This window comes from Mytilus galloprovincialis, chromosome 14 (assembly GCF_965363235.1).
Source record: "Mytilus galloprovincialis chromosome 14, xbMytGall1.hap1.1, whole genome shotgun sequence".
Taxonomy (NCBI): Eukaryota; Metazoa; Mollusca; class Bivalvia; order Mytilida; family Mytilidae; genus Mytilus; species Mytilus galloprovincialis.
This window is the reverse complement of record NC_134851.1, coordinates 68,304,199-68,376,287: the sequence shown is the minus strand read 5'-3', so window position 1 is coordinate 68,376,287 and position 72,089 is coordinate 68,304,199. Positions and strand designations below refer to the sequence as shown.

At 32.5% G+C, this 72,089-nt stretch overlaps 2 protein-coding genes across 3 annotated transcripts in view; both read right to left on the bottom strand.

Moving 5' to 3' along the window:
• The window catches only part of LOC143058393 (uncharacterized), a 19,308-nt gene extending 9,045 nt beyond the window's left edge, over positions 1 to 10,263 (bottom strand). Inside the window, exons 1-3 of one of the 2 annotated variants that reach the window (XM_076231895.1) lie at positions 10,107 to 10,263; positions 2,904 to 3,271; positions 2,732 to 2,861 (exon numbers count right to left, since the gene is read on the bottom strand). In XM_076231895.1, the coding sequence (XP_076088010.1) occupies positions 2,732 to 2,861; positions 2,904 to 3,271; positions 10,107 to 10,206 (598 nt within the window). In that variant the 5' untranslated portion in view covers positions 10,207 to 10,263. Of the gene's footprint in view, positions 1 to 2,731; positions 3,272 to 10,106 lie in introns of both variants that reach the window. The other variant, XM_076231894.1, reaches the window with a different exon arrangement.
• Positions 10,264 to 15,546: 5,283 nt separating this feature from the next.
• Positions 15,547 to 45,200, bottom strand: LOC143059770 (thrombospondin-type laminin G domain and EAR repeat-containing protein-like). The gene is made up of 9 exons (XM_076233332.1): positions 44,900 to 45,200; positions 31,508 to 32,031; positions 28,035 to 28,146; positions 26,858 to 27,001; positions 25,683 to 25,927; positions 24,787 to 24,973; positions 20,174 to 20,403; positions 18,525 to 18,712; positions 15,547 to 17,359 (listed from the first exon to the last, which is right to left on the bottom strand). The coding sequence occupies exons 1-9, from the start codon at positions 44,988 to 44,990 to the stop codon at positions 17,095 to 17,097; spliced, it is 1,986 nt and encodes a 661-aa protein (XP_076089447.1). The 5' UTR covers positions 44,991 to 45,200; the 3' UTR covers positions 15,547 to 17,094.
• Positions 45,201 to 72,089: the final 26,889 nt, after the last annotated feature.

Below are 72,089 nucleotides of genomic sequence, written 5' to 3'. Positions count from 1 at the left end.
GCTTAGATTCTTTTGTTCTATTTCAACCGGGTTCCCGCTCGATACAATTTGATATGACGGTGCTTCAGAAAATGTTGGTTTATACAGGTTTTAGCTTTATGCTGGATTCAATTTTGATACCATTTGATTTTTAGGGGGGGGGGGCCTAGGATGAAATTTGATAAAAATAGGCAGGACAGGAGTTGAGTAAAAAAACAGGCAGGATGAGACACTTGCAAAAAAAAAGAAGCCAGGACGACAATTTAGGTAAAAAAAGTCAGAATAAACTAAAACAAAAAAGACAGGACCGAACAGAGTGAAAAATAAAAAGGCAGGACAGAGACTACAGCAAAAAAAAAAATGCGGGACAAAATTTTTCATCCTAGCCACCCCCCCCCCCCCCATTAAAATCAAATGGTAGCTCCCTTAGCCAAGTTTCACTCTATTACTTTCCGCCCCCATACACGTACTTCAGTTTGGATAATTGAACACATTTTATTTCCGTTAGTTTTTCGAAGGCAAATAAATGACTATGCATCTTTTTGTGAAGAGTATAATCTTTTCGATTGATTATTTACATCCAGTGACAACTATTTCAAACATTTTCAGGACGATAATTTGTTGTTTTGACGTAAAGGGTTATTTCGTGTTTGTCTTGATAAAAAAGAAAAATGATCCTTAAAGGAAATTTGGTAAAATATTGAACGCGTTGTTTTATATACATGCACATGTAGGTCGTAAAAAGAATAAAACTGCGAGTTTTAGTTAGAGCTTAATATAACTGTACCCCTATTTTTGACATTTTCACATATTTTTTTCGGTCCGTTTTAATGGAATTTGATGAGACTGTAATAAAAGCGAGAAGATTAGCTAGGTTTAAAACCAGGTTTAATTCACCATTTTCTACATACGAACATGTCTGTACCAAGTCGGGAATATGACAGTTATCCATTAATTTGATATGATTGACCTTTTAATTCTGCCATTTGATTAGATTTTCCTGAAGAGTTCAGTATTTTTGTTATTTTTTTTTTAGCTATATAGAGCATAGCTATATAGAGCAAACATTGTTGGAAATATTTTGCATGTATTACACATTAAAAAATGCTTTCAAATTGTGCCAATAAGATTTAAAAATCCTGGATGTCACTCAGCTTTAAACATATAAGCCCAAAAATCATTCTACAACCCCCCTTTTCCTTTTTCTAGTTCATATCCCTAAACTTAAAAATGCATACGTTATATCTTGGGTTCCATATGCAATCACATATAATTTGAATAATATCTTAGAAATTTCTGAACACTCGTCTATCCCGACCTTTAAATATCACCTACGACCTAACTGAACTTATGAACGAGGAGACCTTAAAAGAACTGGAACTGTCAATGAACTGAGTTGTCTCATTGGCAATCATATCACATCTTTTATATGGACCATTAAAAGAAGTAACTGGACCATTTAAAGCAGCAACTTGACCATTATGGACCATTTAAAGAAGTAACTGGACCATTTAAAGAAGCAACTGGACCATTTTAAAAAGCCAATGGACCATTTAAAGATCCTGACCATTTAAAGCAACTGGACCATTTAACGAACCGGACCATTTAAAGAACCGGACAATTTAAAGAAGCAACTGGACTATTTAAAGAAGCAACTGGACCATTTAAAGAAGCAACTGGACCATTTAAAGAAGCCAATGGACCATTTAAAGATCCTGACCATTTAAAGCAACTGGACCATTTAACGAACCGGACCATTTAAAGAACCGGACCATTTAAAGAAGCAACTGGACTATTTAAAGAAGCAACTGGACCATTTAAAGAAGCAACTGGACCATTTAAAGAAGCAACTGCACTATTAAAAGAACCAATTTGACCATTTTAAAAAGCCAATGGACCATTTAAAGATCCTGACCATTTAAAGCAACTGGACCATTTAACGAACCGGAACATTTAAAGAACCGGACCATTTAAAGAACCGGCCCATTTAAAGAACCGGACCATTTAAAGAACCGGACCATTTAAAGAAGCAACTGGACCATTTAAAGAAGCAACTAGACCATTAAAATAACCAACTGGACCATTTAAAAAAGCAACTGGACCATTTAAAAAAAGCAACTGGACATTTAAAGAACCAACTGGACCATTTTAAGAATAGGGACCATTTTAAGAATAGGGACCATTTAAAGAACCAACTGGACCATTTAAAGAATAGGACCATCTAAAGAACCAACAGGACCATTATGGACAATTAAAAGTAGCATCTGCACTATTAAAAGAACCCATTGGACCATTTTAAAAATCAACAGGACCATTGAAAGAACCCATTGGACCATTTTAAAAAGCAACAGGACTATTAAAAGAACCCATTGAACCATTTTAAAAAGCAACAGGACCATTTAAAGAACCCATTGGACTATTTTAAAAAGCAAGGACCATTAAAAGAGCCCATTGGACCATAAAAAGAACCCATTGGACCATCTAAAGAACCGGACAATTTAAAGAACTTTAAGAACCGGTCCATTTAAAGAACCAACGGGACTATTTTAAGAACCAACCGGACCATTTAAAGAACCAACAGGACCATTTAAAATACTTTAAAGAACCAACAGGACCAATTAAAGAACTTTAAAGAACCGGACCATTTAAAGAACCAACGGAACTATTTTAAGAACCAAACCATTTCAAGAACCAATTGGACCATTTAAAGGAACACGACCATTTAAGGAACAGGACCATTTAAAGAACTTACCTTTGCTCTCAGTTTTAGGAAATCCTCTGAACAATGATAGCAGTTTATAAAAAGGAGGATCGGCACATGTATACGACTCCTCAGATCCTGATCCATTTTCGTCAGATCCATAGTAATTTTCGTCAGATCCATAGTAATTTTCGTCAGATCCTGATCCATTTTCGTCAGATCCTGATCCACTGGTTATGCTCTCTTCTCTACGTGTAACAGAGTTCTGCGAATAGAAAAATCGTTGTACAGGAACGGATGGCGCTCCAGTCGGTTTGGGAAAAAGTTCCACCGAGTCCTCAACGCTGGATGGTGCTCCAGTCGGTTTGGGAAAAAGTTCCATCGAGTCCTCAACGCTTGGGTCCTCATTAACCTCCCCAGTTTCCTCACCGCTTGGTCCAGGTGTAACTAGTCCAGAGGCCTCATCGCCAGGTAATACTTCCCAAGTTTCTCCAGATGATCCCAGGTCACTTTCGACAGATGCTGGTCGTACAGTAACAGATGGCGCTTTAGTTGGTTTGCGCCCTTTAGATCGAAAAACCAAACCAAAAGCTGAAATATTTATAAAAAAAATACTTAGAAAAAATCTGTACGGACTTTTCATGAACCTGAATAAAATAAAAATATGATTAAAAGCATCAACCGTAACATCTTTACTTATACAGTGAAACCCGTTTAAACCGAACCTCTTCTGATCTTGAACACTTTGTTTGGTTTTGGCTGATGTTCGGTTTTATTAGGTTCACATTGGCAATCACACCACATCTTTATTACATGTATATGTTAAATAAAACCCGATGATTTCACATTTTTTATTTTAAACAAAATAGTTCCTACGCATAGCTGTATCTTTGTCAATTGAGGGTATATTTGGGTAGTCGTAGTTACAAATGAAAGCTTGGAAACTTGGGATCACTGTAGAACCCTTGTTGAAAGATTTATTTGAATAATAAAAAAGTATATGGAGTTCATTTGTCTTTTGTGGATAGTTGTCTCATTGACAATCATACCACATCTTTTTTATATTTTGATAGAAGTGTTGTTCAAATCAGAAGTTGCTGTTTTTGTACTTTCAAACTTCAGGGAACCAGTACGTTCTAGTATGCAATTAAAAGGTATGTTGAATTTTGCAGCACAAGCCAGGATAAGGTACCGTTTTGACATGAAATAACTGCCACTTTATTTGAAGCCATTCATGCTTGAAATTGCAGAATTTAACATAGAAAGCAATAGGGCTATAAATTAGTGATGTTATACCTAAATGAAAAGCAGTCCCTCATTTGAGTAATCATTTGGTCGTTCTAGAAAAATTTAATTTTCATAACGAGTTTCTTAAATTGGTACACATTATAAGAATATAGTTCTTTGGAAGTTATACCAGTTTCTATCAAATTGTGTCATTTTTACAGCTAATTTCTTAATGCTTGTAGAGTAAAACTTTGGTTGGCTTGCTTGCTTTGTTTGAACAATTTTATATTCAAGCTTTGTAATTAAGATTGACATCTCTAAACAATATATATGACATACTTAAACCTATATATATCATATTTAAATTTAATCGGACATTATCCTAATATAATTGTACAATATACAAACAAAGCAAAGAAGCTAACCAAAGTCTTCCTCTACCTGCATTAGGAAATTAGCTAAAGTGAAAAGACCCATTTAAGGTTCATTATAACCTTTTTATTGAATATGGCCGTATTTACACTACACATTTTACTCGAGTACACACAAACCTGTACACCTACACAAGTTTTGAGATATGGCAGGACCAAGATAATTAAATACTGAATGCATTTTATGATTCAGAAAATTATATTAACTTTTCTGGATTTTGCTATTCATATTTTTTTCTGCAGAAGGTCACTGTAAAAATAAACTAAGTTGGGAAAACGTTTGAGAAGCTCTCCTCATATAATCAATGTTGTGAGTAGTATCGATTTGAATGGACACTAGACACCTGTAAACAATAGGCGATTTAAACTAACTGAGTGAACCGCTTCAAATGAAACTCGTTTTGTTTGTTTATTTTGCCATCGTCTGCAGACTGAAAAAAATGCAAATCAAAATCTACGTAAGCAATTAATTTTCTGAAACAGACTTCATATGACTTTTATATATCTAGGTCCTGCCAGGTCTTAAATTTCCTAGATGCATTAGTTTGTATTTAAAGAAGGGTGTAAAAACGGCCATATTTTTCAATTCCTTCAGATGAAGCTTAAAGAAAACTTAGTTTAAAGCACTATCTAATGACATTTGAGTAATCATTTAAATGGTAGTGCACTGTGGCACCGTTAAAGTCCACAATTCCTCTAAAGTCCACAACACCGCTAAAGTCCACAACAAATTTCCGCTAAAGTCCACAACACCGCTAAAGTCCACAAACTTTCCGCTAAAGTCCACAAAATGACCTCCGCTAAAGTCCACAAGAAAACGCCGTTAAAGTCCACAATAGCAAGTTCCGCTAAAGTCCACAAAAAAGCACCCTTAAAGTCCACACCATTTTTTATTGTTCAAAACATATTATTCGTGACATATTAAAGAAGAACAGTATCTGTATATGATTTTGTCTCATTAACTTTGATCTTTGTATTATGATGATGATGGCCAATTTGGACATCATTTTTAAAAAGTTTGTAAATTCGTTAGTTTTATTATTACTGCATTCTACAAGACTTATTTAGTACTTTTTTTCTTATTCTTTGCATATAATCACTTTTTGACATAATTATGTACAAAGAAATGGTACCTCCTAATCTATAACATTTACACGGATTTCATTCAGGCAACAATCAGGATTATATCATTAAACAAAAAAAACAAGTAAGTTTATGAATTTCCAAAGGTCTCCTGTCGCAAAACTTTTAACCAATGTTTAACGTTATTAATTTCTGTGTTCGCTATAGAAAATAACGAAAAATAATGTGTTATGATTTTCAGAACGGAAAAATGAAGCCAGTATGATAAATTCTAAAAAAAAAATTACATTTTTATCGATTAGTATCAGATATCGATGCGTTGAATGGGTTTCTACCAAAATGTCACAATAAAACCTGATTTGATCGATATAGGAAGATGTGGTATGAGTGCCAATGAGACAACTCTCCATCCAAGTTAAAATTTATAAAAGTAAACCATTATAGGTCAAGGTACGGGCTTCGACACGGAATCTTGGGTCACACCGAACAGCAAGCTATACAGGTCCCCAAAAGTTATAAGTGTAAAACCATTCAAACGGGAAAACCAATGCCAATAAATGGGGCTTAAAAATATATATACATACACTAGTTGTTTATCTTGGTAAAGTGTTTTAATCACATGTAAAATTACTTAAAAGATTAATATGTAAAAAAATCACAAAACGCTAAATCTGTTCTACAGTAACGAATGAAATTGTATTGAAATGAACAGAAACATTCTTTGATATTATATAATTCGTAAAAGTTTCAGCTCAAAACTTCATACTAGTCTTCCATTTAGCCTGTTCAAAATACTAAATAATTACATTAGATGTAAGTTTCATTATGATACTTTATTCTGATTGGCTAACTGCACATCACGTGTTATTCCGTAAGCAATTGCATTGCTAAATAAAACTTTTCATTCGTGATAACACGTGGTCCCACAATAAAGTGCACAGGTGAATTAAATAAAACAATAATAAAATTCGTGTTTTCATGATCATTGCTAAAAAATGTAATTATAAGTATTGAATGCTTCTTTTTGTAACTTCATAGGGTTGTAAAAGCGTTGACCGTGCGCACGTTTTTAGTATGAAGCGCTTCCGCGCTTCATACAAAATGTACTTGGGTCAACGCTTTTACACCCCAATGAAGTTACAAAAAGAAGCATTCAATTCTTAAATAAACAGCTGCGACATGAGCGCATGATACGCCCTTCGTCTTGTGTTCAATAATCATAAATAATTTCTGAGATACAGTGTGACTTGTGAAAACACGCATTTTTTAACAAAAAACTGCATAATAACTCTAAAATAAAATTTCGAATCATCACCAAAAAGTATACAGATCTTAAGATAAATATAACTAAAAAGTGTTTAAAGTTTTAAGCAATAATCATAAATTGTTTTTGAGATAAAGCGTGACATATGAAAGTCATCCCCCACCGCCACCCCCCCTTTTTTTTACAAACAAATCAATGTTTCTAAAATAAAATTTTGAATCGAAATCAAAAAGTATACAGATCTTAAGATTAATATAACTAATAAGTGTGTAAAGTTTTAAGTAATAAGCATATTTTTTTTTGAGATATGGCGCGACATGTAAAAAACCCATCCCCCTTTTTTTACAAAATACTCAATAACTCAAAAATGAAATATTGAATCATCACCAAAATTATACAGATCTTAAGATTGATATAATTAAGAAGTATGTAAAGTTTTAACAATGATCATAAATCGTTTTTGAGATATGGCGCGACATGTGAAAAAAAACACACCCCTGTTTTAGTTACAAAGTCCCGTAACTCAAAAAGTTTTTATCTTATTTTCACTAAAGGGTATACAGATCGTTTGACCATCATTTTCAAGTTACGGTGCGACATGTTTACGCCGGACAGACGGACGTACGGACGGACGGACAGACGGACGCCGGTCATTTGTATAACGTGAAAATTGTTGACGGGCGTATAAAAAGTATCTTCAAAAGAGAATAAAGAATGGAAATTAACTCTGGAAGCGATACCGTGAACTTTGATGTGACGTACATTTTGTCAATCAATATGACTATAGGATAGTTCAACAATTGTTGGTGTTCGGGCTCAGTGCAAGATGAACATTCGTATCGCCTTTATTCTCATAGGCGGATATAGGGGGGGGCAACTTTTTGGGAAAAAAATTGGTTGCTTATATAGGGAATCACTGAAGCGTGACTGGAGTGGGCCCCCTCTTAGGTCAGTCAGTGGGCCCCACTTATGAAAATTTCTGGATCCGCCACTGATTCTATATCCACACCCTGCCTTTATCCTATATCCACACCCTCCAATGCTCATAGACACATATTTTTTATTAGTTCTGGATTTCTCAACACACAAATACATCGGCAAGTGAATGCAAAAAAAACAACATTTGACGGCATTTACAGTTGGATTTTCACAAACCATTTGTTGAAAGGCGCAGAATTGTCTGAATATATATTTGTTTATTTGGTCATACTTTTCTTCGGTAAGTTTTGTTTTTCTCCTGGTGCAAATCAATTTTTTGGATAAAATATAAACTTTGTGTTATATATATCATCAGAAATTGATAATTAACGCTTTAAAATAGATATATTACCAAATAAACTTATGAGAGTTCTGCTTCTATTGGTACTAATTTTGATTAAAATCATACATGAAATAGTCCCTAAATATTTGTTATGAAGAAGAAAAAAAACATAGATTTTCATGATATATATAAAACAACAAATTGAAGTCGACAAATACTTCTGACCATCATACTGGCTTGACGGTTTTTGAAGTAACGTTCCTAAATGTTCTAAAAACTTATAAATATAAATATACATTTATGTACTTCCAATAACTTCAATTGCAATTTGAGCATTTGAACTCAATTTCATACTAAATAATGTATCGTCACTTTTGTATTTGGTCAAAGTTTTTATTTCATTTTCTGACTCTTGATAAAGACAAATGTACATGTATGGTCGAGCTCGTACTAAACCGTACGAGTATTACTCATACGGTACGAGCATAGTTATTACGTTCAGGTATACGCGTACGGTTCAAATACTCATATTGTCTGAAACATAAACATGGAGAGTTGTTGAAATATTTTTTGTTATACTTGTACTCATCATGGATAATACACAATACAGAACCACATCCGCGTTTTATTTATTCAATTCATCTTTCATTCTGAAACAAATTCATTCCTTTTTTTAAAACAAAACAAACATGCAAAGCAATAACTGATGGAAATCTGCTGAGCACCGCAAAATGCATAAATGTGTGGTATTCTTCATTATTTTGATTTCAAACAAGAACATGATGGTTCAAAGTCTACTTTTGAGATCTACGGACCGTTTTGGCTGATGTGGAGCCTAACAGATACTGAATGGAAATGTTACTTATGTTTTATAGATATTAGCAAAGGAAATTTAAATCTAAATTTTAATATAGGCTCTAAATTATGTCTCCAGCATATACATAAAGGGAACGCTATGTTGGAGTTTCGTGTGGATGAACAAATGTTTACTAAAGAATAAAAATAGTATAACAACTAGATAACTTTTCAAAAATGCTGTCTGTTTGATAGATAGAAAATCGCAACACAAAGATCATACTCATGGTGATAAAGCAAATATATTGTCTTTTCATTTATCAAAAATATAATTTATGATGACAAGTTATACTTTCTAAGAACAAAAGTCCATGCTTTTAGTAAGATCTATAATATCGGGTGTTAAAAACAGAACATTGATCTGTTGAAAATAAAAAAAAAATTGTTTGGACTTTAACGGTGTTTTTGTGGACTTTAGCGGAACTTGTTGTTGTGGACTTTAACGGTGTTTTCTTGTGGACTTTAGCGGAGGTCATTTTGTGGACTTTAGCGGAAAGTTTGTGGACTTTAACGGCGTTGTGGACTTTAACGGAAAATTGTTGTGGACTTTAGCGGTGTTGTGGACTTTAGAGGAGTTGTGGACTTTAACGGTGCCACAGTGCACAAAAAAATCTTTCCTGAGTAGACTAAAATGGTACACAGCTTCATGGAAAATGCCACAAATTTTCCAAACAATAAACAGACCCATCTTGATTAACTCTACAAGCCTATGGCTATGAAATTTAACCCTCTAGAAATCCATAATAAAAAATCTAATTCTTTGGTTTAATAAACCTTTTTTAATAAATTTGTGCCATTTTAAGTAAAAGACCCATTTAAAGAAAATGTGTTTTAATAAGCACCATCAAATGACTCAAATGAGGGATTTTTACTCATTTTGGGAATAGTTCCCCATCTAGTCGGTCGTCCTCAACCGACTGAATAATTCCCCTTCCCCTTTAAAAAGAAACGAAATTCATTGTTTAAGAACGGACAAGACTCTCTCATACAGAATACTAATTCATCCATTATATAACGATTTTATTTTATAGCTACATTTTGTAATTCCCTAATTCATGTAGAGTAAGACTTTGGTTAGCTTACTTGCTTTGTATACAGTAAAATTGTTATTGGGATAACCATGATAACATTTGATCAAACTTGAATTACCCATTTACACAAACAAAGCAAGTTAGCCATCCAAAGTCTTATTCTACAAGCATTACGAAATAAGCTCTAATTAATAAGATTCAAACTATTTTGAACAAAATGGTAGCGATAACAAAATTTCTTATTTAACATTTAAATCAAAATTTTAAGACCTACCTTCAACGAAGCACAAGACTAATATAACTCCACACAAGTTCAACTTCATACTGGACGGTGAGTGGCGGAACAGGATTGTTTTACTCTTATATAGTACCATTTCAAATGCTCTGCACGTGATTTGCACTTTAGATTTGGCGCGAATTATTTAGACGGCTAAAACGGGTTCTACGGCATACTATTTTAAAAGACCAATGAAAAGAGTTCAATAACATTTCGCTAATGCGTGATTATGTTTTAACTATTCAATAAATTTGTATAATCAAAATTAAACTATCTAAATTTTAGTATAAAGAAATTTTAAATCGATCACAATTTTTTGAATAACAGTAAAACAATACATTTTTCTCTCTTAGGTAATCAAATAATTTTATCCCAAAAGTTGACTGTAAATTTTGTTCTAACTTTTTGTCAATAAATAAACAATAATTCAGATTTTTTAATTCCTTTTCTTCTATATATTTATTGATTTGGAATCAAGCAAACACAAAACATCTCCGACCCCCTTTTACCCTTAAAAAACATGCAAATTGCAGACCCCCTTAAAAATAAATTCGAAAACGATGAGATTAAACAATTTCATAAAACGAAAAAAAATCCATCTGTTCACTGTTGTTTAGATACTTTTTAATGCAACATACATTTTAAATATTTGTAAAATAGAAAAAGCGTATCCATTTTGTTTTAAAATCTATAAGATGTTGTAGCAGGCGTGGATCCAGGGGCTGGAACCCCACTTTTTTCGACGATCAATGAATTTGAATGGGGACATGTAGTTGGAACCCTCCCCTTTTGTCCTGGGTTAGGACCCCTTTTAAAATGGCTGTATCCGCTCCTGTTGTAGTCTGCTCTTTGGTCGGATTGTATTCCCTTTGACATATACCCAATTTCTATTTCTATTCTAATTTTATGGAAAAAAAGACCTTTAACCAAACTAAGGGGATTGTTTTTTTATCCTCAATTTGACGTAAAAATAAATACTCTGGTCAAGCAAATGACAAAAACAATACTCGAATACTTTTCCTCACAATACCTTATACTGTTAAATTTTGAAAAAAAGATAATCTGATTGATTGCATAGAAGCACTAAAATAAAATCTGTCAAACATAGGCCAACACTGAACAGAATTTTTATTTCAGAATAGGTTCGGTTCAAAAAGGTTAAACCGGCCTGTAGTGAAAACTCTTATATTTTTACAATTAGGGTTTGTTTTGCTTGTGAAAGAGCTACAGTTGTCACATTGGCAATTATACCACATCTTCTTTTTTTTTATATAATCACTGCATTCGGTGTTCCTGTTCTTTCTTCTGTTGTTTTTCTTTCGGTTATGCTTGTTTGTAAGCTACCCAGAAAAAAATGTGTTTTGTCAGGTACGAAGGGGACCTATAAAGTGTAAAACGAATTAGAAACGGAACGAGAAAAAAACCCGAAACGAAACAAAACTGCAAAATAAACAAAAGCGTATTAAAACGAAATAATTATTTGTTTTTATGATTTTAACTTTAATCTCTGCCATATATCTTATAATACAATATATTTAAATCAGGGGCGTAGCTGCCGTTAATGCATTCACTTTAGACACGTGCCTACACATTTTTTTCTCACAAATGTATTTTTATTAAAAAAAAAACCAATGTAATCTGAAGATTACGGAAGCGTATTTGGGCCATCCTTTTATTATTTTATATTTTAAATTGTCACCCCAGTTTTTGGTGGTGTTCGTGTTGCTTATTCTTCAGTTTTAAATGTTGTTTGAAGTGTACTATTGTTTGTCTGTTTGTCTTTTTCTTTTTTATAGCCATGGCTTTGTCAGTTTATTTTTTATTTATGAGTTTGACTGTCCCTCTGGTATCTTTCCAGTGGCGGATCCAGCCATTTTAAAAAGAGGGGTTCCAACTCAGAGTAAAAAGGGGTGGGGTTCCAACTATATGCTCCCATTCAAATGCATTGATCGTCCAAAAAAAGGGGGTGTTCCAACCCCCGGAACCCCCCTCCCTGGATCCGCCACTGCTTTCGTCCCTCTTTTATGTATTTTATCAACTTAAAACAATTGTTTATTTTCGAATGTTAAAAAAACTACGAATTCTAATTGAATATTTCATTGAAAGTCAGACTAAAAGATTTCAGAGGTTGGTGGTGGCTAATTACCATAGATACAACAAACAAAAAAAGTTTTTTTCAAAAAGTAATTATGCACACAAAAATTAGACTTCCTTAATTAAAAGTTTGTCGTCAAGTACCTTCAGTAAAATATTGTTACTCTATAATGGTACAGTTATTTTTTAATGGTATAACATTAACCTATAGCCTCAATAGAATCTGAAGCGAAAATGTTTGCTTTAAACGTGTTCAGGACAAATCCTTGAAGTCAAACACGCCTCAATATAAAAAGGTGTTCCCGATTTTTTCTATGAAACCATTGCCCATTTCTAGGAATTAAAAAAAAATGTTGCTACTCAGCAGGGCCGTAACTAGCCTTTTTTAATAGTGAGGCAAAATATATTCGCCGAGCGGAGGGAGGCGAAAAATGTTTTGGCGAGGGGTCTGGGGTCCACTTAAGGCCCCCAGCCAGAAGCTCTGAGAAAAATAACGCAAAATCGTGCATTCTGAGCGTTTCCCAGACTCTTTTCTTGCATTGAAACGGCTTAATTAATTTTTAGATATTATTTTCTACAATCAGGTCCCAAAGCAAAAACAAAGATCCATTGTAATTTAAGACTTTTAGGTATTAGAGACAAGATTAAAAGACCGATATGTAAGATAAAGAAAAAATCGTAATTCTCATAATTATTAATACCGTATCTGTCTGTCTGTTCTTGTCTTGTATTGTGATTAGACTTTGGTGATTTTTTTATGACTAGATTTAGATAAAGTGCATGACATTGCAGTATTATACTTTTAAGTATTAGTACTGCTTAAGTCCACACTAGGGACCATCTTCACCTTGTCTTACGATCTTTTACGGTTTTAATGATCCTTTAAAAGTATTGTTGAAGACCATCCGGCAACTATCAAGATTAAGAGCAGGAACACAAACTTTGACCATTGATCATTTGTATTTTTTCTATGCATTGACTTTGTGTACGATTATGTCCCCATACTCCTTTATCATCTGTTAAAGGGTGTCAACACGACTTAATACAAGTTTAACCTTTCAATGTAATAGGTCATATATAGCAATACCTTTTTTTTTCTTCAAATTATTTGATACCGGGAAATATGTGACCTTACTTTAATTCAAACCATGTCAGCTATCTAGTTTTATTTACAATAAAACAAACTGTTTTGCGTTCTTTGATATCAATTTCAATTATCCATACAGTAAAGGACATTTTTTTTTGTGTCCACTGAGTAGCATCGCATGAAAATCAACGCTCAGACTTGGTCATAAAGTAGGACAATAAATGAACAAAAGACAAACCCGGAACACAGAAGTTCAAACAATAGACCATCAACTCTGAAAACTAAAAGGAAAATAGAAACATGGATAACGAAAAACATCCAGGGGATACACAAGAGAGTGAAGAGAACTTGCTTCTTGCAAGACACTTTCCGTGAAAACAATTTGATATGAAAACAACCTTTTGTTACATTTTTTTTTGAAATTTTTTTGAAATTTTTTACATGAGGCATTTGCCTTATTTGCCTCAATGTAGTTACGGCCCTGCTACTGGCAGAGTTGCAAATTAATGCTTATAGATCAATCTTTAATTTATCTGTTGACGATGACGAAATTTATGCTAATACACAAAAAATATCAACATATATTTACGCCAACCATAATCGACTTTATTTTATTGAAAATTGGTTTTTGACATTTTATAAATACAATGAAACCTGTATAAACCGAACCTCTTCGGGACTTAACATTGTGTTGCCGATGTTCTGTTTTATTGGATGCACAACACATACAACAATGACGGTGCTTAAGAACATGTTTGGTTTATACTGGTTTTCGGTTGATGCAGGATTCGTTTTAGCCAGGTTTCACTGTATATCAAAGCTCCATTCTATGATTTAAGTACATAAAAACACGTTTAGATGATTTTATACTAGTTTTTTAATTATTTTTTTTTTTTGGGGGGGGGGGGGGAGGGGGGCTTTTATAGCTTGTTGTTCGATAAGAGCCAAAGCTCCGTGTTGAAGGCCGTACCTTAACCTAGAACGGTTTAATTTTATAAATTGTTACTTGTTACACGCCTACAGTTGTATATGAGTAGATAGCAATCTTTTCTCATACACACACACGCCTACAGATGTATACGAGTAGATAGCAATCTTTTCTAATACACATACACGCCTACACATGTATATGAGTAGATCCATATAATACCAATGGTCGTGTCTTTATTTCGATGTGACTATAGGGACCGATGTTCGGACTCCTTGTTTTTTTTACCTACGATGAAGGGATACTCATGTTCAAGTCTTTGGCTTGTTCCGAATAGGGGATGAGAGCGCGACCTCCTACAAAGGACTTCTGAGGCTGTGAATTAATTTGTTCTTCCTTGCTTAATGATGCACATTGGTGATATTAGGTACTTTTTGTTAGATGCTTGATATTCTTTGTGTTTTCCGACGATCAAGGGATACCAGTTTTCAAGTCTTTCGTGTAATCTGACTAGGGGTCGAGCGCTCAACCTCCTACAAAGGACCTGTAAATAAGAAATGACTATGCAGTATGGGTTTTGGTCATTGTTGAAGGCCGTACAGTGATCTGTAGTTGTTAATTTCTGTGTTATTTTGGTATTTTGTGGAGAGTTGTCTCATTGGCAATCATACCGCATCTTTTTTTTTATATTTAGTTGTATGCGTTAGTAAGGCAGCAATCTAACAACATTTTACATATGCCTCTTTTGTACATTTGAATCTCGATCAGTGGCGGATCCAGCCATTTTATAAAAGGGGGTTCCTAATTCCTAACCCAGGACAAAGAGGGAGGGTTGGGGTTCCAACTATATGTCCCCATTCAAATGCATTGATCGGCCAAAAAAAGGGCGCTCAACCCCCGGAACCCCCCCCCCCCCCCCCCCCTGGATCCGCCACTGTCGATCGTTGGATTGGAAAAGAGTACATTTTGTAAAAGAAAACATAAAACCTTCTGTTCTTGATTCAACTGATTTTAATACAAATATACAAATGAATGGCATCATAAAATTGTGATCGGAACAGACACAACATTCCGTACACGATATATCATACACCATGTCGTAAATGTTAGGCCGAACATGTCCTGACGTTAATGTCCTGCCACTCATGTAAAAAATAAGAATACTGCATCACATTAATTTGTGCAGTATTCGTTGAATTTTAATCGATTTTTTAAAATTTGAATGGGCTGCAGAAAACGATGCGAGCTTCAAAATGAGAAAACTAGTAAATACAACGTTATTGAGGGACAAAATGTGCATCTCCGAAAGTGTCATTCATACAATGAACTAGATTATTTATTGTCCGCGGCTTTTAAGGTCTCAGGTTTTATAAATACTGATAGACAACCGAAAATTTCGACTGTGCGCCAGTAACTCTCTAACTAATTACGAGTAAGCAAGAAAACTCACATCTCGCGTTTAACGAGGTTTGCTACTCAATTTCAAAATAACAATCTTTTCATAACACTAGCATATATTGATATCATAGGTGATTTATAAAGGAATCCAAAAAGCAAAAAAAATATATAGGTCAATGTGCTTGTTTTCGAGATATTAGCAATTGAAATTTTGGCGGGAAAATGTTCTCTCTTGACTTTTCGTAGCTTTATCATTGACAAGTTGAAGTTCTCAAAAACTATTAAAAAAGAACAAAGATTTTGTAAGACTTTAAAAGATGGGGGTCAATGGGCAACTTTTTAAGGCATTCAAATGGATATAACCAGAGGATTCTGAAAATCTGACAAAAATTCCAAAATATGACAAGCGAACATTCTTTAGTATAATGTAATTCATCATCCGATTCAAGTCAAACTTATTGATTGATTGGCAACACTATTGTGTTATTTCGTTGCGATCGGATATAATTAAATTATGGCGGAGAAAGCCACAATGCCAAGAGAGAACCTGAGACCTTCGGTTGAAACGCTGACAGTCCTAGTCAATAAGATTTGAGTCGAGTGCACCTGCCACGTGCGGCATTCGAACCTAGTGATAAAGTAGTTTGAATACTAATTCATTCGGCCACTGAGGCCCTCAAACTTTCTACAAGGTTTCTTATTTACTTTTTGTAAGGGTGTGTGATTAGCGAGTTTCCGAGTTATATAAAAATGTTGGACATGAAAACTTGGCCTACAGAATATCTTTTTCACAACCTCGGACAAAAGACACTAATTCAAGACTTATGGAACAATTCGCATAGAATACGTATCAATGGCATGACATCTGCAATCTGGTAGCGAATTTTCAATTGTATTTTTTTTATCGCACTTTTACTAAAACTTAAACTTGTTGGTTTAATGTGTATCTTATTCAGTTTACATTGGCGCCCACGTGTTTAAGTACGTATGCTGATAGAAATGTTGCATCTGTTCCTGAAATAAATAATATCAAATATGTACAGCTGTCTACAATCTAACATTTCATTTATTCATACACCCAAATAATAAAACTGGTTCATAAAATACCAGAGATTAGCAACACCATTCCAGGATTAACGGGGTATACTTCCTATAGTGTAACTCGAATGTATACCGCCGTGCGGACAATTTTCTACTATAATTCTATAATATTTATGTAAAACTTTAGATTTAAAACTTCATCGGCGATCAACAGTCCGGGACGTTGGCCCTCTACTCCTATACAAATTGTCAGAGTGTTTGTATAGATCAGGTTACCCAGAACAGGTCGATAATTACAGTTTGTGTGATTCGTGAAGGAAGAGAAAGGTCGACCCCGTATGTTTGTAAAGCTATTGTTTATAGAGAACAAGATATAACGAATCCGATCGTTTCTACCGTTTACGAACATTCCGAATAGTTCCGATTTGGAACATGAATCACGTTGGATAAAATCTGGCTTTAAGCACTTGTGAAGTCCGACCCTTGGCATTTGCATAAATAAAATACAGATCGTTTCCTTCATGAAACACTTCCCAGTCAGTATTTGGAAGCGTCGACATTTTATGAACGGGAACAAATTTGTCCATTCCTTGCCACCGGTATATTGTAGTTAACTGTTCCTCTTCATTCCCGCCATTTTGAGCATTAGATACAATCAGGTACGAATTGTCATCGATGGAGAAGAACTCCCAATCAACAGCGCTGAAAAAGAAACAAAATAATCAGTAACGAATTGTCATCAATTGTGAAGAATTCACAATCAACAGCATTGAAAAACAAACAAAATAATCAGGTACGAATTGTCATCAATGGAGAACAATTCACAAGTAAACAGCACTGAAAAAGAAACAAAATAATCAGGTACGAATTGTCATCAATGGAGAATAATTTACAATCAACAGTACTGAAAAAGAAACACAACAATTAGGTACGAATTGTCATCAATGGAGAAGAATTCCCAATCAACAGCATTGAAAATAAAATAATCAGGTACGAATTGTCATCAATGTTGAAGAGTTCCGAAACAACAGCACTGAAAAAGTAACAAAATAATCAGGTACGAAATGTCACCAATGGAGAAGAATTCCCAATCAACAGCACTGAAAAATAAACAAAATAATCAGGCACGAATTGTCATCAATGGAGAAGAATTCTTAATAAACAGCACTGAAAAAAATAAAAAATAACCAGGTACGAATTGTCATCAATAGAAAAGAATTAACAATCAACAGGACTTAGAAAGAAACAAAACTAAATTCTTGTATACGTAATCTGACATGTCATATGACAAGCTTCTGGAAGGTGGGATTTATGGGGTAAATGGGCGGGGATGTTGGATATGGTGGTAAACACTTGGGGATTTGGTATAAACAAAATGGAATCTTGGAAGAAGGGTGAGGGGGTACAAAAAAAAGGATTTAAGAAATTAGCACCCCGTATCATCCCTCTTACTGTTCAAAGGGAGATCATCAAACTGTCTTCACAACTTATACTGTATATGCTGCACATTGTGTGAACTATAATATGTTTTGACCGTGATCTCGATGGACAATTTAATTGATTAAATATATATATTTGTAAATATTGCTGTACAAACAAAAGGAGCAATTGCATATATATATATATATAACGACAAGTGTTACATGTATGTATACAGGACGATACGAAAAATCAAAATTAATAATTGAAAAAAGGGGGCCCGATTAAGGTGGTAGCTCAGCAATGTGCCTAGCCCTTAAAAAAGTATAATTAAGTTCCATACATATAAAAGAGAGGCAAAAAATAACCCCAAAAATAACAGGGCAATTTCAAGTGCTCGAGAAAGGTCACACACCGTGTTTCACATGCAATCTGTAAATATTATTACCTGTAAGTGCTAAACACTTGGAATCTTTCAAATCCCTTTTTATCTATGTTGAGTCTATAAAGGACAGAGTTTGTGAGGTAGGTATTTTTGTTTTTGAAATTCTGAGGTCCGTAGTTGTATGCATTGGCTACAATAAGAAACGCTGAGCCAGCAATAGTAAAAAATTCCCAATCAGTAGCACCATTTGTCTGCAATGTAAATTATATAAGAGTATAGAAGCAAATAAAAATCCAAGTTTTATCGCCCCGTTAAAACAAGTTGTTTAATTGTAACGTTGATTTTGATTGGATAACTCCATTATAAACTTTGAGCCAGAAATAGTAAAAAAATCTCAATTAGTATAGTAACACACTTTGTCTGCTAAGTGATTTATATATGAATATAGAAGCAAATAAAAATCCAGAAATCATCTCTCCGTTAATACAAATTTAATGAAAGTTCGTTTGTAACGTTCATTTTGATTGGAAAACGTAACTAATTTTCATGGCATTAATTCACATGATAGAAATGGAGATAACAATATTGTATTTTTAATATTTTTTGCCATTAAACTTAATTTGCGATTAAAAACCGATTGATGCACTCGAAGCGTATAAACAATGCAGTTATCCCTTAAATTTGAAATCATTTGAGTCAACCTTTTTTCTTTAGTTTATAACAAAGCTCTGTGTCAGATTTTGAATTTTCAATTGTTTTGGCAACAATGAAGAGACATAAATTGTCGAAACGCACATTACGTGCACTGTTATTGGTATCGTTAATGTATTTTGTTTCGTTTTATTGATTGATTTGTTCAGTGGCAAGTATACTCACGTTTACGGGAAAATATATTCAAGTATATTGGCAAATATATTCACGTTCAGTGACAAATACATACAAGTCTAGTGGCAAATATATTCATGTCCAATGGCAAATATATTTATTTCAAGTGGCAAATATATTCAAGTATAGTGGCAAATACATATTCACGTATAGTGGCAAATATATATTCCCGTCCAGTGGAAAATATATACAAGCCTAGTGGCAAATATATTCACGTCCAGTGACAAATATATACAAGCTTAGTGGCAAATATATTCATGTCCAGTGGCAAATATATATTCACGTCCAGTGGCAAATATATTCACGTCCAGTGGCAAATATTTCCAGGACAAATAAAACATTGTACCATTCACTAATCAGGTACATGTAAGTTGTACAAAGTGGGTCGATCGAGATAAAGGATGATAATCATAACTTACAATGGAAAATGAAGTTTTGATTGATAGGGCACAGGAATTTTACTTTGCTGCAGAAGAGCTAAAATCCTCATTGATTTTTGCGTTATTTAACGTGCAGAGATCATACAGAGATCACGTCACGCTCCTTTCACGAAGTATCGAATGTTAATTCCCCATTCCAATTCAGAGATGCGCGTATGGGCGGCTGTTACTATTTACCTCCCATGTTAATAATGCCCATTTTTGGTTTTGACAAATACGTAACCATAAAAGTGAGAAAACACAAGGTGCAATCGTTTTTTTCTCTCCATATATTTCTCAGTTGCTGAGGACTGTCTAATAGGTCGGTCTCATGGAGCGGTACTTAAAGAATTCTCGTTTTTGTTAATATATTTATGATATTGTAAATATATAATAGATTTTTCTCACCTCCATTGTTTGAAAAAGGTAAAAGCCATTCTTCTGAAAGACATAAATTCTGGATTCAAATAGCGTAGTAATCCCATTAAAAGCCTGTGCTAAGGCAAGAAAATGGTATCCTTCCACAGTAAAATAAGTCCAGTCATAAGCACCAGTAGTCATTATCGATTGAAATTCTTCAAATAATTGTGATGATGGGTTCCATTTGTAAATAACAGACTCAACATCTTGGCTTGAACCTATAAAATAAGATAAAAATAATTCTGTATTCTAGGAGCATTTTACTCATGAACCGTTCAACCAAAGCTTTTAAAATTTTAATATGTTGTTACTGACAACAAAATGGAGGTCAAGTTCAATAATGACGATTTTGACTTTTACGGTTCTGGAGTTATGGTTCTTAGAAGATTGAAAAATGGCGTTTTCAGTCCTGTCCGTGCATTAACTCATAAACCGTTCAACCAAAGTTTTAAAATTTTAATAAGTTGTTACTGACAACAAAACAGAGGTCAAGTTTAATAATGACGATTTTGACTTTTTCGGTTCTGGAGTTATGGTTCTTGAAAGATTGAAAAATGGCGTTTCCAGTCCTGTCCGTGCATTAACTCATAAACCGTTCAACCAAAGCTTTTGAAATTTTCATATGTTGTTACTGGTGACAAAATAGAGGTCAAGTTTGATATTGATGAATATCACCTTGTCAAGTTTGATATTGATGAATATCACCTTAACCGTGAATCAGTTTGTTTCTTGTGATATTGAAAAATGCCAGGACACGAATACTAAAATAAGTATTAATAAATCTGGTTTGCTGTTGCTCTGACAGCCTCTTGTTTGATGTAAAGTTGGAATTGGAAAAATAGATAGGACAGGAATTTGAATTTAAAAAAATTAAAAAAAAAAAATCATGTAAAAAAAGGCCGGATAAACTTATAGGAAGGACCAAATAGAGTGAAAAATAAAAAGGCAAGACAGAGATACATCTTTTAAAAAAAATGCAGGACGAATTTTTTCATCCTAGCCCCATACAAATCAAATGAAAAGTCTGTTACTTTTCGAACTTTTGCATCAAATGAAGGCATCTGAATTGAAGTAAATATTTATTCGTAATTCGTTATAGTTATCTGTTTAACCTACATATAAATTGGTTTCCATTTGCCAAGACTCTGGTCGATTTTAGTTAGAGGTATATTGTAGAAATAAACTCATCATAGATACCAAAATTGCAGTATCGTAATTGCGACAGACGCGCGTTTCGTACACAAAAGATTCATCAGTGGCAATCGAATAAAAAAAAAGTACGAAGTTGAAGGGCATTGAGGACCAAAAACATTGTTTATTGTATCAGACGGTTTGTTGTGGTATGCTTATAGTTCTCCTTTTTTTAATCGTATGATTAATGTCTAAATATAGCCAAACTGTCGTTTTATTCAGACATATGCTTTCCATGTAGTTGCTTGAGGTTTAGCTGGGGTAAGAAAAATTTTACCCTGATATAATTTATCATGTTTCTGATTCAGAGACGTATCCAATCTATAATTAGACTTACTTAACATGTTTAGAGCATCCTTTTATGAGCGTCTGGATGGCCCTGAAGCTTACAGAATAGAAAAAGTATTGGCAAAAGCGCAGAACAAATGCTTAAAAGCAAAACATACAGAATAGAAGATTATGGGCTGCTAAAACGTAAAGAATAGAGAAAGATTGGCAACATAAATAATGATTCGGGAAAATTGGTATACAGATTGTAGAATGTAGACATGAGGGACACCTATACGAACATAAATAAAGATTAGGGAAAATTGGTGTACAGATTGTAGAATGTAGACATGAGGGACACCTATACGAACATAAATAATGATTCGGGAAAATTGGTATACAGATTGTAGAATGTAGACATGAGGGACACCTATACGAACATAAATAAAGATTAGGGAAAATTGGTGTACAGATTGTAGAATGTAGACATGAGGGACACCTATACGAACATAAATAATAATTCGGGAAAATGGGTATACAGATTGTAGAATGTAGACATGAGGGACACCTATACGAACATAAATAAAGATTAGGGAAAATTGGTGTACAGATTGTAGAATGTAGACATGAGGGACACCTATACGAACATAAATAAAGATAAGGGAAAATTGGTATACAGATTGTAGAATGTAGACATGAGGGACACCTATACGAACATAAATAAAGATTAGGGAAAATTGGTATACAGATTGTAGAATGTAGACATGAGGGACACATATACGAACATAAATAAAGATTAGGGAAAATTGGTATACAGATTGTAGAATGTAGACATGAGGGACACCTATACGAACATAAATAAAGATTAGGGAAAATTGGTATACAGATTGTAGAATGTAGACATGAGGGACAACTATAATTACGTTTATGATTCAAATACTTTCCACCAGTATACATACACCCACAACAAACGTCGAGGACTTCTTTTAAACTGAGTTTTATTGTGCGTATTGCGGTGTTCTACATTGACTAGAGATATAAGGGGGAGGGTTGAAATCTCACAAAACATGTCCAACCCCGCGGGTTTTTTCGCCTATTCCGAGTCAGAAGCCCCTTGCCTTTGTTAGTCTTGTACGTATTTTAATTTCAATTCATTAATAGATTTTCACTAAACTAGTACACATTATTATTGAGGAGACAGTTGAGGCCTGCCTCCTGGAGCGGGATTTTCTCGCTGCGTTAAAGTGTTGACGACACTTTTTGTGGCCTTCGTTTGTTTCCTCCTTTTTAGTCGGGTTGTTGTCTCTTTGGCACATTCTCCATTCTCAATTTTACAGAAGAAAAAGATAGAACACATCTTCATTGTTAGCTGAAAAGACTACTACGTGTATTTTGTCATACTAGTATTTAACCATTAGACTCGCGTTCTTTTTCAACCGTACCGTACGGTAAACTCGGTGCACAAAAAAAAAACATCATAGACATGCATGACAAGAAGAGTTTCAAAATCATTAAAAAAATAACGCATTGATAAATATATTAGAAATTTTCATATAGAATTATGTTCCAAACAAATAAACAAATAATTTATTTCCAATCCCGTCTAAGCTGATTACTAGAGTTATCTTTCTTTTAAGTCAGAATTTAGTATTAATTCTAATACTTGTACAGCAAAAATTTAAAAAGTTTGATAATCTGTCTGTATCACAAGTTCATGAATAGTATTTACAGGAGAAAGTTTCCATAACTGTCTTTAAACAGCATACAAAAATATACAAAAAAAAAAACCCAAATCATACGAAATGGTAAATTTTACTCGTTAAAAATGTGCATGAAATATTTGCCAATGGTTGTTAAACCAAACGAATTTTTAACCAGCTTCACCGTTTGTGTAAGAAAACTAAGATAAATATGGCAAACTATTTTACATCATTGATAAGCGATACCACTATCAGACCAAAGTCACTGAAAACTTATCGAGAATCTAGGTTTAATTCGTGCAAAAATCTTGCATTAACTAAAAATCCTCTCTCGGAATATACATAAAAAGGGCGACACTTATCAGTGGCAATTTTGATAAATTTAAAGGAGAACTGATGCTCTCATCCATTTTCCGTCTGATTACCACTTTAATCGTGAGTATTATGACAATAGGGAATATATCAAACAGACAACAAACATACCAAAGAGCAGATAACAGCCGAAGGCCACTAATACGTCTTCAACGCAGTGAGAAAATCTCGCACCCGGAGGTAATCCTTAGCTGGCTCCTAAACAAAACTGTGTACTAGTTCACTGAAAATTGACGTCACACTAAACTCAAAAATATAAATGAACTAAAAAAACAGACAAGACTAAAAAAGGATAGATGCTCCTGACTTTGGACAGGCGCAAAAAAGCGGCGTTGTTAAACATGTTTTTTTTTATATCTCAACCCTCGCCTATAACTTCAGCCAATTTAGAACAAAGAAACACATAGAAGTTAATTTTAGTCGAGGTGTTTGGTACCACCTTAAAAGTACATGTATAGATTCACAAGGTATACATTTATCCATAAAGTCCAATCGAGTACACAATATTGAGTTAGCAATAAGATTAAACAAACCAATAGGCTATTTTCATATTACCGACTCCGTAGTTTATATTTTTTCCACAGGTTACCCTCTCTCTGGTAAGACATCCTGGTACTCGGTCAACCAAGGGCAACGTAAAAAAAAGTAAAAATCAAGCTTTCAATCAGCACCATTGTAGGGGAAATTTACTGTTATATGTTTGCATTATACGACAAAATTATCAGAAAAAGTTCTCTCCAAATTGTAAAGACTTGGGTATATATAGTATGGCGTTCATTATCACTGAACTAGTATATATTTGTTAAGGGGCCAGCTGAAGGACGCCTCCGGGTACGGGAATTTCTCGCTACATTGAAGACCTGTTAGTGACCTTCTGCTGTTGTTTTTTTCTATGGTCGGGTTGTTGTCTCTTTGGCACATTCCCCATTGCCATTCTCAATTTTATTTATTCGTTTGATTGCTAGGATGTCTAACTCCGGTGTCTAACCACAGGTTAGGTAACTTGTCGTAAAATCATATAAACCGCAGTCGGTAATATGAAAAAAATCTATAATATTGGTTATATATTACCTTTTGCATGATTAGCAACAGCCAAAAAGTCCTTTCCATCTATTTTAAAATATTCAAAATCTCTTGCAGTCCATGTTGGAATGGTCTGGAAAACTTTAAACCTTTTTCTCCCACGATGCCATTTATAAATAGTGGAATTACTTTGCGGCTGGTCATTCAGGCCATAATTTGCAACTGCAAGGAAAAACTGAAAATGAAATAAACGTTGTAGGTAGATCTTAATTTTATTTTTTTAAATTTCGGTGTATTTGATTGTTTGATTTTTTAAACGTCGACCGCGTCAGCGCGAAACATTTTTATCGTGACGAGAGCAACTAACGTGTAAGAACATGAAAAGAATCAGAAAGTGTTTGTTCGTTTTTTTTCCCGTTGTAAGTTATGGCAACGACTTCAGGAATGTTCGGAGAACCGATTGATTTGCATCGGAAGTTGCCGAATTGTTTGCTTGATGTCGATAACACTACAACTGAGCGTTGAAAAACACAGCTACAAGAATATCAATTGTATCTAACAAAAGAAAAAAAAATTGATTGCCGAGTTTATAATGAGCTTCGGACCTAGCTTAGAAGTTGGTAATTCGGGTGCAAGTGGCCATCTTGAATTTGCAGTCAATTTAGAGTTGTGTTCCTAGTTGTGACTTTGAGACGAAAAACAGCAATACAAATGGTTTTTTTATGTTTTAGCCTTTTACTTTTGGTCATTAGATATTAAATCTTAAAAAAAAACTATCCAAGGCCAACACATCAAAAACTCTTGTTGTTTGTAAACATCTATTTCTATAATAATTTTCACCAATCAGATTGAAAAAGAACGTGTGTACATGTACATGAATTCAAAAAAAAAAAAATAAATAAAAAAAAAAAATAAAAAAATCAAACAACCATACTTAATCTCACCCCGTTTTGTATCTTGAAATGAGTCCAGCTCTGTGCTCCGTATGTTGAAAGTTTTTGGTATAGCATAAACTTTTTGTTTTTCCATTTATACAATCCCGATACATCGTCAAGTTTTTTCCTCGTATTTGCAAAGACGGCGAACATTCCTTCTCCATCGATAGTAAAAACATGGACGTCGATCCCGGGCCCAGGAGTTTTTATTTCTTGATAGAGTTCAAGATAGTCTAGCTTTCTAGGAATATCGGCTGTGGAAGAATATTTCAACAAATTATAAAATCAACGCTAACAATTTTTTTTTTTAAAACCATTTTATCAAATACAAAAAATAACTTATAGCATAATGCAAAGTTGAAATCATAATCACAACAAGGACTGCATTTTTTTAAAGAATGTCCATTTTCATGTTTTTTTCTTTCAATTCTGTTTTTGGCTAGTGTTACTAATGTTTTAGTTTTTCGCACATTTCATCCAATGACATATGGTTTGAGAGTATATTACAAGTAAATAAACAACATTAGAGATCAGCTCATAAGCTAGTTGCATTAAGTCGTTTTTCCTATGTATATAGTGTTGCTTTAAAGCTTATTCATTTTTCGAATGACTCGTGTCACTCGATTAATAAAAAAGAGGTTGACAATTGGTCTTAGGATACAAATGGAGAAAAATTTAAAAGAAATGATATTAATATACTTTTAGAATCTAATATTGGTCAAACTGTCTTTTAAGAACACTGTGCTGTGAAGAAAAAAACGAAGAAAATAAAACCAAAAGTTGCCTTGTCATCTTCAATAATGAGATTCCGAATCCATCCAATAGCTGTTACAGCCGATTTCATTGAGTATGAAGCCAAAGGTAATACCTTTGGTTAGCTTGTTTGTAAGCTGAACCGTTAAGTCATTGTTAGGTCCGGTAAACTATCCGTCTTTCAAAGTAGCCAGGTTGGTTATCTGTTGGACTAGTTTACTCTTAAAGAAGGGTTGTTTACCTGACCACGACAATGACTTCACGATTCAGCTTACAAGCAAACTTACCAAATATATTACCCTTAGCTTCACACTCAATGAAATCGGCTGTAATTTCGTTATTTTTCAACCATCAAAACTTATTTCCCTCAAAATTCATAAATATAATCCAAAATCAGTAATTACAAATTATTTAACATGCATATTTGTCACCTTTGACGTCCACAGTCACGTGTTTCCAGATTCCATTGACACACACCTTTAAAGATTTAGCGTAGAGGTCATAAGCGATGTTTCCGACGTCCATCCAGGTACAATCTTCCCATTGAGGTCCTGGAGAGTCCGATCCATAAGTGTCTGAAAACATTTGAGATACAAAAATTAATTCAGGCAAAATAAAAAAAATGAATGTTTCATATTTCCATATCCGCTGTATATTTTAAGCTTAAGAAATAGCCTACCTTAAAGTTTTTTTTCATTTTTCAATAAGGACTTTTCACGTCAGGGTTTTTCTCTCATAGACTCAATTTTTTCAAAGATTTAATGAGAAACACATGTTATTTTATTTAGCCAAACCTTAAACATTGTGTTAAGCGAGATCATTTATAAATTGTATACATCTCAAAAGTAAAATCACCTCTTAACATGTTTATATTTGCCAATTTTTTTTATCTATTCTTTACATTAAAGCACCATATATTTCTCGTCCTTTATTCTATATCATTGTCATATATTCTCTTTTCTGTCAACCACTTCCAATCAACAAATTTTTTACGGGTACATCCTTAATTTTCTGTAAAGTGTTTTGTAGCATTTTTTTTAATTCTTATTTCAGACTATGCTAAATATATTATGCTATGTTATCCGACTTCCTAGTTGCTATTATTGCCGGATTTTTTTTTTGGGGGGGGGGGGGTGGGGGTAGGGGCTGAATTATTAAAACTTTCAAATAACGCATACAATGCTTATAATCAGGATTGCATGCATGCATGAAATATTAGTCACAGGACAATAATGTTCTCTAAACAGTTACAAAACACGCAGCTAATGCTTGTAATCAAGATTATAAGCATGAAATATTAGCCACTGGACTGAATTATTCAAGCATTTGACTTTTTTTCGAGAGAGATTTTGTAGAACGAAAAGATTCTCAAAGTGTTTATCTTTAATTTTGAATAATGAGGCCCCTCATGTGGTGTCAAGTACTCACATAACCCACACAAATGGTTTGCCAGTATAATCACATAATCATTAATTATTTTATTTAAACGAGGTAATCAAATAATAAAAAATACAGTTCTAAATTATCAAATAATCACTATTAAAACGGCCAAGTAATCATGTAATCAAAATCCCAATTAGGAGGCTCAATAGTAGTAAACTTATTTACCTGGAAATATAGGTAACTTATTATTCATGTGGGTGTGTCTCGGAACCCTTGATGGACAGGCTCTGGTTGTGGCGTCGATTCCTGGAGTAAATATGATATCACGTAACTGGCCCTGTAAAATTACAAATATAAAAATAAGCAGATGATAAAAAGATAAGGGTGAAGATTGGAACCTATTTTAACGTTTGAACCTGCTGCATTTGTTTCCACCTGTCGTAAGTCAGGAATTTGTTGGTCAGTAGTTGTCGTTTGTTGATGTGGTTCATAAGTCTTTCTAGTTTCTCGTTTTTATATAGATTAGACTGTTTGTTTTCTGTTAGAAGGGTTTTACACTAGTCATCTTTGAGGTCCTAATTAGCTTGCTGTTCGGTGTGAGCCAAGGCTCCATGTTTAAGACCGTACTTTGACCTATAATGGTTTACTTTTACAAATTTTGACTTGGATAGAGAGTTGCCCAATGGCACTCATACCACATCTTCTTATATCTATATGATAACAAATGAAACAACATCTCCACCAAAAACCAAAATGACACAGAAACTAATAACTATTGCTAGGTCACCTTATGGTCTTCAACAATAAGCAAAACTCATTTTGCATAGTCAGCAGTATGAACCTGTTTTAATCGCGCCGGGTGATGATACATTTCTCAATTACGAATTATGGAATGTGGTATTTCCTTGAATATGCAAAATGGACAAAACCACAAAGATATAGCATGACTTCAACTGAAGATTTCCTTGGTATACCACAACATGGTGTGGCCACACTATTATAAACCACGTTGACGGTCTAGCCATGAGGAGCGCTGACATTTATAATAGGTTTAAATGCATTGGTTTTAACCGCAAACCACAACCTGGATGATACATTTATTTGTAGTATTGACATTTTTAAAGTATAATGCCTTCATATATATTTATCAACGTGAACGTTGTTAAATTTGTTTATAATTGAGTTGAACTAAATCAAATTTGGAAATCCTGCTGCATACACAATTTTCACTGACATATGAATAAGAAGATGGGGTGTAACGACTAACCAGACTCTTCATCCAAATCACAATGTGTAAATAGTAAACCACTATATATATGCATATATGTCAAAGTACGACCTTCAACACGGATCGCACTGCAAGATATAATAGGCCCCATAATGAATAGTGTAGAACAATTCAAACAGGAAAACCAACTGTCTTTTCTATACATGTAATTAGAAACGAGAAAAGAGGAACACGTGATGAACCACACCAACAAACGACAACATCCGAACAACAGACATGCGTAAACCAGAGTTTTCATAGTTTGCCATATACTAAGACATCAAAATTTAATAATTCATCTTGTTGTACAAACGAGACAAGCTACGCTCCTGTAAACATATTGAACCCCTCCACATTCGGTATAAAGTAAGATCACAAAAATACTGAACTTAGAAAAAAAATCAATTCGGAAAGTCTATAATTACATGGCAAAATCAAATAACAAAACGCATCAAAAACGAATGGACAAGAACTGTCATATTCCTGACTTGGTACAGGCATTTTCAAATGTAGATGTGCATCCCTTTCCTAAGTCAGGAGCATGTTATCATGTCAGTAGTTGTCGTGTGTTGCTGTATGTAACATTTGGTTTTTCTTCGATTGTTTTTTTTAAATAAATCAGGCAGTTTGTTTTTTCTCGTTTGAATTTTTTTACGTTTAACATTTTAAGATCTTTGACAGTTTTCTATGCGATTAGTGATTATCGTTTGTTGCTGTATAATATATATTTTTTTTTTCGATGATTGTTCTGTTCATAAATTAGTTTTCTTGTTTTAATTAATTCACATTTCGAGACCTTTAATAGATTGCTATGCGGTACGGGTTAGCTCACTATAGAAGGCCGTACTATGACCCATATATAGATCTAGATGCTGACAAAAAAGCAGAAACAGTCCAATATCTCTTTTTATTCCCAATGAAAAACTGTTGTATTTTTTCATACGAACACCAGATTGATTGACGTATAGTTCCGTTAAATTGGTCGTTACATTGTAAAAATGAAGATGTGGTATGATTGTCAATGAGACAACTATCCACAAAAGACATGAAACAGACATTAACAACTATAGATCACCGTACGGCCTTCAACAATGAGCAAAGCCCATACCGCATAGTCAGCTGTAAAAGGCCCCGATAAGACAATGTAAAACAATTCAAACGAGAAAACTAACGGCCTTATTTATGTAAAAAAATGAACGAAAAAACAAATATGTAACACATAAACAAACGACAACCACTGAATTACAGGCTCCTGACTTGGGACAGGAACATACATAAATAATGTGGCGGGGTTAAACATTTCAGCGGGATCCCAACCCTCCCCCTAACCTGGGACAGTGGTATGACAGTACAACATAAGAACGAACTATATAAAAAAACCGGGTAATTATACATCCCGACACAAAAAGACACAATGAACGGATCTGAGAGTTCTCGCAGTTATCTGATAGCTAGTTCAAAGCCACTATCAACAAATAAAAAAATCATGCATCTAAGACTAAACTATCAATCCGTACACATCCAACATCCAATGGATTTAGTGTAAAGACGTCATAAACGGTCAGAGAAAAACATGAACTTGTGCAATGCCAATTTACAGGTATCGACAGATTGTAGATCCATGAATATGTATATGTACATAACATACTAGTAATATTTAGTTGACTTTTAATTTACTGATAACAAAATCAATGTTTATACCAATAAAAACAATATTCAATGATCTTATGACAGTGTTGAATAGGTAACATTTTAGAATAAGTTTATTTAAAGGAGCGACAGTAGATCACAGGGGCTTATTTAGTTTGGTTAGACGAGTTTTTACTGTCAACGATGGTCGCTATCTTATACATATAAAATAACAATTTTGATAATGGATTATTCAATGGTATTTTTAAACGCCCGTTAAATAAACATCCGTACCAGCATGCATGTAGTATACTGTAACCATTGTTTGAAAAAAACAAAACCGAGACGTCTTGCTGCTTTTTGTAATAAAATTAATTGTTGGCTGCTTAACGTCCTGTGGCAAAATGTTCATGCATGTTCAGCACGAAAAAAAAAAGAAAGATATACAATATTACATTATATGTAACAGTGTGTATTGCTGTGCGTTTGTTTTTCCTAGATTTATAGGCGAGGGTTGAAATCTAAAAAAAAACATGTTTAACCCCGCCGCATCTTTGCGCCTGTGCCAAGTCATGTGCCTTCGGTCTTTAATTTTAGTTCAATTATATATTTAGGAGTTTAGCACATATTTTTGTTTAGGGGCAAGCTGAAGCACGCCTCCGGATGTGGGATTTTCGCGCTGTATTGAAGACCTATTGGTGGTTTTCGGCTGTTGGCTCTTTGGTCGGGTTGTTGGTTCTTTGACACCTTCCCCATTTCGATTCTCAATTTTAAACTTTGTTGTGAATAGATATTTACTCACCTGAAACACTCCAATGTTTTTATCACAACTAGCTATCGTTACTGTTTTGTGCACTGCATCGACGTTATCCGGAAACATTCTCTTTAACCGTTTATGTTTTGTATTTATACAATCGGTTGTCATAGTGACATGAGTTCCCCCAACACTGAATCCTAAAGTGTGCCATTTGTTGTCACGTAGAAACTCATTTTTAAATTTCACTTTTTTACTTTTGTATATAAAAAATATGTTTCTTCTGCTAATTTCTATAGACATGATATTTGAATCGTTGTCTCCAACTACTAAAACACATTCTTTCCCCGTGTACGTCCGGCTATGTTTAATAATAAAAAACACTGAAAATTCATTCGGAAAGAATCTGCACTGTTTCAAGATTTCAGACGAATCCATCGTTATGTACGTGACGTCCTTCAAAAACTCATACGCATGCACGTGAGCCTCGGTATCGTACACATAACTTACTCCTTTAGGTAGTCGTCCATATCGGGGGAAGGCTTTGTCTAATAAATGTGATGACTCTAGACCTGCAACAAAAAAAAGTATTTTTGTTAGAAGTTCATTGTTTTTATAGTTAGGACACTTTCTTGTTTTAATTCATTTTTGTTATCCTATCTTTGCAGAACTTGATATGCATATTGAAAGGATGGTACTTTATTATTTGTTAAAATGTATCTTTTTTCATTCCATTTTATGCATGATTTCGTGTTGATTGTTTTATGAGACTCTAAAATTAATCTCGTCTTTTTTTTCAATAGAAAACTTGGATTATACCAATTGTTGTTGGCATGGTGTTCAGTGATAATTTTTGGTTGATACTGTCAATATTAGGTAAGATATATATATATATTGCAATTAAAAGCGTATTTATTTGAAATAAGAAAAAATAATCTTTCTGTGCTTTTTTGCTTTTGATTCGACGGGCTTAGACCCAGTTTTCCGGCAGATGAGTCAAAATTAAAAAAAATAAAATCCAAACGTATCAAGATCCTGACCACCTTAATTAGACCATGCTGAGTGTGCGGGCAGTATATATGTTACAGTAAATAGGTGAAATTAGGAATTACATGTAATTACTAAACACTTCAGTAAATACCTGTAATTACTAGCCAATTTAGTAATTACATGTATTTACTAGTTGTTTCAGTGATTACTGGTAATCACTGATTTTTTTTGTCATTTTTACAGCTATTTACTAACTTGATGTTTTTGTTTTAAAATTAAAAACATAATTCAAGATACCAAATAAGAAAGTAAAGGGGTAGGGATTTTAACGGCTCTATTAAACTTAAGGACAAAATGAAGGATGTAGGAATATAATGCACATCCAAAGTGCATACTCTTTAGTGTTTGTGAATTGAAACTGGAAAATGGTTGTTTTATAGGTTTTGAAACTCCGTAAATATATGTATGCAAGACAATGATATCTATCCAAAATCAAACTAAAATCTCCATCATGCACTGTGGTTCAAAACTTTAAAAAAAACTTTCTCCAAATATCCTGGATTTCTACCAAACTTGAACAGAAGCTAAATGTTTATGATCATAAAATAATATCCAAAAGTAAAGTTTGAAAAAAAAATCCTTTTTTTCGTATATTACTTATAAATTTAATGGACTAGTTTTGTCCCAGTTAACATTACATACACTCTGTAGTTAAAGTTTTTAAAACATTAGATTTTATAAACCATCCTGGATTTTTACCCAATTTTGACTGAAGCTTCTTACAGTACTAGTCAACAGATAGTATCTAGAGGAAAATTTTAATATTTTTTCCTCATTTTTGTTGAGCCTGCGATTAACAGCAAAAGTAACCGAGACTATTTGTTCTGCAAAAACCCTTACAATTTTAATAGCTTAATACATCGATAACCCATCTCCAGCTAGGGGTTGATTTGAAGGTCACATGAATACGTATTCAATGAGGTCCAAATATTCACTTGCAAGTGCACAACTCATCAACCTTGTTTCTCAGCTAATTTAACAAAATAAAACCAGAATGGCTGCTAACAGTGAATTATAATTTTACAATATCATTTTTATAAATGATTTAACAACAAAAAAAAGATATTTTTTTTATATATCTCGAAGCTAATGCACATAACAGTTCATTCCAGTTCTTAACCTACATAAAGTTATCTTATCTTTATAAGGTAATAAGTCTAAATATTCTTCAAATTCAAAGAGTTCTTTAAAAAGTTAAGACATAATGCTTTGGGAGAATTTTCCATTTCTGATTTCCATGTCTGCTGAAGTTGGTCAAAAATTATCTGTATTATAATGCTCAACTTAAACCATTTTGGATTAAAACTAAAGTTACTCTGATTTAACCAAATATTTGAAAGTCCATATTTATTCAAGTTATATTTTATACATATCAACCATTCAAAATTTTAAGAGTACTAACTGATCTTCTAGTTAGTATTACACAGCTAAAACAATGTTGTATTATGGTCAGGTGATCAAAAGTTATGGTTGTGTTAGCAGTCAGTAAATAGGTGTAAATATTCATTTTAAATTTAGTAATTACTGGTAATAACTGGGCCGTTTAAGGAATTACTTGTATTAACTAAGTGCATCGGGAATTACCTGTAATTCCTAAATTTTAGTAATTACATGTAATTCCTTATTTCACCTATTTACTGTAACATATACATGTACCACACCATATCAGTATTTGGACCGTACGCGTAGGTCTAAACCATATGCGTACTTTTTCAAAATATGCATACGGTCGGTCTGGTCTACCTAATTTTAAGATTGTTGGTCAAGTTTATAAGATACAAATGTATAAATCAGATAAACTTAATAAGTTTAATTGTAAAGGAAATCAAAACTTGGTATTTTAACAATTTAAAAAAGCCATGTTAAGATGTTATACTCAGGTTAGTTTTCAAAATTTCAAAATGTACAAATGTATGTATATTTGCGTTTGATATAATTTAAAAATGTTTTATAGATTACGTGTTATTTCTTCTCGCGAATTTCGCGTAAAATAAATGACTCATACAAATTTATTAATTTACAAGAATCATTTCTTTAATTAAAATTAAAAATATCCATAATTATTCTTACATTCGTCACTTGAAAACTATTTCAGTAATGTATTTTCTTTTAAATACTTTATCCTAATGGTATATATTAACAAAAATATAATTATAACTAACAAAGTAACAATATACATTTTTCAATATTAAAATGTCTGTAGCGTCATCAATTCATAATCAGTTAAAGCTTCCTCGACATGAAAGGTATCGAGATGATTGAATATAGAAAAACAAATTACAGGTTAATATTTCTTTTATTGATAACAGTATATTTAAACTGTCGTTAAAATTTAAATAACTAGAGAAACATGAGGCATATTCATAATTTTAACTCTATAATTTTCAAAATTTGAACTGTATGACTTGAACATTATGATCTAAAGACTATTTTACTTTTTAAACAGTAAATTAAATATACAAAAATATACAGTCGACGTATAAAATTCAATTAATTTGCTTTTAAATTCTTATTAGCCCGTTCGCCAGGGTTAACAAACACGCCCTCTAGTAATTAAGACGTTTTATTTTCCTTTGAGTTTTTCGATACAAGTAACGGATCACCTCTGACAGTCTTTCAGTTTGACTGAAGTATCTCAGGTGATTAACCCCTTTGATGTTTTACCTGCACAGGTGAAATACAACATATAATTTACACAGCCAATAGGCTTAAAGAATACCATCGAATATTAAGGGCTATTAAGTCCGTTTATCAGTATTTGAACAACACGTTCAAAAACTTTATAAATCTGGATTAAAATATGTAAATTTACAATATAAATTAAAAATCAAGTTTTTCTGTCTGATCCAACTCCAAAAATTTCTAGATATTAGAAAGATTTTATTATCACATATCAGGGATTTTATGTTCGGATATATATGATAGTTCTTGAAATAATTCGTGCTAAGTTTACATAAATAACACAATATTCCAGAAATTTATATTAAAAAAACACCATGAATATACTAATTAAAAAAACTTATATTTCTTTAGGTTAAGTCATTCTCAAAATTGTAAGAAACTATTTTTTCATTATATTTTTATCAGAATGAACAATACATGTTTTGCGCTTTATTTCTTTATTACTAATTTTTTAATATACATGTATATATATATATATATATAAATATTATAAAATTATCTACAGAACCTTTCTGGTAAAATACCCAGTGCTCACAAGAACATTGTACATTTCAAAAATTCTTTTACACGATTAAAATAAAAGATGGCTCCGACATTAGAAGATCAATAGAACACGCGTTCACATTTCACTGCAGTTTTGTCTTATCCGAGGTAATCTTTGACCGAACAATGTTTTTTTAGTCGCTCATCTTCTTACTGTTCATACATGGTGGCCTTTTAAAATATCTTTGCTCAAATATTCTGTAAAAATATTTGATACTGTTATGAAACCTATTTTGACATACAACTCTGAAATTTGGTTTATGGATAATTTTCAGTCAGCTTTTAGGGCATCTAATAGAGCTGCAGTAAATAATACATTTTGTGATACTCTTGCATTAGCAGAAAAATATCCCTTTGAGAAGGTTCATTCTAAATTTTGTAAAGCAGTATTAGGACTGAAAAAGACAGCCACTAACATAGGTGCTAGATCAGACATAGGTAGATTTACTTTGGACTCTCATATAAAAACTCAAACACTCATGTTTTTTTATAGAATAAATTGTAATGATATTAATCCCCTGGTTAAAGAATCTCTACAAACGAACATAAATTTACATTCAGAAGGAATTTATTCTTGGTATCCATTTGCAGATAATTTTTTTAAAGAGATGAAAATAAACCCAGAAAATTACTCTAATATTAATGTACCTTTTAAACAATCAAAAAACGTGTTAAAATGTAATATAAAAAAGTGTGTTTCAGAGGAATATGAAAAAAATAATTAAAATAAACTTTCAAAAATTGATTCCTCATCCAAACTTTGTCTTTATGGGAAATTAAAAAAATAATTGTCAGTCTGAGGAATATTTAAATTGCAATAATTTTATACATAGGCAGTTACTCTAAAAATTTAGACTAAGTGATCATTCCCTAGGCATTGAATTAGGAAGGTACAGAAACATTCCAAGAGCACAAAGATTATGTAAAAAATGTGAAGTCCTAGATGATGAATATCATTTCTTTTTGTATTGTCACATTAACATATCTTTGCGTTCTAATATTTTTGCTTATCTAAAAGACTATGTACCATTATTTCAACATCTTGATGCATTCAATAAACTAAAACACATTCTAAACCCCATTCCTGAACTTGTTTGTCATATTGGAGTCTTAATTAAGCAGTCTTTAGAACTGAGGGAGTCGGACCCATGTCAGACAAGGTTATGATGGGTTTTTTTACATACATTTATAATTGAACTCTAATGTTCTATTATTCTATATATTGTATTGTATTACATTGTATTTTATTGTATTGCATTGTATTGTTTAAAATTATTGTTTGATTGTATTGCTTGACCCTTATGGGTGTAATTTTGCAATAAAGATTATATATAAATAAGGAGACGTGGTATAGTTGCCAAAATTCGAATAAAGTGGATGTACGTAAGCAAATATAGGCAACCGTACGACCTTCAACAATGAATAAAAACTATACCATATAGTCGGCTATAAAAGGTCCCGACATTAAAAATATGAAACAATTCAATTTAGAAAACTGAAGGGCCAAATTGTAACACACAATTTACGAAAAAAACCCATCAAGTATGACAGATGCGAACCAACCACTGAACTATACGCTCCTGACTTTGGACAGGCACATACATAATGTGGAGGGGTAACTGTCTCGTGTCAAAGATATTTTCGCTTTTACTATCCGGTTTCGGGTTCGAACTGTTTTCTAAAGACAGTCATGATTGTTTTAATTTGATTTCAGCATGATTGTTGGTTTCTCTACACGTTTTTTGTTTACATCAAATGTTTTTCTTCTGGTTTTATTTTGTCTTCTATTTTCATTTATTATTGCTCGTTTTTTTATTTGGCTTTTTTTATAACTTTTTTGGATTCGAGCGTCACTGATGAGTCTTTTGTAGACGAAACGCGCGTCTGGCGTATATATGAAATTAAGTCCTGTGTAACGGGAGTGGAAGTTTCCACTGGCTTCGTTTTCCCGTTGTCTACCCAAGTTCTGGGATATTGGACAAAGTACGTAAAACTACGTAAATATAAACAAGATGTTTATTTTAAGACATACATTATGGTTGAACATACGATTACATGAATAAATATACAAAAATACGGTGGTGGCTAGTCTACTTGTCCTTATAACGTTCCATATTTGAAAGCCAAACGATATGAGCGTCTGCTCATTTCAAATCCTTAGTGTAGACTGCCCAGAACCCGGTGAGTGACGTCATACTTATAGTTCCTATGGACAACGAGCCCGGCCGGGCACGTGCCAGAACAGGAAGTCCCGACAAGGATAATTTCATGGCCGGTCTCGGAAGAAAGAGTTACAGAACTATAAGTAATTCTAAAGTTAACCAATATCCCCAAATAAATAGAATATAGACAAGTAAACAAAGTGACCACCATTACACCTGGTATCTATGATGAGTTTATTTCTATCTCCCTTGTAATTTCCATTTTTCATCATTTATTTGTCCTACTTTTTGATAATTGAGCAGAAAAAAATTACTCTACCGTAGCTCTTGTTCAAGTGCAGTGAAGACAAAGATAATTATGGTTATATTGACAATGAGACAATTATTCATCAAAGATTCGGTTTTACGAGACGTGAAAACTTTGATTTGTTTGTCTCTTTTTCAATTTCTGTCCCTCTATGATGAATTACAATTGTTTATATTTTGATGCTACACAACACGTGTTACTAAAGGGGCGTGTTCTTTTTAAGAATCAATCATCCTGTTTTGGATTTGGAAACTTCTCCAAACTATTCCCTTTTCTGATTACTAAGCTTATATGGAAAATTTTTAACTATGTATTTTAAATTATGATATAATTTTAAAATAATGATATAATATTTAAATATTTATTTTCAACAAATTCCCTTTATCTAGATAAACATATCAACAGATATTTCTCCATTAATTTAATAGACCGTTATAATATACATTACATTGCTTATTGACAGTTGGTTTTTGGTAAATATTAATGGACTTTATATTTGTCACGTTGAGGTCTTAACATAAACATGTTACCTTTCGGTCAATGGTCAAACCACGAAAAAATAAATTATCACCCTCGTGCCAAGTCAATAACACATGTATAATATTTTTATTTCACTATTGACTGATAGATTCATTACATCGAACCGGTATTTAAATCACCTAATATTATTACTTTTACTGATTTTATCAAAAAAGTAATAACGGTTTTTATTTAAGATTTTATGTAATTTGTGGTTTTCTATTTCACTTAAATGTATTTTCCTTAAGCTTTTAACATATTTTGTCTGAATTTTTAGAAGTTTTCATGGTTGACATAAAAATCACACATCTGAGAGTAAACACAGAGAAAAAAAGCTTTTAATAAATTTATTTTTATACATTTGGATGTTAATAGATTCTAATGAATTCACTTTTCGGCTAATAACAATGTATATGAAAATTAAAAACTAGGATATTTTTAATTTTGATATCATTTATCAAACAAATTAACCAAAATCAAAATTTAACTCCACATCTCATAATCAAAATTAAAATAAAGCAGTTTGTGCATACTTGAATATGACCAATTCTCCGTTTCAGAATCTAATGCATACTGGGTAATATTTTCAAAGTTGTACACCAAAACGTCGTGATTGGTTTAAATAATATCTTTATTCGAATGTTTGTCTCAAACCATATACTAGTGTTTAATGCCAATACACTTAGGGAGGACATCAAAAGTTCAATGTAGGATAAAAAACTTAATTCACATAGTTTTTTCGCTGACCCCCCTACCCCCCTTCTTAACTTAATTTGGGAAAAATTGATTTACCTATATGGATATATGTAAAATCGATTTTAGATTAACAAAACTTGCAGCAATGTTGACCCCCCACCCCCAAACTATTCGATTTAAGTTTTTTATCCTACATCGATCTTTTGATGTCGTCCCTTATGTAAAAAAAAAAAAAATGAAAATATAAAAACGAAACAGTTATAAATATGTTTTCGTTTTATTAAGTGTTCTATGATCGCTGGAAGATTATCGACAGAGAAATATAATATTAATAAAAGATAAAAAAATTTAATTGTAATAATAATAATCAAATTATTAATGATAATAGTAATAATAATAATAATTTGTTTTCTGTATTGGTTAATGGATCGAGTATGTTATATTTATAAGCAGGCACAATAAGGAAAAACAAAATAAACAAAGTCCTTTACAATATCACATGCTCTTAATCTTCGCTATTCTAGACAATAGATGAAAGTTTAGCAGACAATTAACGATCATACTACAAGATCGTTTGCATTTTCACGTATTTGCTAACTCGAATAATTCAAGCCCTTTCCGTGTCCGATTTTCTTCCACACGTTAATCTAGCATTCGTAGATCAGCGGAATATAACGACTGAATTATTTCGGGTTACGTATTTGACGCCGTATACGATCGACGCATCGTATAACATTGCGTATAAATACGAGGAAACTTTTAAAGACAAATTAAGTCAAATTGGTTCCGATGATGATATTGTATCATGCATTTAATTTAAATTTAGTTTTAATAGCGGTCGGGGCTTAATCTTTATTTTATGAAAATCTGCCTGATACTTATACGTCGGTCAGTGCACGTACGTAGTGAATAATGCAAGTGCTCTGATAAAAGCAAATAATGTGATAGCCGAATAAATATGTTTAAAACAAAACTTATTTGAACCATTGACAAGATCCCAACTTTTAACGAATCTTTTTGTATTTAATAACTGAGTTTATATTGCTCTAGCAAAACTCCTCGTTTTGGCTCATGCACAAGTAAGAGACGGAGAAACGTTCAAACCAACTGGATACTAAATAACATCATTAAAGCAACTTACGCTCGCTCTATTACCAAAAAATTCCCAAAACTAGTTAGACGACGGTAAAATTTGTATAATACCGTGCTTTACACCACTAAATCAGATATATCTTGAAATTTATACTGTTAAATACAATAATTAGATTTTATATACAACGATATCATAATTCAACACAGTACTAATTGGTCCTATTAGTACTTCAGTGTCACAGATACCATATTTTGACTCATTCATCACGCAGTTGTCTTATGAGGCTACTAAATAGAGTCGTTAGGGTCCAGAGTTTATTATATATTATTTTCAGTACAATTGGAATGCCAAACATTCAGTATCATAGCTTATGACAAGTAACGAATATAGTTTAAAGATTAATTTTCTCTTCATATTTGATAAATTTAACATTAAATATCTAAGCTACAATCTTCCAAAACATGCAGGAAATATTTGACAGTGGACGTTGGCCAACCTAAAATCAATCAATTTAAAACACAAAATTTTGAAATTGCTATAGAAGTCCCATATACAGCCTCGTTTTGAAACTCATCCTTCATAGAGTCATTAGATACAGGTCAGGTCAACTAACCTGCAAAAGGGCACGATCACTTTACATTTTCTAAACAATAAGATGATATTATTAGCTTTCAGCGTGACAAACATTGTAGTTCTCAGGTGTGGTGATACGTATCTGGCCTATATAAACTATTCAGATCTCTATAGTCGATACAAAAACGGGGTAAAATGTCATTGTCTTTATTACGTCTTTATGGACCATTTGTCAGGGATGATTAAAACAATACATTTTCACAAGTTTAACCTTAATGGGAAGTTAATTTGACATTTGATACAGGTGTTGTGAAATGTATACTTTAAAGGAATAGAAAGTTTCTGGAACACCTAAGATGATTTGGTTTAGAAAATACAGTTTTATATTCTGGTTTTATCTTCTTATTACTTTTAAGACAGTCCAGTCAGAATTGTTATTTTACAATTTATTTCATCTATACCTTTTTAATAGTATATCAATATTATATTTTCTCTGAACTTTTTCTTATATATAAACACTTTTTAATCACATTTATAAAACCAAAAGCACTTCGGACGCATGAAGTTAATAACGTGTTGTTTAATTCTTTTTTCATAAAAAAGCTCGACTTATTTTTTGGTGAATCCCAGATGTTATGATTTAAATAATCGAGGTTACAAATTTGCACTAATTATCCTAAATCTCGCCACCATTCCCCCCAAAAAACCTCACCCAAAACGCTCCTTGATTATTTGCATGGGGCACTAATTTTATCTCATCGACAGAGAGTCATGTAGTAAAGCATGCCTTTTCATAAATAAAATCAAAAATAGTTTGCGGATGTTCTTCAAGCTACAAGTTTTGAAAAGTGAACTTTTTTTTAGGATTATACATTTAAAAACAATTTCGTATGAATGAAAAGAAATCTGAATTATAAATTTTAAAACATAATATGAGAATATATAGTAGTTCCTTGTAATGAGTTATCTGAATATGAGTTAAAAAATCACAAGGGACTCGTTTTCTTGATACAGAACAGGTAAATCAAATATACATTGCATAAGTAAAATCACAAAAAAAAATGAACTCTGAGGAAAATTCAAAACGGAAATTCCCTGATCAAATGGCAAAATCAAATAATAAAACACATTAAACGAATGGACAACAGCTGTCATATCCCTGACGTGGTACAGGCATTTTCAAATGTAGGATGGTGGATTGAACCTGGTTTTATAGCGCTAGACCTCTCACTTGTACGACAGTCGCATCAAATTCCATTAAATTGAAAACCATGCGTGAACAAAATGTCACAAATAGGGGAACAACAACAACACGAACCCAAGCAAAATTTGGGCGATATAGGTGTTGCAAGTGTTCATTCCGTTATAAAAGTTAGATTATCTAAGTTATCTCCTCTTATTTAATAAATGATTAAGAAATACAACAATATGGTTTCCCTCTAAAAATTAGTTTTAAGATATTTAAAATTCATAATTTTCTTTATTTAAATGAAAGTTATTATAAATAAGATGCATATCGCTCTCAAAAGTTGAATATTTCATAAAAGAAATAGACTGATTGATTTCTGCTATTTTACAATGATCATAGATAACCGAAGAGATGAAATCTTCCTCAGTACCGACCGTGCGAGGTCTGTATAACCAGTTAAGGTCGTTAAAAACTTCCATCTACCTTAATGTCAAATGAATTTCCATTGTCAGACATCAGCAGACAGAGTCACCGGAGCTCGATTTCGCATGGCTATTTAGTGAGTAGTTGTCAACCAGTAAAAAATAGCAGGAACCGGACATCAAACGTCATTTCAAGTCAGGAACATTATTTGTAGTTGGATTGCTATGTGTTATATTTTGTTTTTAAGTGCCAGTCTTTGTAAGAATCAGGCAATTTAGGTAAAAATCAAAACATGATCAGAAAAAACCCATCAAGCTAATCATACTATTTAATACTAATCATCATCCTGAGTTAAAAATAATTGGTCTTTCGTTTGTGTGTGTCTGGTAATATCAAATAGCTTGGTTAGAAGATAGCAAATTACAGAGTTGTCTCCCCTTATTCGTTAATTTCTAGTGCATTTTAACCAAATTGTATCTTCTATTACTAGAACGAAAAACAGAAATGAATGTTGTTTTTGTGCATAACTACATTTTATGAACTGAAATCAATGTCAAATTGGGTGGGTTTTTTTGGTCATGTTTTCACCACTGCCTGATTCTTAGGCAGACTGGCACTTAGTTCATTGTTTTTTTCCAGAAAGCCTACCGTTGGTTTTTCTGTTGCAATTGTTTCACATTTGTCATTCCGGAGCCCTTTATAATAGCTGACAATATGGTGTTTTTTCTTTTAATGTTGAACGCCGTATGGTTACCAATAATTGCTTTAATCCAGATTTTTACTCTGTTGGATCATTGTCCTATTTGTAATCATACCATATCGTTATTTTATATTGAAAAAGAATTAGCAAAGTTTAAAAGCAAAAGCAAAGAGAGAAAGTGAACGGATCAAAAAGTTATAAGAATAGGGAATATAAAATGTTTTGAACTTAAATATTAATATTTTGTTTTTGTTTATGTCCATATAAACCGGTCACTGTTCTGAAAAGTCTATTCAAGCGATAATCCTAAAGCAAGTGTGAATTGATTGTCATATTCAAGTTTTTAAACTTGAAAAATGAAGGTTGGACTGGAAAATGTTTTATGTCGAGCCAAACGTAACAATTATACAGTCATTTCAATTCCCTTAATAATTTTATATATTTTTAAAGTCAAGATTCGAATCAATCCGGATTGAGAGTTGAATCAGCCATATATTTTTAATTTGTTAAGTGGAAATAAATTGTTCTTGCCTCGTTGATTGATTTATTTCGTTGGACATATATATTTTTTATACTTAATTTTATCAAAGATAAAGATGTATATCATTTTAGGCATACATGTAGATACCCTTTTATATTGTTTTCCCAATTTTCCGTGCTTGTGCTGACGATGGTCATCTACACGTGTTTCTGTCTCATACATTCAATTCCAACGAGCTAGGGTTCAATTGAACACGAGGAAGATTATGACAAAAAATAAAACGCAAGTTTAATAAGAATAAAAAGTCGCTACTATCATATTGATTCTAAGAAAAAATATCCATGCGTTCTCGACTTATTGAATTTGTATGTCTCCGAATCGCTTATCTGGATTTGCCTTCATCAGGAACACCCAAAGCCCAATATTTGAAGGCCAATTTATGTTAATCATTTAAATTCATTTTACACATATGTGACAGGAACATATGTGTAAAATGATTAACATAAATTGGTACCAAATAATACATGTAATAGGCTTTGAACGTTCCTGCATATTAAAGTCGTTTACTGATTTACATTGTAACGGAATCACTTGTTTTTTGAGTCCTACTGTCTGCCATTATATATACACATTGGCAGTCCTTCTCAATTTTTATTTTTTTTATTTTTTTAGTTTTATTAGCGCTTTATGTTGTCTAAAATTATTTCTCCCTTAAAAACAATGCATCATACTATAAAAGGTTATATTATAAATCAATATAAAACATCACATAAAATAAAAGTAAGATGATATTTTGATAAATATCTATAAAATATGAAACAATAATAAAAAAAAACTTTCACGTTTTAAATGCATTGTTCAAAAGGAAAAGTTTTAAAATACTCCTATCGTCACTCAATATAAAAGAAAGATGATATTTAGATAAATATATATATATAAAAAAAACTGAAATGGAAAAAAAAACCATATAAAATTTGACGCCGCAGGTTTCTGTTTACTGTAGTAATCAACTATTGTCTTACCTCGACATGAATTCTGAATTTGATTGGTCGAATAAACAAAACTCATTAAACAAAATGGTAAAATGCATGCAAATTCCCCGAGTAGCATCATACATTGAAATTATGCACGTACACTTGTCGCGTCCTTTTCATCATAAAACCACAGTTAAATCATATCAAAGTAATCGTATTCTTTTCCATTTAATATTTCAGAATTTTCAGATATTTTCCACAAATTTTGAAATTGGAAACCTTTTTACAGCATTCAACTTTCGACTACTCTGTCTTTTTCCTATTCCGTTCTGAAAACTTGATAGAGAAAGCAAATTTAATTTGATTGACAAAGCCACGTGACATTTAAACCAACATAAATCTTTGATAACATAACGGGACTTATAATTATCAGCGGTTCAGTTAACACTTTGACAGGTCTCTGTGAATTGTCGTAAAAATATTGCAACAATTAGCAGATAGTCTGCTTTGCGGTAGAACCGCGGTGTGAATTATAGTATTGAATTGCTCCGAATAGCTTTAGTACTACTCGGGCTGTTTCTAATGAACTCCTAACCATCACAAATCAACGATTTCGTACCTTTTAAACTTGAACAATTTGATGAACAGAATAAGATCATTGTTTACCGAGGTGATAAATCTATTGCGATCAGAAGACCGACAACTGGTCGCGAGATGTATCCTGTATAATGATACAGTTAAGAACCTAAGTATTAAAGCCTCATTATGACATCAAGTTTCATTCAGCTTTTGACAACCAAGAGACCTCACATAAAGGATCTTCCTTTGATGAAAAACTGTGATCTCTTTTAAAAGAAAATTCAATCTCTCTAATAGTTAATTTGAGCAATGAATATGACCATTACTGTCCGGAATATGAAGACTGCCTTTTTTTTACTAGAGGTCACGTGACGGGCATAACTCATAAATGAAGTATATCTATTTGAATTCCAAACTTAAGAAATTGAAATATTGAAGTTTATTTTTGAGTGAAGCTTTAAATTACATGTAAGTCATAATTTATTACAATCTTTTGATATGCATAGAATTATCCGATGCTAAAATTAGAAAAGAATGAATTGTTTTTAAAAATTACCAGTTCTGTAAATCGTTCTGTAAATGTTTGGGTATTAAAATAATCTATAAATAGAAAAAAGGGAATTGTATTCAGTTCAATTTAGAATTCACAGACAATGTGAATTCCTTGGATACAACTTGTTTTGTCACCAAAAGTAAACTTTCGTTTTCATTGAAATAATCTGAATTTATGTCACGTGATCTTTTTTTATACCTTGTACATGTTGTAAGAACTATGACAACATTTGAATAGTCTGAAGATTTAATTCTTAGAAAAATTATGTTAGAATAAGAGTGGTTTTTTAAAAAATTTATTTACAAATGTGCATGTGTTTTATAAATAGGCTTTCATTTTCATTGAAATAATCTGAATTTATGTAAAATAAAAAAAGAAATGCAAAGGGTGGAGAATTCAAAGGTCTTTACACCTTTACATGAAACGCAAAAAGAGGTCCGCATCCATGTGCGGGATTTTCTTGGGCATCGGCTGTTTTCTGATTTTTGGTTGAACTATTGTCTCATTAACAGATTCTCCATCACAATTTTTTTTTTACCCCCGCTTTAAAAAGTGGGGGGTATACTTTTTACCTTTGTCTGTCCGTCAGCCCATCCATCAGTCCATCCGTCAGTTCATATGTCAGTCCATCCATGTGTCCGTCCCATACGGAATATTTTCGTCGCATTTTTTCATGAACTATATTACAAGGATTTATGAAATTTGGTTTTCATGATTTACATAAGTCAGCTTTAATGTATGATGCGTTTTCAGAGTCATCACTCAACAACTTCCTGTTTACCGAACACGTGTAGTCCCAAGACCACAACTAAGGATCACGAATATAATGCATCCTGGGTAATATTTTCAAAAGCGTACACCAAAGCGTTTTGATTGGTTTAAAACGTTATAAACAATGGAAATTCAACCAATGACGAAACGTTATTTTCACTTTGGGGTACGAACAATGAAATTACCCATGATGCTTTAGATTCTGAAACGGCTAATTATAGTGTATTTTTTCTTTATTGTTTTTCTTTCCCTTTCTCATACATTTCTTAGTTTTTCTTGGGTGAAAATGAAAGAAGAGAGCTGAATTAAACTTTTGGATGTTTATTTTTAACTGATTTTGATATGGAAAGAGTGATTAGGCCAAGTGCAAAAAGGTGATATTTACAGTTTTCGGAACATCTCTTGACTTATCCATAGGGTTTGGATGTGTGGTGGCTAAATTTGTAAAAAACAGCAGAGCAATCTTTCTGAATGTTGGAATTATTTTTGGACTAGAACAATACTTTACACACACAAAAAAATTGACAAAAAGATTAGGTGCATTTTGTTTTAAGGAAACAAAAAGTTTATCAAGAACTAATAGAGAATTTAATTGTGATCTGTGGCCTGTATCATTTTACTTATGACAGCCAAGTTGAAAATATTCGTCATATTTTTCTCAGGATAATTTGTATTACCTTTGCACCTGTTGTACTGGTTACAGAGTGTAAATGGAGGGAGAGGTGGTCCTTTATTTCTGATTTAAAAATATTTTTTTTATTCTTTATAAATTTTGTTTTTTAATCTCTATTCTTCACATTCAGCACTTTATTACTCTCTTTATTCGTTTGATCCATTTCTACTCTATATTTTTTTTTTATAAGTATTCTTTTCCCCTCGTATAGCATTTTTTTCTAATAGTTTTTTACTAGTTCGGAGTATACCGTTTTGATGTAGAAACAGCTTGTTTTATAAACTACAAGTATAGTACCACATGAGTATCAAATGTGAATATGTTATCATCAAAAACTTTTCATTATAATGCAAGGGATTTTCAAACACAAACGGATTTTTGCAACCTACAGTAGTAACTCTGTGTTTCACTAAGTTCCTATTTTTGCAAATTACTATTTTCAGGTTGTGTTTTTAGTAAATTACAATTTTCGAAACTTACAATTTCAAGTCTATGATTTTTACTTACATGACTTAATTACAATTTTCGCCTAGTATCTTATATCAATGCCTAGTTTGTTTGTAAACTTTCCTTATGATAACACGTTGTCAGTCTTAATACCGTAAACTGTCGAGGGTTTAATAGCCAAATTCGCGTGTAGATTTAATGATAACTCAATCAAAATCTACTTACACGACATCAATGTAAACAATTCCGCCTGCCTTCTATTGTCAAGGAGAAAATTTTATCAACTAGATTATTTGTCCGTTTGTGTGATCTACCCTTTAATCATAAGATCTGGCTTATAACCACATATGACAACGCATTCAGTTCAAGTATTTAGCCGTTAATATACTATTATTAAACAATTAAATGTTAAACGGACCACTTGAATAAATCCCAAGTATATCATGTCCAATGATAGAGTTTATACCAATCATTTATTAATATTTCTGTTAATCTTAAAATAAAATAAATTAGACTTTTATAGTTCGTTCTTATGTTGTACAGTTACACCACTGTTCCAGGTTAAGGGAGGGTTGGGGTCCCGCTAACATGTTTAACCCCGCCACATTCTGCATGAATGTGCCTGTCTCAAGTTAGGAGCCTGTAATTCAGTCGTTGTCGTTTGTTGATGTGTTACATACTTGTTTTCCGTTCATTTTTGTACATAAATTAGTAGGCCGTTAGTTTATAGCTGACTATGCAGTATTGACTTTGATTATTGTTCAAGGCCGTGCGGTTACCTACAGTTGTTAATTTCTGTGCCATTTGGTCTCTTGTGGAGAGTTTTCTCATTGGCAATCATACCACATCTTCTTTTTTATATTATGAAATTATTCATTTGAGAAACCTTAATTAGTTGAAACGGACTACATCGGCTTCTTACATCTATGTAATACAATATTTAAAAGTTCACCTTGCTTGGTTTTTGCTACTCTTTTATGTGTTTTGTTTTATCATACAGCCCCTCGGTCGCTTTCAAATATTTAGTTTTGATCGTTCTTATGGAAAGTTACCCTGATACTTCGGGTAAACCAACTGTATAAAATGTTTGATTTTGCCATTTGATTCTTCTTTGAAGAAACCTCGGAGTATAGTATTTTTGTGATTTTACTTTTAAAATTGATCATAAAAAAGGAAGATGTGGTATGATTGCCAATGAGACAACTCTCCACAAGAGACCAAAATGACACGAAAGTTAACAACTATAGGTCACCGTACGGCCTTCAACAATGAGCAAAGCCCATACCGCATAGTCAGCTATAAAAGGCCCCGAATTGACAATGTAAAACAATTCAAACGCGAAAACCAACGGCCTTATTTATATAAAAAAATGAACGAAAAATAAATATGTAACACATAAACAAACGACAAACACTGAATTACAGGCTACTGACTTGGGACAGGCACATACATACATTATATATATAAAAACAAAAACAAACAGAGTTGGAATGTTTATTTGTTTTGCTTCTTATAACACACAACTCTTCTTTCTAATGAATAGTAGGATAATAAGTAATGCCATCTCCAGGGAGTTGCCATTTGACTTTTAATAGGCTGGGGTTGGTTGGGTTGGGTTGGGTTGGGTGGGCCTAGGATTAAATTAAAAAAAACAACAGGATGAGACACTTTGCAAAATGCAGGATGACAATTTATGTAAAAAATGGTCAGGATAAACTAATAAAAAAGGCAGGACAACATTTTCAATCCTAGCTCCCCTCCCCCATCTCTATCAAAATCAAATGGTAGCTCCTTTAAATCGCTCCAAATCTAAAAAAAAAAAAGAAGGTTTAGTTACATTTTCTAGTCTAGTTTATATTTGTCTGTGTCATGTTTCCTTTGATTTTTGTCAAGATGTTTTATATTCATTTCTCTCGTTACGAAATATTTTTTTAATAATTCCAGAAATTATGAAAACGGTTATAATATGAATTTTTGTCAAATTTAAATACTTTCAGTTGTTATTTGTATTAATAATTCTTTTTTTTTTCTTCTTTTGTTATGCTAGTGTTTTCATGTTATGTAAAATACTTTGGCAATGTACACTCAATGTATACTATATACGAACACTTAATTGAAATAGGCACACTTATTTGTTCGTGTAAGGACTACACAATGTATACTACATGTATATACGAACACTTAATTGAATAAGGCCTTCTTATTTGTTCGTGCAAGGACTTCACAGTGTATACTATATACGAACACTTAATCGAATTAGGCCTACTTATTTGTTCGTGTAAGGACTACACAATGTATACTATATATACGAACACTTAATTGAATTAGGCCTACTTATATGTTCGTGTAAGGACTACACAATGTATACTATATATACGAACACTTAATTGAATTAGGACCACTTATTTGTTCGTTGAAGGACTACTCGAATGAACAAGTAGTGGATTTTAAACCATTAATCCAAAGGTTTACTTCAAGTTAATCAAAGACAAACTTATTCAGCATGTTTGTCTATTCTCGTTTGAACCCTCGATCTGCTTTTCAAGTCATATTTATTGTGAAAAAGGTGTTAATTTCATTTTCGTGTTTACTTTCATCTTCACGTGTATGTACCGCTTGGTAAATATTGACTCATCTGTCGAATTAAAATAGTATGTATGTGTAAACACGTTTTAGTGGTCTTGAAAGCGGTTTGAATCATTTTTTGTTGTATACTGATGCAAATTTCAAGTGCACTATTTGAAAAATTGGCATTCCAATCATAACTTAAAGAATGTTTTTTTTGTTATATTTTTGTCAGATATTCGGAATCTACGTTCTGTTAAAAAAAAATGTGCCTGCTTATCCCTAATTATCTATTTTATATAAGGGTCCACAGAGATGAAATTATAGCTTTCTTACATCTACAATTTCAAAAATGCTGTTAAAAATGTAAATCCCCTTAAAAAATGACCAATAGGTTGTGTGTGCATGTGTAGGGAGGGTGGTACAGTGTATACCATATATAAGATTTTGGATAAGGGTCTGGATGGTTTTCAATTCAAAATAGATAATGATGGATGGGCAAATTTACAAATGAAAAAAGTAAGACAAAAAAGTAGAAACCGCAAACAAGACAATGCTAGCGTATACACAAACCAAGTATGGTATTTTGGGATTAGAAAAAAATGACAAAAAAACGAATATGGGTACGAAAACAAGATAGGTTTTGCATATTTTAAATCTTTTAAAGTTGCATCTCATAGATATTAAGCACAATGTAATAACACATCGGCAGATCAGGGGGGGACCCCCCTTTTTTGGACGATCAATGCATTCGAATGGGAGCATATAGTTGGAAACCCCCTTTACTCTGTGTTGGGACCCCCCTTTTTTAAAATAGCTGGATCCGCCCCTGTAACAAAATGTCTGCGACGGATATTTTCTATGCGTCATATAAAGTATCATTCATAAAGTATTTATACATACGAAATAAAATATAACAATATCTCATTTTATATCCCAAGGGGATAAAAAGATGTATCACTTTAATTCAATTGATGGAATTAATTGATTTTCTATGTAGGGGACCAATTACCGAAAAGACACGGTAAAAAGACGTGATATTGAACAATAAAAAATAAGTTCAAACTAGTCGAAATTCTTTTCTATTTGTGATATTTAAAAAAATTGATGATTTAATTTAATTTAGTTAAATAAGATATATTTACTCTTACATGTATGTCTAGATATTCAACATAGAAGGTCGGGCATTGGCCTTAGGTATCGGAACAAATCCAATTAAATTGGACATTTTATTGACCCTTGGCGATGACGAGGTCATACCGTTTTTCCCAAAATAAAATAAATTGCTTAAAAAGGTTTTATAAATTTTGCTGTAATTGTCTATTTCTTTGATTAAGCTGATGTTGGACAAATGACAAACTATCCCAAGAGGGAGTGCTCCGATATATAACGGAAGAAATTACCTGTATAGAACATAACAAGCATTTGCAATAAACAGAAAACATTGGGACATCTTAATACATCCAGGCACTGACCTCGGACTTCCGAAAAGATAATTTTTGCTTTCACTTTAAAATTTGTATGCATAAGATTTTACATCGATTTGTATTTGTATGTCTATCTATTATTAAATGATAGGATAGAAATGTAAAATCCTTCAAACTATTTGAACTTTACTTGTAAAGCTGAAATTATACATAATAGATATACAAAGATGTGGTATGAGTGCCAATGAGACAACTCTCCATCCAATAGATATACGAAGATGTGGTATGAGTGCCAATGAGACAACTCTCCATCCAATAGATATACAAAGATGTGGTATGAGTGCCAATGAGACAACTCTCCATCCAAGTCTATAAAGTAAACCATTATAAGTAAAATACGGTCTTTAACATGGAGCCCTGGCTCACACTGAACAACAAGCTATAAAGGGCCCCACAATGACTAGTGTAAAAACATTCAAACGGGAAAGCCAATGGTCTATTATCTATTAAAAAACCGCGAGAATACGAAAACACTTATGAACCACATCAACAAATGACAACTACTGAACATCAGATTCCTGACAAACAATTGCAATAGGTACAGATTAATGGCAAATTATTTCAACATATCTTACTAGTAATTAATAATTTTTTTTATTCGGGAAGAACAAGTTCAATTATCATACGAATAATGATAAACCTCGGCACACGGCCTCGGTGAAAATATTTGTTTAAGATAAATTATTCCAATTGTGTCATGTTAATGTTTAAGGATTACAAAAAATCATGGAATATAATAAGAATTTTGAAAGAAACATTATGACTAAGTGTGCTCAAATGTCATTTTTTTTAAGACTTCAATGCAATGCAACTAATATCAATAATTTAAAACATAATTATAATGCATCACGTTTACGCATAGTAAATGGTATATAGGAAATAATAGTTAAAATTCTTTCCTTTTTCGTCATAGATATCAATGTAATTTTGATGAAATTTTTACACCATTTAAAAGTAAAATAGTTTCGATCCATTACCGTTCTAACTATCTAAATTCAATCAAAATTGATAACTGGTCTGACTTTCTCATTTTTATATTCTTTAAATTATTATGCTTCAATTTAGAATGTCTATTCGTGATTTAATGTTGAGTTCAAATTGAAGTCAAAAATAGACGTTTTAAAAAATTATTTGTATCAATTTAATTTTATAGTTACTGTAATTATCGCGGGCTTTAATTATTACACATCTGGTTATTAGAATGTTATAAAAAATAGGTTTTAATATGTTCTCTGAGATAATTAAAATATATCCATGGGCTATTTAACACTTTCAATTTTTTTTTTTAATTTTCAAAATGCTTTTCGTATGAAATTGATCAATCAGTGTTTTGATCTATGGAATTTTGACGATAAATTTTGTTTGAAGGGAAAAGTTGTTAACACGGTAAGATTAACCTATAAGGGAACGTTTATATCCGATTAATAAATGGGGGGGGGGGGGGGGGGGGGCTATTTAACTTGCTGGGGGAAAGGGGTATATTTCTCCTTTTCTGTAATTTGTTACATAAAACAAATAAAAAGCCTCAAACTATGATGATTTGTTTTTAATATTTTGAATTTAAATGCCAAAACACCTGAAATTTGAATGCCTCTTCTCCTTAATTATATTTTCCCCTTTTTGTTTGAAATTTTTTTTTTTAAATAATCATACCCCGTTCTGTCATCCCTTGAGAGTTGAAGTTCCCTTATTTATCTAGTTTACTTGAAAGTAAGCGAGCTACCATTTGATTTTTATGGGGAAAGGGGTGTAATTTATCATTCTAGCATCCACCGCCCACCCCTATGAAAATCAGATGATAGGTTCCTAAACAGCCATAATCTCTATACTAAATTTAGTCCTGGTATCTATGATGAGTTTATTCAGAAAGAAATCTGTGGGATGTTTGCACCACTGTGTAAAAACACAGCAGCACAACAACATCTACAAACATCATTATATCTATGAAAAAAACATGTTGTTAAATAAGATCTGGGACCAGTTTTTCGAACCAGGATTAGGGTTTGGTCTTAGACGCTCTTAGGGCATATACCAATTAAGTGGGTCTATCAAACGTGGTCCATTTTTTCACTTTTCTTATGAATTATCCTAGTAAGTTGAAGATAATTATGGTGCTTATTTTATCATAATTATATGTTATGATGATAGCTGAATGACTGGTGATCATTTAAGCACACTTTTTGACCTGAAATTTTAATATTAAAAAAAAAACTGCAAAAAATTAAAAAAGAGGGTACATTTTGCCTATTTGCCAGATCTGAAGTACCTGTTTTAGTACATCCGAAGTTCCGGGAACCAGTCGAACTTCTTTCTTAAAAGCCATTAAAGGTATGCATTTTTTTTTAGTACAAGACACCATAAAAAGTTGCTTTGACATGCGATGATTGTCACTTTATTTGAACGTAAAACAAAAGAGCTGTGTCTGCTTGAAATTTAGGAATTTAACATAGAAAGCCATGAATAAGTGATGTACTTCCAACAACTGCAGTATTTAATGAAAATAGTTCTCCAATTTATATGTTCCTTAAATTAGCTAGGCTATAAAGTCATGTTGTTTGTTTTCTTTACATCCAGCTGTAACGTTGACTCTACCTTGAAGGTAAATATTCTTCATCAAAGAAACAATTGACATCTGACCTTTACCCTTCAAACAGCATGTCATATTTCTAGATCAAAAGCATCGTTTAAAAGAATAGTTTAAATTAAGCGATTCCCAGGGATTTTGTGCACAGTTTTATACACGATCTAGATAACTGGGCTACCATGAATCTGATCTTAAAAGTGCATTATTTTGCTTAGTTTCTTTTGATAACTATTCTGACATCGGAATCGGACTTCTTTTAAACTGAGATTTACTGTCCGTATTGCTATGCGTTTCTTTATTCTACATTGGCTAGAGGTATGGGGACGGTTGGGATCTCATAAAACATGTTAAACCTGTCCTCGCTGCATTTTTGCGCCTGTCCCAAGTCAGGAGCCTTTGCATGGTCTTTGTTAGTATTGTATGTATTATTTTGAACTTTAGTTCATTTATATGTTTTGGAGTTTAGTGTGACGTCCATTTTCACTGAACTAGTACACAATTTTATTTTAATAGGGGTCAGCTGAGGACTATATCCAGGTTTGATATTTTCTTGCTTCGTTGAAGACCTATTGTGGCATTCGGCTGTTTTCTTCTCTTTGGTCGGGCTGTTGTCTTTTTGACATATTTCAGGGACTTAATTTTCGGCTCTCCCTTGACACCATTGGCGAGTAAGGTCTTGAGAAACGATGATAGTCCGTCGGAAGGAGACGATAAATGGCTGACCCGTATAAGAGAGACATAACCTTATCTGTTGCACGGCACGTAAAAGGTAACCTTGTAGATTAAAAAAAAAAGAGTAGGCTAATGCTGCTACAAGTCAGCAGTCGCACCTGCAAAGTGGAAAGGGATCAATATAACTTGTTTCACAATCCACTATGAATAAATTTATTTAAAATTGTAATGCAGATTAAATTGTACATCATATGCATCGTTTTCTCGTTGTATTGAGTAATTTTCAAAATTTGAAATTTAGTTAGATGAGTTATTTATTGTTCCAACACTGGGTTAAAATCCTAAGTTTCGACGCTGTTCTAGCTTAAAAGGTCAATCCTTTGAAATAAGTGACTACAAAGGGAATTTCTCGAGTGATTAAATACTTTACCTGTGTATTCAAACAAAGATCAAAGGGATGTTGATAGACACCTGTGTTATAAATACCTCGTGCCTCAGGTAATAAAATATGATTTTTAACGCAGTTGACTGGTATGTTATTAAAGTATTAAAAATGTACTACATAACTGGAGTTTTTTACTAATGAGGTATTCACTTGATTTTTTTATTTTTTTTTGCTGTCGTTTAAACTTAAATTTAGTCTAAACCTTCATTAAAATGTCAGTTTTGAAATAACTGGTAATTGTTGGCTTGATAATGTTTTTCTCCTGTTGTCGGATTAGTTTAAATTTAGGACTAATCAGTTAATCAATCTTCCTTTTTATATGCAGTTGAAAAACGAAAAAAACAGGCGGACGGACACTATACACAGCAATATTATAACTGTACACATTTTGTACTTATTATCCTATTCAAGACCAATTTATCAATACACCTAATCGCTATTTAGTCCAATCAGGGAAAAACAGTCATTTATACAACTTACTGTTTGGGTCAGGCCGCCGAAAATAGAGGTCTTCAGTAGTGAGCTGAGGTAGGAAAAACTTTTAATAGAAAGCGATCATCAAGAAACTTTGATAGAGTATGATCCACTTTTTTCGAAATTAAAATTGGAGTAAAAAAATATATTTATGGATTTACGGTAGTTTAAACCGGTCTCAGTAAAAAGTATCATGCATGGTGAATTGTTTAAACAGGGTCCCAGATATTTTCAACTGGATGAAAAAGTTGTGTAATTTTAGAACTTATCCGGAATGGAATAAATAGCGATTAGATGCGTCTTCCTTTTAACGCATAGAACGAACACTTGATCTAACATCTCCGTGAAGGGTTATCGAGTTTGCCATCAAATAGAGTAAATTGTCTCCCTCGTATTAACCATTTGAATTCCTACATTTTCACTTGAAGTATGATAAAATCAGAGCTAGTTGGGCTACTGTCTCACCGATGTTACCGGAGCTAGTTGGGTTACTGTCTCACCGATGTTCACCAGAGCTAGTTGGATTACTGTCTCATCAATGTGCACCAAAACTCGTTTGGTTACTTTATTATCGATACGCCCCAAAATTCGTCGGGTTATTTTATGTATTTATATGTATTGCAGGTTTTCTTTTTAACTAAATATTTCGCTAATTTTGTTATTTTTTAACAACCGGAAATGACCAAAGAAATGTCATGTACGGTTCTAACGAAGTCCATTGTAAATGAAAAATAGGAACCAATCATAAATAAAAAGAATGTTAATAGAATACCTTAAGTTATTTGCTTTAAATACTCATTCATGATATAACCTGGTCTTGAATTTTAAATATTTAATCTAGTGTATTCTTTCCTGACGAAATTCGTAAAGTCAGAACTGTGAAAGACATGTTTTTGGTCATTTCCCGTTGTAAATAATAACATTATTCGTCATACGGCAGGGTGTATCAAGAACGGAAATATTATGATCATAAAACAATAAATTTTAACAATAGAATACTAACTTGATCTAATATTTGTCATATTGTAAATATATTTGTATTGTTGTATCAGAAAAAAACCTGATAACAGTCTTGGTCAATCAAAAAAAGTGGACTAAAAAAATCTGCATAATTAATGATCTAGGTATTTATCTATAGTTTCAGAAGATCAACTGAATTGATAGAATCATATTGCTCAATTTTACGGTAATTATTATGACTGTTGTCCGTGGTTTTCACATTTTTAATTAAGAATACATACATTAATTTGTATCTAATACAATAAATACAAATAAAAAAAAAAAAAATAAATAAAAATGATAAATAAATAAATACGAATGGTCATACACAATATAGATATAACCATAATATAGAAATAGAGTGAACAAAAAGTAAATTTCGACATTTCAAGCTAGGTGTCCAATGGCAAATATTTCATAGAATTGAGGCTTAATCAGATAGGGACAAACTAGGTTTTACGGTGACCTATAGTTGTTAATATCTGCCATTTTTGGTGTCTTGTGGAGAGTTGTCTCATTGGCAATCATACCACATCTTCTTTTTTATACTCTGCTTTGTAACAAACCACCGAATGACCCTTACAGTTTTGTTATAAGACATGTAACGAGCAAAGAGCGTGGAAATCTCTTTACATGAAGCATCGAATGAGCAGTTGGACAAAGGGAGAGTTGTAGTTTTTCTGTCAAAATTCGTATGATAATATTTCTAGAACAGTTGTATGATTATTCTGCAGACAGACAAAGGGAGACAACTATAACTCATTCGTCAATCTGCTTTCTGTAAAATTCAAAGTTACAAAGCGTAAATAAACTAATCTAATCAATAAAGTTCTTTGGACGAGGGGGTTACTGATTCCCGTTTCCATCCACCACCACTCCAACTTTTATCCCTTTGTACTCCCAGACAGAAATCGTTCATTTCCCCCTTAATATCTCTATATTACCCCCTCTTCATCCAGTAGCGACCCCCTATTTTTTCTCTCCCTAATATCCCTATATTACCCCCCCCTCTTCACCCAATAGCGGCTTCCTGTCTCCTGCTACACCCCTGACTCCCATTTCCCTTTACCTTACTCCCGCTTCCTACCCCTTTTCCCCATGTGTCTTATCTCTGTCAACATCCTCTTGCATAGTCTTACACGATTAACGATATACCCTTAAGGTTTACAGAAAGGATATCAATGTCATTTTGAATTGAATTATATTTTCCTGATCATTATACACTGATAAAATGACTATAGTAATGCAAACGACGGTTATGTAGATTGTTTCTGGGTATTGTTGGGTAGCAGTTTTTATATCCGACTGCTTTTTGTCATTTGGGAGATATAAGTGTTGATTGTTTATTTTTTTTTTTATCTTTGATAGTGTCTGTTGAATTTTATTGACAACTTTGAACGACCTTATTTGTTCGAAGAAGCTCGTCGGACATGAACCTCTTCTATAATTTCAAAACTACCTCGTAAATGTGTTATCAAACATTGCCTTAATTTTGATAATTTTGAAGACGTCTATATGTAATTCACAAAAACATCAATGTATATTTACACCTAAAGAACATTTTCTCAAAGAAACCGGTCTAACAATTTAGAACAACTTTGACGATTGGTGCCAAATTAAATGTTCAAAACGTCTGCATGTTTTCCACCTGTTCATAGTCAGGAACCTGATTTTCTGTGGTTATAGTTTGTTGATGTGGTCATCAGTTGATATCGTCTTTCGTTTTTTTATCAATATTTGACCGTTAGTTTTCTTGTTTGAATGGTTTTCATAGTAGCCATTTGAGGGACCCTTTATAGCTTGCTACTCGGTGTGAACCAAGGCTCCGTGTTGGAGGCCGTTCTTTGGCCTATCATAATGGTGTACTTTTACAAATCGTGATTGGATGTTTTATCATTGGCACGTATACCACAACTTCTTATATCTATTTATAATAGAAAGTATTTTTTAAAATTCTACTCCACAACAGTTTCAAAACAGTATATAACAACAGAAGATTTCTAAATTTCCTTTGTCAGTCGCTTTAATTATTGATGTCAACTCGGTGACGATTAACAAATCAAGTACTTGTTGGACTTACCGAGCGATACTCGAATACTCGCTCAATAAAGCATTTACAAAAAAATTCCCCGAAGCAGTTTTTAAGAATACAGAATACACATTTAATGATCACCAAAGGGGTGGTAATTGGAAACTTACTGATGCCTCTAATTTGAGAGTTCACATAGGTTGCAACGTTGTTCTTGTTGATAACATACTATCTTGTCATTCTTTTCTGTGACGATGCTACTTCTCAAGTTTGTTAGACTAACAGTCTTGTGTGTTTACAGGAGAATGTGCCCCTATGCCCTTATATTTTTATAGTTACAGATTTTTGCTTGTAACAGAGGTGTTTTCATACTACATTATGTTAAAGGTTCTATATTTCTTTTACTGTATTTCCTCTGTCATTTTGGTCTCTTGTGGATAGTTGTCTCATTAGCAATCATACCGCATCTTCTTTTTTGAATTTGCTGATGCAAATGTATGCTCTGACGGTTCAGAGGTGGAGGAATGATTTATGCATTTTTTCATTTATCCTACCTTTTAAATGACAGGTAAACGCAAACATTTTAATTGTATCTTAATTTTCATTAACTTGGATTAATATATAATTTTCCGGGAGGTGATCTCAACATGCTCAAATATATTTTTTTGTCTCAATTTTGAATTATACCTATACCTGTTATTAAGTTACGTTTGGTCCTTCAATAGACATCGAGTTGCTATGACATGATTACTACTGTTTTTATTTTCGCTTATCGATTATTACAACGGAAAGAGTGAGAGCAAACAACACGAACAACTACAAAAAATGAGTTTTTCAAGTCCTAAAAATGCCTTTTGTGTCAGTTCTTGTGTATTGTGAAGTCAATTCGCTCATGACTGAGTAGACTGATAGTGTCCATTTACACACGTACCATATAGAAGTATACTAGGCTAGTATTTAATCGAGATACTATTTCATTCTTGTTGGTCAGTGTACGTTGGTCTCCACGATGTATACCAAAATATCCTTCTCTTCATACAAAAGAGTTTATACATGGAACACTGGCTTTATTTTGGTTCTTTATTCTTCAAGCATCTACTTTCCTTTTTACTCTGACAATAGAATCAATAACTAGACAAAGGTATATACAGATTTTAAGAATCGTTAGCTAAAATGTCTAAAAGGCCAAATAAAGAACGAATTAAGAAGAACATCAAGGAACTAAAATTGGGAACGGTTTTGTCAAATTCAGCTAAATGGTATTCTGTTATCTTAAACAATGAAACAACTTCTACAAAGCCTTCACTTAGGATACTGCTATAAGATCACTCAGGGTTTTTGTTAGGTTCCTCTAGCTCATGCAGTTATTTTCTATTTTGCCTTTATGTAATTTCGTCGTTCTTTTGGCTGTCGTATTGTTTGTTTTCATAAGACACATTACGCTCGATGGCCCTTTATGATAACTTTTGGGTCTTCTGTTTTGTGTTGTTGGACAGAAATCAAGGCTAAGATAATACCATCTATTTTATTTCAGAAGTGGTTATAATAATAAAATTTGAACAAAATATAAAAATGTATACAATAATTCAAAATCCCAACAATCGTTATTTTTTCCATCTTCACAGTCAATGATCATACTTAATTATGACACTGGTCTAGTTATATTCAAGTTCACACATCAATTGAAAAGCCATGAAAGGCTACTTATTGCCCAATTACATTTGATATTTACAAAGTTTGATTAATACACTATATTATTGAAGTGTGTAGGTATCAATGGTAAAATAGAGTCTAACATTGTCTGTAATTTTATATTTTGGTCATTCCAACTAATTAAAAAACAGAAAGAAAAAATACCTGTTGACACAATATCTCAGTCTGATCTTTAAAAGCTTCTATACAGTATGCAGTTGCTTATTATTGAAGGCGTCACGTTGAAATATAATAGATCAGAAATCTGTTCTTAATTCTATGGATATTTGTCACACTATCAATCTTCCGATGTCTCGTTTTTAATAAAAAAAATTATACTGACTAACATGTTCTCCATTTTAGACTCTAATGGCCTTTTTGTCTGATTGGAAATCATACCGCATTTTTTTTCCAACCCAAAACAAGAGTGACAATATGATATCCGCCTTTTTAGGCATTATTAAAAGTAAAAGTTTGTAACGACTTTAATGACCTTGTCTGCACCCTTATCTTTATATGAGGCCAGTAGAAACGAAACACTTTCTCAACATATAAATCTTAACAAGGGTTATAATTTAGTACTATTGTTGTACACTTCGTATTCACAAAACTGGTAACGGTAATATTAACTAAATCAATTGCAAGTCAGCAATATACACTGACATACCAAAATATCAGATTCACTACAAGATTGCAACAACCAATAAAATAAATAAAAAAAAACAAACAAAAAATGGTTATAGGTTTCTATTCAAGAGACAGAGTTATGTCAAAAGTCATTAACATTAATAAACACAAACTCATCTGTTGGTCAGTATACAATTTTCAACAATAAACACATATCAATATTTTCAGTCATAAGCAATAAATATGTTATATAACATAATGTTGATTAAATTGAATAATATAACTCTGTGCGATGGTTTTCATACTTTTCATACCTCCTCCTGCACAATGGTAATAACACATAACACACAGCGATTAAGATGCATTACTGCAATTTACTGGACTGATATTACTGCTTTTATCTGACAACAATTTTACAACATGAGTATGACACAACTTTAAAGCAATAAAGGTGATTTTTTTTTCTATCATAACAAATATAAGGATCATAATTGTATTGGAGCAAATTTCTTACAATATCTGTATGACCAAACCTAGATACAGTAAACAAAGATGATTCATTTTTATCATTACAAATATTAGGATCACATTATGTTCTAACAATAATTTTACAATTTCAGTTCTACCAGACAGGGAAGCTATGAATAAAGGTGATTCTTTTTTTATCATTACAAATATTAGGATCACAATGATGTTCTAACAACACTTTCACAATATTAGTTTTACTAGACATTTAATCAATGAATAAAGGAGATTCCTATGTATCACTACACATATTCGGATCACAGTTGTGTTTTCTCAATAATTTCACAATATCTGTTTGGGCATTTTTAGAAGCAATACATAAAGCTGATTCATGTTTACTATTACAAACGTTAGGATTGCAGTTGTGTTCTAACAATAGTTTTACAATATCAGTATGACCCTCCTTGGAAGCAATAAATAAAGGTGATTCATTTCTATCATTACAGATATTAGGATCACAATTATGTTGTAATAATAATTTTACAATATCAATATATCCTTTAATAGATGCAGTAAATAAAGGTGAGATATTCTCATCATTACAGATATTAGGATCACAATTATGTTCTAACAACAACTTTACAGTATAAGCATGACCAAACATTGAAGATATGAATAAAGGAGATTCATTTTTTTTATTACAAACATTGGAATCGCAGTCATTTTCTAATAATAACTTAACAATGTTAGAATGACCCATCCTTGATGCTTTAAACAAAAGTGATTCATTTTCATTATTACATAAATTTAGATCAGATTTATGATTTAATTGAATTATAACAATCTCAGTATGATTGTTCTCAACTGCTCTAAATAAAGGTGTTTCGCCTTTCCCATTTTTGATAGTAGGATCTGCTTTATAATCTAACAATATCTTGACAATATCAAAATTACCCTTACTAAAAGCTACATGAAGAGGTGTATTGTTATGATTTTTTTCACCAAGGTTAGGATCAGCACCGTGATTTAAAAGCAACATAGTCAAATTAGGATTTCCCTGACTGACTGTTTCATACAACGGTGTTCTTTTAAATATATCATAAAGATTACAATTGACTTTGTGATCTAACAATACTTTTACCATATTATCGTTCTGTTGTTGTAAAGCTAATTGCAAAGGGGTTTCCCTTCCATGAAAAAATCTTTTAATATTTGCATTAGCATGTCGACCTAACAGTAATTTTACCAAATTAATATTACCGATTTCTACGGCTACATGCAAAGGTGTTTGGATGTCCTTTTCTAACCAACCCTGTATATTAGGATCAGCGTGATGATCTAATAGTAAATTTGCAATGTCGACGTTTCCTTTTTCTGAAGCAAAATACAAAGGTGTACCTTTCCAGTCCCTTACATTAACATCTACATGTTCTGTTAAAAGAATTGGTACCATGTCCCAATAACATTCACGGGTCATCGATAGTAGTATATTTGATAAGTCTTCACTTGACACCTGAAGTAAAACTTTCGTTATGTCGATTTCAAGCCGAAGGTAAAAAAACAACTTATTGCGGAAAGTCAAATATTTGAACTGCCGATTAAGAAAGATGTCCTTAATGAAACCTTTTTGAATGTCTTTCAAAATTCGTTTAAAATAATGTTTTTCTTCTATATAAGAAACTTTTATATCATTTTCGTATTTTTTTAGGTTTTGATTTTCAATGTGTATTGATTCTAATAAAAATCTATCATGTATTACGTTTTTATGGGCTATCTCAAGAACCAGGTCGAAGAAATATTCCCCACAAAACGCTAGAAAAATATCATATATCTTGTTATAAAGTATTCTGTAGGTAGATACTGTTTTCTTCACATAAGACATCTCGAGCTTGTGTAATTCAGACTTGACGACATTTATTGAAAAACGCTCTGTAAGATCAAAATGGTCGGATATGGCATCCAACAGTTCTGTCATATCGTGTGATTTTGATAACACGTTTTCATCTAAACTATTGTTAAAGGCAATAAACAGACTCATCGTGGCAAATGTTGTTTGATCAGCGGCGTTTTTCAACAATTCCAGATCATTTCTTATTACACTTATCGGATTAGCAAAGAAATCCTGAACACCGGTTAATTTCTGTTTTGAATAAAGGGAACATAATAGAGGAAAGAAGCTAAATTTTTCAACCAGCCCTGACTGTTTTATAGCATTTATCTCACTATCTGTTAAGTAGGTTCTTGCTATTTGATATCTTTCAATTTGTGTTAGACTGTAACTTGAAACAAGATCACAGGCTGTTTTAGACAAAAGTTCTACACCTGCAAATGAACGATCGAGATAAATGTGCTTTCTGCATGATAACAAGATTTTTATCTTGTGATCCTCAATCACTTGTTTTATATTGGTTGCACATGTTGTCCAACGATATACGAGTCCAATGTCTATTGTAGATTTGCCACACACGTCATCAATTACAAACACTTGTTTATATGTCGGTTCGCAGTAACGAATGATATCATCTGGACTGTGGACAGGAACAATTTTATAACCTTGCTGATTTTGAAGCCGAAGAGCCACATGGTGAATAGCGGTGGACTTACCACAACCTGAGGGACCTACTACCACTATGACATCTGTAGATATGAGAAGTTCTTCTATTCGACTGATCGCTCTGGTTTTGACAACCTTATCGTCATCGTCGCCCCATTCGTGTATTAAATCTTCTTGGATTTCTATAATAACAATACAAGTAGATCAAAATTTAATATGAAAAAGTAACAAATAAAATTTCTTATTAATACCTTAATGACACAAATAATGCAGAACTTAACAATTTTGAATAAAGCAGATATTAAATAGTCTTAATACTACGTCAGGAAAACAGTTAATACAAGTCACGATTTTTTTGTTCATCTTTTATGAATTAAGTTTTAGGAAACATCTGGTATTATTGATACCTTGTCTAGACCGAAATCGACTCTTTGATTTGCTGATAGTATTGTTTGGATGTCTTTTCGTGTTGTTATTTGACAGCTTTTTAATTAACATATCATTCATATTTCTTATTATTACAAAACCTAATGTATATCTAACTCTAAGATAAGCTGTACCAATTGGTTAACAATAATAAAAAATATTTCATAGCAGACATATACAATTCATCGGAGGTTTTGTCTGCAAGTTTCAATTTATTTCTAACAAACGTAAAATGGTGAGATTTAAATTTTGCCGTTGCGCCATTTTAATAAAAAATAATAATAAATAAAGATTCCGTAATATGTAAGAGTCTATATTTGACGTAGTATGGTTTAATTTATCAGAAAGGTCAATCCATCCGATCAGTCCGAGTCAATAATTCTTATTATAAGTCTGACGGAATGGTGAGTTTGACGGTGACTAATCGATGACTACTGACTGATCGCTTTTAAAATAGTAACGTCTAAAGTTGAAAGCACAGTTTCTTTGTCAAGATGTCCATAAATTATCATCCAGCAATTCTATTCGAAAAATCATCCAGAAATTTGTCATCTGCAGTTGCATGTTATAACAAAAACTTATCCATATGCATTCAACACGTAACAGTGCCTTACTTAAAAAAAATATAAAGAAAAAGTAGCGTTTAGAAAAAAACAAAGTACAATATGTATGTATCTTTTATATCTAATCATCATTTTCTATGAAAAACAGCCAGTCATTACGTCCAAAAAGTGCTAAAAACCGACAGTGTTCATTTAAATGAAGAAATTATTGCACAAAAAAGGTTAAAGTATCTTCATCCTCATGTTATTAAAAGAAAATAACTCAATCAGAGGCAAAAACTAATTGCAAATAATGGTGAAATAATTGAAGTAAAAAGAAGAAGTATCGGCATTGTAAACAATGCAAACATAATTGTCATGTTGACATTCTATAAAATAGAATTAAAGGCGTTTACATGACTGATTGCAAATAACAGTGCACTCATTTTGATAAAAAAAATTATACATCAATGACACATGTCAAATATTTAAAAACGATAAATACAAGAGTATACATTAAGTTATAGTAGATGTCTGCCAAAAATGTGCTTACCTTGTAATGATTTCGGAACCAGAATTAACTCTAAATTTCGAATTTCTACCAATAAATTTTTATCATTATTTTTCAGTATCCTATCTTTCAGTTCGTCACAAATTCTCTTAAATTGTGGTCCACCAACTCTAAGAATTGCCTGTAGGAAAAACATCAATACATAATTTAATGAAATTTTGAGCAAAATTGGTTTCGTCGTTTGATGTTTATGGAATTAAGGAATTTCTAAGAAACTAAAGGATTTCATCTCGATAATTATTAAAGTTGCTGAATGTTTCGCTCTGAGTTTTGATCCGTCTTCCTTTTGATATTGATTTGTTCATGTTGTTGGTTTATAAGATCTGTAAACGCTATTTAGTTACCTGACATATATCTTTCCAATATATCTCGAAATTTTCATCCGTTAATGTACACCAATCATGATTTACAAATATGTTTCTGTAGTATTGTAATCTTGACAAATCAGCTCCGTCACTGATATCTGTCGGATGTGGCAGAATATCTCCTATCTGTATTGGTGTTAGGTGTCGAATCAAGCACATCATCAATGTCATGTCAAAAGTCGTTGAAGACACTGTACCTGTGAAAAGTAAACACTTAACATATAATCTGTAATCTAATTATATATCAAAACTGAAAGAAAACAAACATTGTGAAACTAGCTACATTGACTGACAAGAATGAATTTCTATGGTTTTATTTTCCCTAAAACAAAAGTGCTCTCAAGAAGATGATCAAGACCTGTTTAGGAATAATCTACTTTGCAAGCAAGTTTGATGTAAGTTTCAGAATTTTTGTTTGTTCTTGTATCTTCAGGAAAAAATATAACATGTTGTCGTCGTTAACTGTCTGATAGGAATAATGTGCCTTTTATGCGTATTAAAACATCGCTTGAATATTTTAACTTTTAAGAAGATGTACACAAGTTTTATTAAAATATAGTTTTTTCAAATATGATATTTCTTGAAGATTATAACAAAAAATGTTTGTTTTCAAGTGTAAAAAATAACGATAAAATTAAAAATATGCAAAAATTCTAATAGTGCAGATGGAAGTTAGATGAATTTATGTAATGTTTACAAATAACTGGATTAAAATTAAATGCAAATGTTTTATGCATTAATGAAAAACTGACAATAGATTATTTTTAAATGCATAGTTATGTCAACCGTGTTTTCTTTTGTAATTTACGTGTGTTGTATGCATTTGAATGTAGGTGTGCTTCTAAGGAGCGTATAACAATTCAACATTAATAAACACTTCCTCCTAAATAACAATTAAGCTCAAAGTGCTTTCATTCACACTTCTACGATCATCACAAACATAAAATTGTCATTCAAAAATGTGTCATAAATATTTCATCCTTACGCAATCACGCGACTATATTGCTGTGATCCATTTTCTGTAAGATACTTATTTACCATTGCATGTCTTAACATATTGTACTGGATGAATGACGTGAACGAAACCTTGGTATTGTAATTAAATTTTACCTGACATTGGATAAAGACAACCCCACTGACTCAGGTTTATAACTCGTCCTCTTCTTAAAGGCTCTAGTACTTCATACCGGTTCAGCTTCAAATCTCTCTCTAGTCCACCAGTGGGATTGAATTCTTTGTCGAATAGAACTCTCACAGCACTTGGAGCAATTCTAAGTAACAGAGAGATAATCCGAAAAAAATTTATTTCTCCTTTTGTTATTGATATAGTGTAATTATCGGATTCTGCCATAGCTGAAAACTCTTTTGTTGAAACCTCACTGCCTGTCTGTCTCTGCATAACAAAAACTTGGTTCAAAACTATTTTATCAAGTTGTGCGTCAAAGTGAATCGTTTCAATAAGTAGGGTTGAAAATAATTAACTATAACTAAAACAATGTCTATTTTGATTTATTGATCAACATTTCCTCGGAAAAAGTGGATTTTTACTTAACTGATATTTAAAAAAGTTTCAACTAGTGTAGAGTTATAATGAATTTGCGATGATCAACAATACTCTTTGGTCAGACAATGTACAATATAACGTTAAATTTGAATCCTGTAATATTTAACTTGCTTGAAAATATGCATATTAAATAAATATGAAAAAAACCCACATAAAGATACCAAGCTTGATTGGAACCCCATTTGTGCGTTTTGTCTACAAAAGATACATACATCATGTACATTAGACCAATCAGTGGCACTCGAATCAAAACAGTTGCAAGCAAATAAAATATAAAGACAATTCTAGAGCAAACGATATTCCGGGAAAATGGTACCAAAATTGGCAAAAATGTACAGAAAAGGAACATAAAAGCAATTATATTTAACAAAAGTATTGGTTACTAGGCTGGTGATACAAACAGACAAAAAACGTCCATCACAAATACCATGGCTTTTTTGAATTATTTATGCGCTTATCGTCTACTTTCGATTCAGCAGTTGAACTCAAATTAATCAAGTTTCAAATCAAAATAGAATATAAGAGGTTGAAGATCATTAATAGTTTTAAATTTCAAAAGTATTCGGAAAAAGCAATGTATACTTTCAAGTAGAAAAACGTAAAGATTTAAATATTTCAACACGTTATCAAACACCTAATTTACAGATAAAGAACACGTTATTCTTATTTCATGTCGGCACTTAAGACTGACTACTGGGTGGTTGATACCACTAGGAGCCCCAACCAGCAGAAGCATCGGTCCAGATTTTGAAAATGCTGATTAAATATACCAGGTTAATAATTTGGTATGCTAAGTGCACGTCATTTATACTTAAGATTGATCCGTTTCACTTCAATAGTTACATAACAAATAAATTATTACGGGAATTGAAGGGCATTTAAAATAACGAAGTTGATCTACACACAAAATAGATTGTCCAACTTATTATGTAAGTGAATATAAAAATGCATCAAAGAAAAATACTCGAGATACTCATCACAATTAGTTTTCTTGACATATTTACTTTGAAAAGGTTGGAAATATAAACTGATGGTAATTGTAAAGTAAGACACATTAGCCAACAGAACACTAGAATATAGGATCTTAGATGATATATATGTATTTTTCAAAAAATGTAAGTTTTGTTAACAGTTAATTTATCATTATGAACATATCAATGATAACTCAAGTCAACACGGAAGTGCTGACTACTGGGCTGGTGATACCCTCGGGGAAATAAATCTCCACCAGCAGTGGCATCGACCTAGTGTTTGTAAAATTGAGAAAGGAAATGGGGAATGTGTCAAAGCGACAACAACCCGACCATAGAGCAGACAACAGCCGAAGGCTAGCAATGGGTCTTCAATGTAGCGAGAATTCCCGCACCCGTAGGTGTCCTTCAGCTGGCCCCTAAAAATATGTATACTAGTACAGTGATAATGGACGTAAATATACTCAAAATAGTGTAACTTAAGTATTACTTCATTGATATTTAAAAAAGGACAGGAGGTATAATCGCCAATGAGACAACAATCTACCGTAAACTAAACATGTCGATACATTGTTTAAACAAAAAATTGTCCCCCTAAGTAATATTACAAATCAATTATTCTGAATTACTTTTGAATATTAAGAACCATCTTAATAAAACCGGATGGTTCTTATATAGAATTCTTATATAGAATTTGCGTTCTGGTTTCTGCCTTCAAAGTAATGTTTAATCATTATGGCGAAACAAAGAAATGAATACATACAAATTAAATAAAATGCAGGTCTTCACAATGATCATTCCTATGAATGAGAGATGAAGTTTGTGTTTTTTAATCCCATCCATGTTTGGACCATGCATACGATTACAATTAAAAAACGTAGACTAACTTAATTGTAAAATTGTATATTGTTCGTTGTAACATGTTCGTGGTCAAATGAGATTTTAAAGAGTTGTAAGGGATGAACATCAGCTCAATAAAGATTGCATGTTTTAATTTGAATTTTTGGCGGCCTTTACTACCGGCTTTTCGCATAATGTCACTTGCAAAATACAAACCAAAAACAAGTACTGAGTAATTAGTCAACCATAGACAACATGATAGAGCACCTAATTTGCACGAAGATAAGGAAAATGCGCAATAGAAAACCATTTAACAACTTACAATTAAGCGGAGCTGTATTTTTTCCCAGAACAAAATAATGGTGCGCTAGAATACGGAAACGTTTAGATACTCATAAACATCTAGTTATCCAGAAAATTATAGTGTCCACAGTTTTAAATCATAATGATGCGTTATGGCGGATTAAATTAATGAAAGCAAATAGTTATTATGGGCCGGCATTTAGCCGGTCCATTATATGATATAGGTTTGAGATTGTTACATGAGTTTCTACAGATCTATATTAATTTATTATTTTCTGTGGTATATGAAAATTAAAGAAGATATTAGGTAATTGGACATTAATATATTTTTTTATTTATTTCTATGTAAGAAGAAAATGCAAAATATTTATAACAATGCATGTTTATTGTTTATTATGCACAGACTGCGTGACCCGTATTTGGGGATTTCCAAAACAAGGGTAGTTTAAAAAAAGGTAGCATGTTCTTACAACAGCTCGTCGTTGGAACATAAGAACCGATTTATAGCTTGCGATATTTTCTCATTTTATTTTTTATTCTTTATTATTATGTTTACAGTTTTCACCATTTAAAAATAAATAATCGTACTTAAGATATCTTTACTTTCAACGTAAACGATCTCTGGTGTTTTTATAGGTAACATATATGTCAGTAACTGAAAGTGACTTTCAAACCACTCAAATATCCACTTGGTGTTTCAAGTTGATCCTTCGCATTGGTTTGAGCAAAATCCATGGTTAAGTATCATACAAAGCTACGTTCCTAATTTTATGAAAGTTTGTTGATAAAAGCGAATAGAAATGAAAACATTATGTCTTGGATCACTCAACCTTTACTGAGAAGAATAATTTGCCGTATTTGGCACAACTTTTAGGAATTTTTGGGTCCTCAATGCTCTGCAACTTTGTATTTGTTTGGCATTTTAACTGTTTTGATCTGAGCGTCACTGATGAGTCTTATGTAGACGAAACGCGCGTCTGGCGTATTAAATTATAATCCTGGTACCTTTGATAACTATTGATATATTTTTGCTTTAAGATTTTAATATCTTTTGTCAAACTAAGTCGGAGACGGGTTATAGTGTTTCATCTGTCCATCATGAATTAAAGTCCATCCATCTAGTTAAGACCATATTTATTTATCGGATTCGGAAACAAGTTATTGCAACTTATATTAACCTCTTTCCACTTTGCGGGTGCGAGTGATGCCTTATAGCGGAATCAGTTTTTTTTGAAATCGTCAAGGGTGTTTTTTATTACACGCAAGATATATGGCTCTCTCTTAACACGGGTAAGCCATTTATCGTCCCCTTTTGATGGACTTTCATCGTTTATCAAGACCACACTCGCAAATGGGGCCAAGGAAAAGCCAACAATTCGGTCCCTGAAGTGTTCTCCACTGAACGGGGATCGAACCAGGAACCTTTGTATTAGTAGTTCGATGCAGTAACCACTTCACCACGGCTCTCCATCTATATGTAGAAGTAGAAGTTATAGTTCATGACATTTTGTTCATAGATGCGTCTTGAATAACCCAGGGATCCTGATAAAAATAAGATATCTTGACTTACATTTCACATATGAGTGACTTATTAAAGTTTCAGATAGATGCGTCTGTAATAATCAGAATTGAGGGTCCTACAAAATATGTCATCTTGACATAAATTCATTGTTGAGTAAATAAGGTGAAAGGCTGCGTTGAAGTCGATAGATGAGGAATACAAATATTTTGTCAGTAGCTGTAACGTTGATAGTCACGAGTTTCAAAATCAAGTCTTGAAAATGAATTAGATGTATTCCATTCCATCAACTGCACTCAACATATATTTGATTTCATCAACTGCACAATTAAGTTAAAAAGCATTATCATAACTAATTGAATTGGACGAGTTATGCCAATTGAGGATTAAACTCAACTCAATATACAGATTATTTTATTAACTATTTTTGCACTTTTTTTACATCAACAACCTCCATATTTCCGGTCCAGATATTTGGTACATGCACCAAGTAACTCTCTTGTAACATATTTTTGTGGATT

What these genes read in the sequence shown, in the direction of transcription:
- LOC143059770 (XM_076233332.1), bottom strand. Translation starts at nt 44,990, where the DNA reads ATGATGCTACTCGGGGAATTTGCATGCATTTTACCATTTTGTTTAATG. An exon ending in ACCTTTTTCAAACAATGGAG is followed by an intron (nt 18,713 to 20,173) that starts GTGAGAAAAATC and finishes TTTACATTGCAG; the next exon opens with ACAAATGGTGCTACTGATTG. An exon ending in CAAGTGTTTAGCACTTACAG is followed by an intron (nt 17,360 to 18,524) that starts GTAATAATATTT and finishes TTTCTTTTTCAG; the next exon opens with CGCTGTTGATTGGGAGTTCT.